Source organism: Bos indicus, chromosome X (assembly GCF_029378745.1).
Source record: "Bos indicus isolate NIAB-ARS_2022 breed Sahiwal x Tharparkar chromosome X, NIAB-ARS_B.indTharparkar_mat_pri_1.0, whole genome shotgun sequence".
NCBI classification, from domain to species: Eukaryota; Metazoa; Chordata; class Mammalia; order Artiodactyla; family Bovidae; genus Bos; species Bos indicus.
This window is the reverse complement of record NC_091789.1, coordinates 47,459,141-47,531,229: the sequence shown is the minus strand read 5'-3', so window position 1 is coordinate 47,531,229 and position 72,089 is coordinate 47,459,141. Positions and strand designations below refer to the sequence as shown.

The 72,089-nt window shown below is 40.1% G+C and overlaps 1 protein-coding gene and 1 pseudogene across 1 annotated transcript; one reads left to right on the top strand and one right to left on the bottom strand.

Annotated features, from left to right (window-relative positions):
- Positions 1 to 2,264: 2,264 nt before the first annotated feature.
- LOC109555039 (E3 ubiquitin-protein ligase SIAH1-like) lies at positions 2,265 to 3,530 on the bottom strand. Its single transcript, XM_019955599.2, has one exon. The coding sequence runs from the start codon at positions 3,354 to 3,356 to the stop codon at positions 2,502 to 2,504; it is 855 nt and encodes a 284-aa protein (XP_019811158.2). The 5' UTR covers positions 3,357 to 3,530; the 3' UTR covers positions 2,265 to 2,501.
- A 30,438-nt stretch (positions 3,531 to 33,968) lies between these two features.
- LOC139181507 (tigger transposable element-derived protein 1-like) lies at positions 33,969 to 65,696 on the top strand (annotated as a pseudogene).
- The last annotated feature ends 6,393 nt before the right edge of the window (positions 65,697 to 72,089 follow it).

Here is a 72,089-nt window from a genome sequence, read left to right as displayed (position 1 = left end):
CATCTTTATTTGTGATATAATAATCGATTTTCTTCATTTAATTATTTAGAGACTATACTACAGAACTCCTAAAAGGGCAAAAACAAATAAAGCATTATTTCCAAAAGTAAGGCTTGCAGAGTCAATAATTAACATGACAAGGTTGTTAAATGTTTGAGATCCTTAACAATGTAAGGCATAGAGCTAGCCTGGAAGACCATTAAGTAAATATGATCTATATAAGAGTAGATCCTCATTCCCTTAGGTAGATGCAATAAACTAAGAAATCTTACTCTTAAAAAACATTACTGGAGTATAGTTGATTCACAATGTTGTGTTAATTTCTGCTGCACAGCAAAGTGATTCAGATTATATATATATATACTTTGTCATATTCTTTTCCATTATGGCTTATCACAGGATATTAAATATAGTTCACTGTGCTATACAGTAAGACCTTGTTGTTTATCACATCTTTATTATAGAGTTTAGGTACTAATTTTAGAGCAGCTAACAACTCGCTAACAACGTTGAACTTGTTCAGACTTAAAAACAATGACACACCCACATGCTCTCTCAGCACCTTTCGATAACCTGCCTGTTTCAACACTTGGTAGCTTCAGATCAGATTATTAGCTTTTACCTTTCTTTTTTACTTTTAGCAAGGTAATTGGAAAGGTGAAATTGATAGAAAGTTATACAATTCAGCGGTATTAATATTCCTGCATTGCCTGTAGGAGTCATAGTCTGACTTGTTTTTCTCGCAGACATTTGGTTATAAATCCAAATGAGTATCTTTTAATCAGTCCTGGAAGAGAAATAGCTCATCACAACCTGTTAAGAGATATTTGTGAAAAATGTAATGAAATGTTTCAAGAAGAAGGAAGAGACGTAAAACACCAAGATTCTCATGAAAATGTATCTAGTCTATTGATGAACTCAAATTCCAAGTCTGAATTTTGAAACAAAATTTCCATGGCATTTTAGCTAATCTGCAATGAAGGAAAGTGAAAGTGAAAGTCGCTCGGGACTGTCTGACTCTTGTGAACCCATGGACTCTATAGTCCATGGGATTCTCCAGGCCAGAATACTGGAGTGGGTAATTGTTCCCTTCTCCAGGGGATGTACAGTCCGTGGAATTCTGCAGGCCAGAATCCTAGAGTGCATAGCCTGTCCATTCTCCAGGGGATCTTCCCAACCAGGGATCGTACTGAGATCTCCCACTTTGCAGCCTGATTCTTTCCCAGCTGAGCCACAAAGGAAGCCCAAGAATAGAGAAGTGGGTATCCAATCCCTTCTTCCACACTTTGCGACCACATGGACGATACAGTCCATGGAATTCTCCAGGCCAGACTGCTGGAGTGGGTATCCTTTCCCTTCTCCAGAGGATATACAGTCCATGGAATTCTCCAGGCCAGACTGCTGGAGTGGGTAGTTGTTCCCTTCTCCAGGGGATCTTCCCAACCCAGGGATTGAACCCAGATCTCCCACATTGCTAGCCAATTCTTTACCAGCTGAGCCACAAGGGAAGCCCAAGAATACTGGAGTGGGTAGTCTGTCCCTTCTCCCAATCTGTGCGACCACATAGGCCAGGATACTGGAGTGGGTAGCCTTTCCCTTCTCCAGAGATGCTTCCCAACCCCAGGATCGAACCCAAATCTCCCACACTGCAGGCAATTCTTTAGCTGCTGAGCCACAAGGGAAGCCCAAGAATACTGGAGTGGGTAGCCTATCCCTTCTCCAGCGGATTTTCCCCCCACCCAGCAATCGAACCATGATCTCCTGCATTGCAGCCAGATTCTTCACCAGTGGAGCTATCAGGGAAGCCCCTTACATGAATAGCTTTTTTTGCTCTACACCAAATACAAAATGCTCCCTTTCTAAAGCCCTGAAAAACTCTTTGTGGTGACATCAAATAAATAAGAATCATTTTAGTTTCTTTTACAGAAAAGAAAGTCAAATTTATTTAATTAAAAACTAGAATTAAAAATTAGCAAATACACAAACACACACTCAAAAATACACACACAAGAACACTATGTATTGACTCCCAGAGGGGATATGCAGCGGTCCAAGACCACTCAATATGGCTTGTCAGTTATAGAAGAATTCCAAGCATGCACATGCGTGCACACACACACACACACACACACACACACACACACACAGAGCACAGGCACACAAAAAAGAACCCAGTATTTTTCAACAGTACACTCAATCTACCATAAACAAAAATTCAGAATTAGTTTTCAAAGGTTCCTTTTTTAATTCAAAAGATGCCCATCTCGGGTATAAACATACATATATTTTTTCAGTGGTTTACTGTTGGCTTATTTTAAATATATTAGTGTTATTACATGCAACTATATCCTGTATTTAACACGCTTTCATTTTATTTACTTTAATGTCTCTAGCTTGAACCTACCAAAAGTTTCTGGTTGGTAGGAAGACAGGTGCCTTATTCTCTGTGAAATTGAATGTATTGATTTTAAACACTCGTCAGAAAATGTTTGATCAGCATTTCAACACATGGAAATAGTTACATCGATGCTTAAATTGCCATTTTCTGCGAAAAGTTCCGCAACTTCAGAGTCGAATATTAGGCAGTCACTGTTGATAAGGGCTGTTGCAATTCCCTCATGAATAGATAGAGGCGTGGCTTCCCAACTCAATCGCCGCCTATTACCATTTAGCTCAAGTTGATAAGTAAAATTTTCAGCTTGCTCGCGTGTTCCTATCAGCTGGACTACTGCAAAGAATTTCTGGTGACCATCGTAGATTTCCAGTTTCTCCAAAACTAGTAAGAAGTGAAACCCAAAACAGGACTGCAACATCACCCACTCAAGGGTACCAGCCAGATTAATGTTGACTGCAAGGAAAACTACAACTTCTCCGCGCAGGGTTATAATGGACTCATTATAGTGCTGCATCAGATGCGGCACTACAGCATCCATGGAGCCTTGCCACCCACAGGAAGTACCAGGGCAAGGACAACGACAGGGCCTAAACTCACAGTGTTCTTCATGGTCTGCTTTTTCTGTGGGTGGCATAGTTTTTCCACATCCTGAAGAGGTGTACTTACAGGGGAAAAGTACTAAATTGGCCACTTTCTCCATGGCTAGGTTGCGAATGGATGTCAGCGGGACCCGGCAAGTTGGACAACGTGTGAGCTTTGGGCGACAGTTGCCACAAACAAGATGGCCACTCTTACACTGTGTAATTGGAGGTAACACATACTCAAAGCAGACCGGACACTCAAAAAGACTCGCCAAGTCATTGTTGGACACAGTGGTGCCAGTCAAGACAGGCGCCCTCCGGGAGGAAGGCGCACCATTTGAGGTTCCAGTAGGTAATGCTCTTTCGGTCAGACGACTCATTTCTGTCAGGCGCCTCGGACCTCGGTCCTGGCTCAAACACGCTCCGCCGTCGCCGCCGCCAACGCCCGCCACCGCGGGCAGCGCCACTGCCACTGCGTCTGCCTCATGCCAGTACCGACGGGACACTCTGGCTCGCCGCCGCCATTAGAGAGTGCGCGCAGCAACGGTCGCCGCGGCTCCTCACTGTCCGCCGCCGGCGTTCCGCGCGTTCTCGAACCCGCGCGCGCGCCCGCTAAATACCTCACACTATGGCGGCCACTGCTGGGAGGTGCGGCCCCGGGGGCCTGCGGCCGGCAGGGGGCCAACAGGAATCTTTTTAAAGGAATAGGTCATTGTTACAATCTCAGCATTCCTTGCCCAGAGCTATTTTGCATGTTGAGTCATATAACAGTTTTAGTCCTAGTAACTGTCTATTTTGGGAGCTCACCTACAATCTGGTGACATTATGGAAAAAGTATGAAATTAGAACTGCAATAGGAATAATCCAGAGTTTAAAAGATTAAATTAGTACCTAGCTACTTTTCATGTATAAAGGTGCTTTTCAAGCACTAATTAATCCGCTTAAAACCTCTGTGAGCATGGCTGGACTAGGAGAAAATCAGAGTTTTGAAGAGAGAAAAGTGAAAAGTTTCTAGTGGAGCTGTATTTTTCCATAACTCGTCTCCAGGCAGACTCTCCTAAATAGGTGTCAATTAAATTCTGCTTATCTGAACAGTCAGGCTGTTCAGTAGATTAAAAAAATTCAGTTTTACCTGAAACCCTTAGGAATAACCTAAGGTCTTATCCCACAGCGAAACAAAATCTCAGAATTGAGAAATCAAGGAAGCCCAGAACTATCCTGGATATTTGTACGTATTCGGGGTCAGTGATGGACTATTATAAAACCAAATACACTGGTTTTAACTAGAATTGGACATATTGCTAAGAAAATAACCAGTTACATCACCATGTCTGATTCCGTGCAGGTCAATAATTCATTTCTGACTATGGCAGTTTCATCAAACTTTGGGGTGAAGGAATGCATGTGGGTGTCACTGACTGCTACTGGCAGGCCTGAGGCATTAACAAGAGCGAAGACCAAATTGAAGGGAAAAAGTGGTTGTGGTAGAAGATCACCAACAAATTCATAAGATGTCAACCATAATTTCAACCAGTGGCCCAGAGAGCAGGGAGATAAATCTGTTAAAACAATGGGATGAGTAAGAATAAATACAAGGAACAGGTCGTGCTGGAAGTACAGGAAGAATTGGAATAGCATATTCATGTGGGAATCGTGTCAGAAGCCAGGATATTGCAAGTAGATATAATCTATTAATAGAAGGGGACGACAGAGGATGAGATGGCTGGATGGCATCACTGACTCGATGGACGTGAGTCTCGGTGAACTCCGGGAGTTGGTGATGGACAGGGAGGCCTGGCGTGCTGCGATTCACGGGGTCGCAAAGAGTCGGACACGACTGAGCGACTGATCTGATCTCACCCAAAACTCAACCCGAGAAACATGTCAAATTCACGTGGGACATTGTGGCATGGAGCACCAGTACAGCTACCCCCACACACAGCACTTACACACACATACACACACTTCTAGCCCCACATGCCTGTTCTATATTTTTCCATTTCAGTATCACTTTCTAACATGCTTCACAATTAACTTAACCATGTTCTCTCTCTCACTCCCTACCGAATGGAAGGTACTGAGGTAGACAGGTTTGTATGTTTTGTTTATTGATGTATGCATATACAACAGTGTCTGGAATAATAGGCTCTCAATAACAATTTGCTGACTAAGTGATTTTAAGAAATGAGTATGGGAACTCATTCCAGAGTGCCTTAGTGACGGGTCAAAACACCCTGAGCTCAATATGATGCATTATTTATCAACTGTTATTTCTATAGTCGTGTGGACTCTACTTTTAAGTATAGGTTCTTGGGACTTCCCTGGCAGTCCAGTGGTTAAGACTCCTCGCTTCCCCTGCAGGGGGCACAGGGTTCGATCCCTGGTGGGGAAACTTTCTGCATGCTACTTGGCATGGCCAAAAGAGGAAAAAAAAAAAAATTACAAGTTCTCTCTGTCTACTGCTTTTTAGACAAATAGAATGGAGACCCATCAAAGTGAGCTGAGGAAAGGGGAGAGCAACAGGAAAGGGGTTCAGAGGATACGAGGGGTGAGGGGATGATATATTCTGTAGGGCCCTGTTGTCCATTGTAAGGATTTTGGCTTTGAGTCCAAGCGAGGTGGGATGCCACTGAAAAGTTTTGAGGAGTAGAGTGACTTGATCTGACATATATTTGAACAGAATCTCTTGAGATGCTGTGTGAAAAATAAACTAGAGGGGTAAAAAGGCCAAAGCTGGAAGACTAGTGAAGAGACTACTGCAAAAATCCAAAGCACAGATGATGATGGCTTGGAATTGAGTGGTAGCACCAGAGGTTTTTTGAACTGGTCAGACTGAGGGTATCTTTTGAAGGTATGGCCAATGGGATTCCTTGATGGATTGGATATGGTGTTTGATAGCAGGAGAATGAATCAAGGAAGATGATAGTGTTTTGCCCTGAGCAAATGGAAGAATGGAAATATCATTTTATTGAGACAGGAAGAACTTGGTTGTTGAATGATTGAGGATGTTTAAAAAAAATACCTTGGGGATTTTAATGCATTTTCAGATCATGTTTCTTCCTTCAGTGAGGCAGGATGGTAGTGGTGCTGGATACTAATCATTTCACTGTTGATTGTGTAAGTCAACAAAGCTGTGAGTATGGTTTTGAGGGGTTGATTTTTGTTTTTACTCCTGAGATTAAATATGATCCAGTACAAAGAATATTCAGAATATCTATCAAGGAAGGAATAGATTTTATTATAGCAGATTAATGAGCACATTAAGATGAGTTCATTTAGTGTTTTACTATGAAATTCACCAAAAGAAGTGATGTGGTTTTGGTGTCTATTGGCCATCTTAAATTCATTGATACCAGTAAACTGTAAATTACATATATGTATGCATACAAGGTGGAAACCACTAGCAAAAACAAGATCAGAGCCACAAGAAGCCACACTATATTAAACTGAAAATGCTACACGCATATAACTCTGAAGTTACACTACTTTCTGCGAGTGAAATCTTAAGGAGTGTGTTACTGATTTCACTTTTGTGGAAAATCTATACAAACTCGGTATGGTTAATAATATGGCATTTGTTAAGAAAAAAAAAATTTAGAGACACACTCATCTCCTTTGATCCAGAACTCCACTTCTACCAATTTCTCCTGAGGTGATATTAAGAACGTGCACAAAGATTTACATCCCAGAGTATTTCTCAGGGCTTTTGTTATAATAAAAATTGGAGACCATTTAAACAGCTAAATCTAGAGCATTGGAATACATGATGCACATTCATTCAGTGGAATACTATACAGCCAATTCAAAGAATATTGTCAAAGTGCACATATTAGTACATAAAAACCTTCCTGACATATTGAGTGAAAAAAACAAGTTAGAAGAGAAAATTACATCTGACCCCATTTGAAGACTTGTGCAGTTAATCTATTTGAACAGAAAAATTCTGCAAGCAGATACCACAAAATGGTAACTGGGTATCACTGGGGGGATTATGGAGAGTTTCTATGATTATCTCTATTTGCTAAAATAAATCTGTACTGCATTTGTAATAAAAATATACAAATGCATGGAACAACAGTGATTACATTAGACAGAGATATTTCATGCTTTATAAAGATACACAAGTCTTGTTTTGCCTGGAGACACACCCTTGTTCATGCATCACAGGATAAACTTTTAACAGCATATTATTACTGGCACTCCCTGGCTACAGTATTTCTGATTGCTGCTGCTGCTGCTGCTGTGTCGCTTCAGTCGTGCGACCCCATAGACGGCAGCCCACCAGGCTCCCCCATCCCTGGGATTCTCCAGGCAAGAACACTGGAGTGGGTTGCTATTTCCTTCTGCAATGCATGAAAGTGAAAAGTAAAAGTGAAGTCGCTCAGTCGTGTCCGACTCTTCGGGACTCCCTGGACTGTAGCCCACCAGGCTCCTCCGTCCCTGGGATTTTCAAGGCAAGAGTACAGGAGTGGGTTGCCATTGCCTTCTCTGATTTCTGATTGAGATTAGTATACATAATGAGTCGCCAAATTCAGGGCTCTCACAAAAAGCCCTTCCAATGTGAGAAATGTGGCTAAAGTTCATAAGATGACTTTCAGTGTTTTAGCAATTACAGTAATTATTTAAGCAAATAACACTTAGCATGAATTCTCAGAGAACCTTGTGTGCTTTTTCATTAGCTCTACAAAAAAAAAAAAAAAAAAAAAAGCAGGGTGTGTGTGTGTGGGGAGTAGATTTGGGAGGAGACTCCCAATAAAAATGAGAGAGCAGATAGCCAGTATCTTTAATTTTCTCACTGAAGATAGACGTTTTTTCTCCATCTGGCCAGGCAAATAATGCAGAAGTGGCCAACAGTAGATTATGCTGGGTCATCAGTGGTCAAAAGCAACGGGGATAACTGAAATCCACTGATAATCCAGAAACCTAATTTTATCGAAATAGTTGCAACCACCTCCTGGACAGAACCCTTCAGTAGAACTGCTAATGAGAAGCGTAATTGAGTGTTTTGAGTTCATCTGCTTTCAGTTATCCTTTGCAGGTGCTAATGAACAGTGAAGTGGTCAAAAGGCTGTCAGCCAAAGAGAGCGGTAGGAGTCAAAGCAAGACATGGATAACACCAGAAACTGGATAATCAGCCTCAAAATGGGTGAGTTGACCACAGTGAGGATCAGCTATTAATTATCTGCTTAAGTAAATTCCACAAAGATATATGTCATGACAACAGATCTTCATATTAAGGGTTTTCGTGTATGCAGAGTCTATCTTGGTTAACATGATTTATGGTATAGTCTTAGAAATTCTCTATACTGCAGTGAATTTCCTGGACAGCAATGATAGGATACTTACTGTCAGAGCACAGCTAATCAACTACAGGCTCCTCTGCTAAATATGGCCAACAGACTGCTTATGAGTCAGGACTTTGGCAGACAGCCCTTCTTTTGGACCAATGGGAACGTGACTGACTCTCTCCCATGCCTTTCTGGGAGACGATATAAGCATTGCTGGTATCCAAATCCTTTTGTTTTTATTATTCCTCCAAATTCATGTTTTAGTAAACAGCCTTTTGAAAGTATTGTTATGGTGAACATTTTGTGGTTTATGGTAAGCATTTGGTTTTCAAGAATTGTTGAAAATAAATGTTTTTAGAGTGCAGTTATTTTCAAGTATTACACAATAAACTCTAATATTTGTAACTAAAACTCTATCTATGTTTGATTAGCAATTAAGCTCTCAAATAGTTATGAAAGTAATTTTCTTTCATAAGGCTGTACTTTAGGACAAATTACTTGATACATTCACTAATATTCAGAGCTTCTCAACTATATCTACATATGATTATGAATGTAGCTCTTTGTGGTGGTAGCAAAACTGATTTCCATTTTTGGCAGTTGGAAAAAAAGTGCATTATAAACTATCTGATATTTGTAAATAAAACTGTAACTGCACATGAATATTTATTATGTTTCCTATAGCAATTGTGAGAGTATTCTCCATTTATAACACTTGTTTTGAGTAAATGAGATTTTTAACCATTTTAGTATCAACTGTTATCTTGATGCGGTTCTATGATAGTGTGTCCCTTTGCCCATATTGTGAGCGAAAGGGCAAATGAACTAGTTTTATATAATGTGAATTGTTTAAGTCACTTGAATATTCTCAATAACTCGTTAACTTTTGCTTTCAGTTTAGTTGATTTCAGTCACTGAGTCACATCCGACTCTTTGTGACTCCATGGACTACAGCATGCCAGGCCTTCCTGTCCATCACCAACCCCTGTAGCGTCCTCAAACTCATGTCCATCAAGTCAGTGATGCCATCCAACCATCTCATCCTCTGTCGTCCTCTTCTCATCCTGCCTTGAATCTTTCTCAGCATCAGGGTCTTTTCCAATGAGTCAGTTCTTCGGGTCAGGTGGCCAAAATATTGGAGCTTCAGCTTCAACTTCAGCATCAGTCCTTCCAATGAATATTCAGGACTGATTTCCTTTCGGATTCAATGGTTTGATCTCTTTGCTTTCCAAGGGACTCTCAAGAGTCTTCTCCAACACCACAGTTCAAAAGCATCAGTTCTTTGGCACTCAGCTTTATTTATGGTCCAACTCTCACATCCACACATGACTACTGGAAAAAGCATAGCTTTGACTAGACGGACCTTTGTCAGCAAAGCAATGTCTCTCCTTTTTAATCTGCTGTCTACATTAGTCAGACAGGGCTGACTAATGTTATACCAGGGCTCCCCTGGTGGCTCAGAGGTTAAAGCGTCTGCCTGGAATGCGGGAGACCAGGGTTCGATCCCTGGGTCGGGAAGATCCCCTGGAGAAGGAAATGGCAACCCACTCCAGTACTCTTGCCTGGAGAATCCCATGGAGGGAGGATCCTGGTAGGCTACAGTCCATGGGGTCGCAAAGAGTCGGACACGATTGTGTGATTTCACTTTCACTACGTTAGTCAGAGCTTTTCTTCCAAGGAGCAAGCATCTTTGTCATTTGATTTCATGGCTGCAGTCACCATCTGCAGTGATTTGGAGCCCAAGAAAATGAAGTCTGTCACTGTTTCCATTGTTTCCCCTACTGTTTGTCATGAAGTGATGGGACCTGATGCCATGATATTCATTTTGTGAATGTTGAGTTTTAAGCCAGCTTTTTCACCCACCTATTTAACTTTCATGAAGAGGCTCTTTAGTTCCTCTTTTGCTTTCTGCCATAAGGATGGTGTCACCTGTCATCTGAGGTTATCGCTATTTCTCCCAGCAATCTTGATTCCAGCTTTTGCTTCATCCAGCCCGGCATTTTGCATGATGTAATCTGCATATAAGCTAAATAAGCAGGTTGACAATATACATTGCCTTGACGTACTCCTTTCCCGATTTGGAACCAGTCCGTTGTTCCATGTCCGGTTCTAAATGTTGTTTCTTGACATGCATATTGATTTCTCAGGAGGCAGGTAAGGTGGTCTGGTATTCCCATCTCTTGAAAAATTTTCCACACTTTGTTGTGAGCCACTCAATCAAAGGCTTTGGTGTAGTCAATAAAGCAGAAGTAGATATTTTCCTGGAACTCTGTTGCTTTTTGTATGATCCAATGGATGTTGGCAATTTGATCTCTGTTTCCTCTGCCTTTTCTAAATCCAGCTTGAACATCTGGAAGTTTTCAGTTCACATACCGTTGAAGCCTCTCTTGGAGAATTTTGAGCATTAATTTACTAGAGTGTGAGATGAGTACAATTGTGCAGTAGTTTGAGCATTCTTTGGCATTGCCTTGCTTTGGGATTGGAATGAAAACTGACCTTTTCCAGTCCTGTGGCCACTGCTGAGTTTTCCAAATGTGCTGGCATATTTGGTGCAGCACCTTAGCAGCAGCATCTTTTAGAATTTGGAATACCTCAGCTGGAATTCCATCATCTCCACTAGCTTTGTTCATAGTGATGATCCTAAAGCCCACTTGACTTCACACTCTATGATGTCTGGCTCTAAGTGAGTTATCACACCAACATGGTTTTCTGGGTCATTAAGGTCTTATTTGTATAGTTCTTCTGTGTATTCTTTCCACCTCTTCTTACTATCTTCTACTTCTGTTAGGTGCATACCATTTCTGTCCTTTACTGTGCCCATCTTTGCATGAAATGTTCCCCTGATATCTCTCATTTTCTTGAAGAGATCTCTAGTCTTTTCCATTCTATTGCTTTCCTCTATTTCTTTGCATTGATCACTGAGGGAGGCTTTCTCATCTATCCTTGCCATTCTTTGGAACTCTGCATTCAGATGAGTGTATCTTTCCTTTCCTCCTCTGTCTTTAGCTTCTCTTCTATTCTCAGCTATTTGTAAGGCCTCCTCAGACAACCATTTTGCCTTTTTGCATTTCCTTTTCTTGGGGATGGTCTTGATCACTGCCTCCCGTACAATGTCACGAATCTCCACGCATAGTTCTTCAGGCACTCTATCAGATCTAATCCCTTGAATCTTTTTGTCACTACCACCGTATAATCATAAGGGATTTGATTTAGGTCATACCTGAATGGTCTAGTGGTTTTCCCTACGTTCTTCAATTTAAGTCTGAATTTGACAATAAGGAGTTCATGATCTGAGCCACAGTCAGCTCCTGGCCTTATTTTTGCTTCTTGTTTTGTATAGAGCTTCTCCATCTTTGGCCACAAAGAACATAATCAATCTGATTTTGGTATTGACCATCTGGTGATGTCCATGTGTAGAGTCATCTCTTGTGTTGTTGGAAAAGGGTGAGTGCTATGACCAGTGCATTCACTTGGCAAAACTCTGTTAGCCTTTGCCCTGCTTCATTTTGTACTCCAAGGCCAAACCTGCCTGTTAGTTCAGGTGTTTCTTGACTTCCTACTTTTGCGTTCTAGTCCCCTATGATGAAAAGGACATCATTTTTGAGTAGGTCTTCATAGAATGGTTCAACTTCAGCTTCTTTGGCATTAGTGGTTGGGGTATAGAGTTGGATTACTGTGATATTGAAAGATTTGCCTTGGGAACGAACAGAAATCATTCTGTCATTTTTGAGATTGCACCCAAGTACTGCATTTCAGACTCTTTTGTTGACTGTGAGGGCTATCTCACTTTTTCTAAGGCATTCTTGCCCAGAGTGTAGATATAATGGTCGTCTGAATTAACTTCACCCGTTACAGTCCATTTTAGTTCACCGATTCCTAAAATATCGATGTTCAATCTTGCCATCTCCTGTTTGATCACTTCCAATTTACCTTGGTTCATGGAACCTAACATTCCAGGTTCCTATGCAATATTTTTCTGTACAGCGCCGGACTTTACTTCCATCCCCAGTCACATCCACAACTGGGTGTTGTTTTCACTTTGGCTCCGTCTCTTCCTCCTTTCTGGAGTTATTTCTCCAGTCTTCTCCAGTAGCATATTGGGCACCTACCAACCTGGGAAGTTCATCTTTCAGTATTATGTCTTTTTGCCTTTTCATACTGTTCAGGGGCTCTCAATGCCAGAATACTGAAGTGGTTTGCCATTGTCTTCTCCAGTGGACCACGTTTTGTCAGAACTTTCCACTATGACCCATCCGTCTTGGGTGACCCTACATGGCATGACTCACAGTTACACTGAGTTAGACAAGCTGTGGTCCATGTGAGCAGTTTGGTCAGGTTTCTGTGACTGTGGTTTTCATGATGTCTCCCCTATGCCGGATAAGGATAAGACGCTTATGGAAGCTTCCCAATGGGAGAGACTTAATGTGGAGGAAACTCGGGTGGGGCCATGCTCATTAAATCTTTAATCCTATTTTCTGTTGATGGGATGATGGGAGTAAATAATTTTAATTCAATTTCAAATAAATATTTATCAAATTCTACCTAACTGAAAAAACCATTCCCCAAATTTCCACTTTAGCAAGAATTGGATAAACTCTAGCCCAATTTAGTCCCATGAAAAACAATGGTATATGAGTAGATGAATTGTAAAATTTATTCATATTAAAGACTTGCTCTGTGCCTGATCTGTCAGTAAGTGCTTTATATGTATTGACTCATGTAATACTTTGGGGAGATGGTACTATGACATCTCTAATTTATTATAGATGAGACACTAAGATTAAGTAATTTGTCAAAATTCACCTAGAGCTCTTAAGGGGCAGGGCTCAGATTCAAATCCAAGTAGTTGACCTCTGGAGTCAAGCTTTGTAATTCTCCATGCTGTATAGTTTCATTTAGATTTCTGTGGCCTAACATACGCAGCCTGAGTATGACAACTTTTAGGTACTGCAGGACCATCTTCCAACTTTCTCTGTTCACTTGGCAAGTGTCTGGCTCAGGTAAAAAAATCTGCCCACAATGCGGAAGACCCAGGTTTGATCCCAGGGTTCGGAAGATCCCCTAAAGAAGTGAAAGGCTACCCATTCCAGAATTCTTGGGGATTCCCTGGTGGCTCAGATGGTAAAGAACCTGCCTGCAATGCAGGAGACCCAGGTTTGATACCCAGGTCATGGAAGATCCCCTGGAGAAGGCAAAGGCAACCCACTCTAGTATTCTTGCCTGGAGAATTCCGTGGGCAGAGAAGCCTGGCAAGTTCATGGGGTCGCAGAGAGTCAGACATGACCGAGTGACTAACGGTGCATTCAAAAGGGCCACAGAAATTCTATCTAGTACATAGATTTTGAATTTATATTCACATGTTTTTTCAATTTGATTTCTTCTACAGTTAAACATCCCTGTCCTTTATTTTTAAAATCTTCACTATTTGAAGCCTTCAGTTCCCCCATGGACATGGATTTCTATTAAGCAAGCAAACAAACAAATAATAAGGAATTAACTATAATACATTGTATTTGCAAAGCACTTTCACACGCTTGCACTCATTTGGTTCTCACAAGTTCATTTGTTGTTTTTAATTATAAAACACTACTCAAGTATAGCAGGAGTCCTCCAGTGAGAGGCTAAGTTGTAGAAGTACCCATTGTGGGTGGAAGCATGTCCAGGCATATCTAGATGCCCAGGAGGGCAGAGCCATCAAAGCTTTACTTAAGTGTGGGTTTAAGGACTCTGATATGAGCTATAATAACTAGGTAAGTTGAAATGAACATCTGGCCCTAAGCAAGAATACCCCTCCTCAGGTTTGGGAGAATAAGAACCCTCCTATGAATAAAAATTCAGTTTGGTAAATGGGAAAGAACCAACTTTGAGGGGAGTTATTATTGAGGTAAACTGCTTTGATCAGAAAAATAATGTGTTATTTGTGTTAGAGAGGAAGGAGTAGTTGAGTAAAAACCTTGTGTGTCTGTGCTGTGCTGGAGGCTCAGCATCGGGGGATGGTGCTGGCTCTGATAGATAAGAGCTCTAGCATTAGAGTCATCCTAAGAACTTGAAAGCACGAGGCAGTGCTATTTGTGGCTTAGTAATACACTGATGTAGAAGTAAGGGCAGAAATGACTTGCGGGATGGAATGGAAAACCAGCTAAGGCTACAACATCATGGCGGACATCCAGACGTATGACAGAAGCAGTAGTTTCTGCTAGGGCACAGGTCTGGAGCGACAGAGGCAGAGATGATAAATGCTGTAAAGGGGAGAAAACCACCACTAGCCATATATAAACCATGGGAGCCACATTCTGCTGGCTCTGTTGATTCTGCTCCACCCCCTTCAACTGGAAGGGGGAAAGCATGCGAGGGATGCAACTATTGGAGGGTGAGAGACTGGCAGGACTGTTGGGCCCCCCTCTCCATAGCTTTGTTAGTAAAGACTAAAGAAATGATTAAGGTTACACACATATTAGAGATATTTACAATTATTTTTCTATCACTACCAGAACCAACCAATCTAGACAAATCCTCATTCAATTGATCACATCCCAATTTTATATAAACACAGTTCTGAAAGAGTCATCTTTTCCCCCTTTTGATTCTCTTTTTTCTGATTGTTTTATTAATTTTTCTCTATTTTACATTGTTGAGTGCCTACACACATAAAGTACTCTATTAGGCCAGGTGGCTATTACACAGGTAGATATGACACAGGTGTTTTCAGTCTAGTGAAGGGGCCAGACATACCCACAAGATATAAACTAGCTTCCAAAAGTGGAGAAGTTCAGGAGTAGTACCGAGGAATAGCTAAACGTGAAACTTCTCATGTTCTAGGTCCCAAGTTGGGGGATGGGCCATTTTTACATTGTAGTTTAGTGATATAGTCAATAATAGTCCTGCCTGGATCAGAGAGCAGGAGAGACAAATGATCATTTCCTGTTTGAAATCTCTTGCATTATTTATAAACTTCAGAATTTTTTCCTATATCAGATCATCTTTATGCTGAAGATCATAGACCCAAGGGGCCTCCTTGAAGCTGTAGATGGGCATGGAGGAAGGTTAGATCTAGCCCATGGCTTGCAGAGCATGAAGCCATGGGAGCAAAGCTGGTTTGGAGAAACAAATAATTCATTTAGAGAGCCAAGTCAAAGGAGCAGAGAAGAGAGGTAAGGAAGCAGGAGTTAACTGATGTGACTGCAATCAAAAAGCTGCCAAGGTAGAGCAAGCACGATGAGAGGCAAGTTAAGGAGAAAGTGAAAGTGAAAGTCACTCAGTTGTGTCAGACTCTTTGCGGCTCCATGGACTACACAGTCCATGGAATTCTCTAGGCCAGAATACTGGAGTGGGTAGCTTTATCCCTTCTTCAGGGGATCTTCCCAACCCAGGGATCGAACCCATGTCTCCCTCATTGCAGGCGGATTCTTTACCAGCTGAGCCACAAGGGAAGCCCAAGTTAAGGGGAAGGTTCTAGGAAATATTACCTCTATGTGTTAGCATATATGGCCTTACCTGGGGATGGGAAAGGAGTTACTAAAGCACGAAGCCTGATCAGATTCAATCTATGTTACTGTCATTTCCTGCAATTTAGCCAACTGATGTTTTAAAATGCTTTCTGTTTATTTTTGGTTGGCTGGGTCTTCATTGCTGCATGAAGGCTTGTTCTAGTTGAGGCGAGTGGGGGCTACTCTCTAGTTGCGGTGTGCAGGCTTCTCATTGTGGTGGTTTCTCTTATTGCAGAGCACAGGCTCTAGGCACATGGGTCAGTATGTGTGGTGCACAAGCTTAATTGCTCCATGGCATGTGGTATCTTCCCAGATCAGGGATGAAACTTGTGTCCCCTGCATTGGGAGGTAGAATCTTATCCACTGTACCACCAGGCAAGTTCTAGCCAATTGATTTTTTTTTAATTTATTTTATTGTAATATAGTTGATTTACAACATTGTGTTAATTACTGTTGTACAGCAAAAATGATTCAGTTATATGTATATATGCATTCCATATTCTTTTCCATTATGGTTTATCATAGGATTTTGTGTATTGCTCCCTCTGCTATACAGTAGGACCTGGTTGTTTATCCAGTCTACATATAATAGTATGTATTTGCATGTGCTAATCCTAAACTCTCACTTCAACCCTCCTCCAACCCCCCTCCCTCTTGGTAACCACAAATCTGCTTTCTAAATGAATTCATTCATGTCATAGTTTTGATTTCTTATATGTCATATCATATGATATGTCTTGCTCTTCCTGAAGTACTTCACTTCTCATGATAATCTCTAGGTCCATCCACGTTGCTACTAATGACATTATTTCATTCTTTTTATGGCTGAGTAGTATTCCATCTTCTTTATCCATTTATCTGTCCATGAGTATTTAGGTCATTTCCACACATTGGCTATTGTGAATAGTGCTGCTGTGAACATAGGGGTACATGTATCTTTTTGAATTATGATTTCTCAGAATATATGTCCAGGAGTGGGATTGCTAGATTCAACTGATTTTAAAACTCTTTTGTTTTGGCTTATTTAAATAGCAAGAGGTGGTATGTCTACTCCTTACAGACTTCTTTTGAGAATGGGGCTATTTTACTGACCTAACCCTCGCTTCCAAGTTCATGGAGACAGACTCACGAAGGATGAGAATTCTGATACTGAATAAAGGGGCAGCCCACTCAGCCATGTGTTGTTTATGAGAGAGACTCCCAAAACTCAGCCATCTAGAAATGCCAAAAAGAAATGTGTGAGTGAATAACATATTTATCACAGTCACATCCAAAAAGAAAACTGCTGTCAATATTGGATAAATATAATTTAAGAAAAAACATTTAGTGGGGCAAAATAAGTTTATCTTCATTTTAAAAATCCAAATGAAGGTATTTTAGTCCTGAATTTTGTGCACTAAAAAGTAATACCAAGGATGAACAAGATGTGGGAGGATTAGGTGAACGTGGAGTATATCTCTGTCCACAGATACTTCAGGAATACACCTTCAGACACAGAAGTGCTTGCAGACACCAGCTGAGAGTGGACAGGAGTACCTGACCACTGGAAAACAATATGTTGAGCCATGCAAAATTTGGTAGGATGAAGGACCTTGGGGGAAAAACAGGAGTGTTAGTACGACTGGACCTGCCCTCAGCAGGTGGGGGAACTGAAGCAGGGGTCCAATCCCCACATCGGGGCAATTGTCTGGGTCAGAGGAGAAACATTTAAGGCTGAGAGTGAAGCAGCTTATCTGTGGCAGCGTAAATGGAATGAGAAACAGACAGCCCTTGCCGCAGCCATATGTACCCTGGACAGGGACGCAGGTCCCCTAGAAGGTGCAGCAGTTGGGAGCTGGACCATAGGGATTGTGGAGCAACCCCAGAGCAAATGCTGCTGTTGACTGCAGAGGGACAGACCAAGGGAACGTGAGGGAGGAGATTGTGGTGGGAAAAGCCTGTGGAGGAAAGCCAGGCAGCCATGGAAGCAAGATGATACTGCTGAGTCATGCGTAGGGGGTGGAGTCATCACCATATCCTCTCTCTCCCTACAAGCCAGCTCTGGCAGCTGAACAATAGCGAGGTTGACCCTTCAAGCACCTGACATGCGGAACAAAAGAGTAGGACCCCACCAGTTTGCCCTTTTAGTACCTGATGCACCAGTCTACAGGGTAGGACACCAACCTATGTTCCCCTTTATGTGCCTGATGCAAAATTCTACAGTGTATGATCCAAGCCAAGGTGGCCCCTTGAGAGGGTAACCGGGAGGAAGGCCAGGGGTCTCCTAATTGAGGATATAGGCTGCAAGTGTCAGACGTTTTTAATCTCTCTCTTAAGCAGCATGAGGAAACAAACCAGTGTCATATTTTTTTTTCCCCTTCTTTATACAATTTTAAAAAGAGGTTTCTCTTAAAATTCTGTGTTGCCATAATGACACCTGGTTCCACCTCAACTTAACTTTTCTCAAACTGTGAGCTAACCAATGCATTTTTCTTATGGAAATGTTTGTCTTAAGCAATGTTAATGTACTATGTATTCACCCTAGACTCTGTCTTCAGGTGGGTTCTGCCTAAAGGCTCAGAACCGACTTGCAAACCAGTATGTTATACTCATATTTTGTTCTCCTAATCTATGTTAATGAAACTATACATTTGTTTGGAAATGTGCCTTTCTTCAGGATTCATGTCAGTCGTTTTATGGCCTGGGATGACTCCCCTGATGCCAATGTTATCTCAATGCGTGTTGTGGGTGAGGGGCCTGGTGCCATTCTCTGTGTTTTGACTTTTCCTTTCTCTAATTAGCAGATTGCTAATAGCTGTATAACATCCAGCTAAAGACTAGCAGGTGGGTATTCTTTCTGCCCCCTTCTGATGTCTATATCAGAAGCTTTCTCTATCTCTTTTATACTTTAATAAATCTTTATTACATAAAAGATCTAAGCAAGCAAGCCTCATCACTGGCCCCGGATTGAATTCTCCTCCGGAGGCCAAGAATCCCAGCATCTTTTGTGGTTCAGCAACAACCTTTCACCCTCTATGTGCCTGCTGCACTGATCAACAGAGAAAGATTCCAGGCAAGGGAGCCCTCTAAGTACCTGATCAGGCCGAGCTATGGAGAAAGCCTAACCAAAGAGGCCTTTTGATTACCAGCTACCAGAGGCTCAAAAAAAGACTGATAGGGCCATAACTCCTGCAGCTGAGGCAGTGGGTGTCCCTGCATGCTTGGCGCTGTCAGGGTCCCTGCAAGCCAAGCAGCTGTGCCACCTTCACACTCAACTCTCACTGGGGGGCAGAGCTGCCACAGGCCAAAATATTCTTGCATCTATGCGTGCAGGGTCAATTTGGTAGTGTCCAGTTCTGTGACCCTGTGCACTATGGCCTGCCAGGCTTCTCAGTCAGTGGGGTTCTCCAGGAAAGAATACTGGCATGGGTTGCCATAACCTTCTAGAGCACTATGTTTTGTGTTCCCCTACCTGTCAACTCGCCTGAGTACCTGGTGCTGCCAGAGCCCCTGCGACCCAAGCAGCTGCACCACCTTCACACCTGGTCCTCACTGGGGCAGAGCCAAGTCCTCCAGGGCAGCCTCAGGGGCAAACTCCAATGGAGACCCACAGGCAGAAGTAGAAATAAAACCATAATCGAAACCCAGGGGCAGTGTGGCTAAGGAAGAAGGTCCAAAATCTTCCCACCAGCTGTACATGCTTCAGATTAAATCCACACAATCAACTAGGCAGATTATAGGTCTATGTAATATATAAATGGACACTGAGACCTCCCACAAAAGAAAACACACTAGTTCTGATAGCTGTGGATATTGGAGGCAAGAACACATAGGTGTAGGACCAGATTAGAGTCTGAGCTGACCCCACAGCAGGTCCAGAGACCAGATCAGCATTGGAGGGCATCCTAGGGAGGCAAGGTGGACTTTGACTCCCAGGGAGGGAGAGGATGCTGACAGCAGATGAAGGAGGAAACAGACAGAACAGGCTCCATCTTGAAAGCAGGACTCCATCTTGGGCCAGACTGTTGATTTTGAGCTATATGCCCAGTATCTATGGAAACGACATACTAACTGGAAAACCAGACCCCTCCCTTGCCCCAGATGGAAGAGCCCCAGGGCTCGTACCCTGACTATCCGTGGCCTAAAAGAATACCCTAATTATCTGTGTAACCGAATAGAATCATAAATTTTATTATGCTTATTGGGGTATGCTGCTGCTGCTGCTGCTGCTGCTGCTAAGTCGTGTCAGTCATGTCCGACTCTGTGTGACCCCATAGACGGCAGCCCACCAGGCTCCCCCGTCCCTGGGATTCTCCAGGCAAGAACACTGGAGTGGGTTGCCATTTCCTTCTCCAATGCATGAAAGTGGAAAGTGAAAGTGAAGTCGCTCATGGTCGCTAAGAGTCGGACACGACTGAGCGACTTCACTTTCACTTTCCACTTTCATGTATTGGAGAAGGAAATGGCATTGGGGTATGACCACAGGCCTATTGATAATTGTCCACTGTTAACTACCTAAGCTTAAGGCATATGAATCATGGGTTAACTGATTGTATCTTTCTTTTCTTTTGTTCAGACTAGTTTTAGGGAATTTGGGGAGCTGGGTTTGGACACGTATACTTAGGGTATATAAGGTTTTCACAAAAATTAGCTGGGGTCCTTGGCTAAGAGGAGACTCTGCCTTGGGCCCCCTGGTGTAATAAACTGCACTCCGCTATCTGCACTGTCCTTCTGAGTGAATATGTTTCCCGGACGTGTGGCTACAACACAGAGACTCAATAAAAATATTTATTATTCTTATATTGTGACTTGTTCTGTAGTTTCTTTTGGATTTCCCACCTACCCCCCTTTTCTCCCTGCTCTGTTGTAGTTGTCCATTTTATTAGCATTATGAAATCTAATTAAGCTTCTGAGTTTTTTTTTTAATCACACTTTTTATTGCTGTTATAAACCTCTGCCTGTTCATTGCCCTCTTGCAGTTCTGTGGAGTTTCCCCTTTTTCTTTCTTCTTCTTTTCTTGTTTTATTTCTTTTTTGAATTTTAACATTTACATTTTTAAACCTATTATTATTTTTTTAACATTTATTCCATTGTTTGCATTTCCTACTGTTTTCTTCCCCTTGCAGTTCACCTTTAATATATATGTCTTCTTTATCTACCTCTGTTTAACCCTGAATTTCTATTCTTTCTTTCCTTTCTTTTTCTTACCATATTTGTTAGTATTGTTTTCATTGCTTTGTTCCCCAGTTAGAACCTTGCTTTAGTTTTGTTTTCTAGTCTGTGCTTTAGTTAGTTTTGTTCTTAACTGGTGAATATCATTTTTGGTTCCCTTTGTTGCCTTTGTGCTTTATTTTTGTTTTGGACTGTTTTTATTTGCTTATGAGTATATATGTATGTGTGTACATTCCATTATCTGAATGATTATTTGACTGATTTTGTAATTGCCATTTGTCTGGGGTTCATCATCTGTGTCTTGTTTTTGGGTATTTGTTTTAATTCCGTTTAATGTCATAATAAACCACCTGTGGAATCTTTGTTCCTGGCCAGAGACTAAGCCTTGGATCTTTGAGGTGGAACCACTGACTCCAAGACCCTAGACTACAAGAAAACTCCTAACCCTAGGGAGCATAAAATACTGAGAACTTCCACAAAGGCAACCACTTGTATACAAGACCTGGCATCACCCAACTGCCAATAACACCTGGGCAGGACGCCTCATCCAAACAACAAAAAAGACAAAGATACAAACCGAATCATCAGCAGACAGGATTACCACCTCACTCAGCCCTGCCCAACAGAGGAAAAATAAAACTCAGCACAAACCTCACCCTACCGGAAGCTTACACAAACCACTGGACCAACCTTATGAGGGCAGAAACCAAAAGGAAGAAGGATTCAACCTTGAAGCCTGGGAAAAGGAGACCTCAAGCACAATAAGTTTAAAAAAAAATAATGAAAAGTCAGAGAAATACTGCACAAATGAAGGAACTAACTAGAAATACACAAGTCCAAATAAATGAAGAGTAAATAGGCAAACTACCTGAAAAAGAATTCAGAATAATGATAGTAAAAATGATCAAAAACCTCGAAAATAGAATGGAGAAAATGCAAGAATCAATTAACAAAGACCTAGAAAAAACTAAAGAATGAACATACAGAGATAAACAGCACAATTACTGAAATTAAAAATACTCTGGAAGGGGCCAATAGCAGAGTATCTGCAGCAGAAGAACAGATCAGTGAGCTGGAAGATAAAATGGTGGAAATAACTGTTGAAGAACAGAATAAAGTAAAAAGAATGAAAATAACTGAGGATAGTCTCTGAGACTTCTGGGACAATATTAAATGCACCAACTTCCGAATTATAGGGGTCCCAGAAGAAGGAGAGAAAAAGAAAGGGTATGAGAAGTTTTGAAGAGATTATAGTTGAAAATTTACCCAACAAGGAAAGGGAAAATAGTCAAGCAAGTCCAAGAGGCACAAGGAGTCCAATACAGGATAGACCCAAGGAGAAACACACCAAGACACATACTAATCAAATTAGCAAAGATTAAACACAAAGAAAGAATATTAAAAGCAGCAAGGGAAAAGCAACAAGTAACATACAAAGGAAACCTCATACGTTTAACAACTGATCTTTCAGCAGAAACTCTGCAGGCCAGAAGGGAGTGGCAGGATATATTTAACGTAATGAAAGGGAAAAATATACAACCAAGGTTACTCTACCCAGCAAGGATCTCATTCAAAATTGATGGAAAAATTGAAAGCTTTACAGACAAGCAAAAGTGAAGAGAATTCAGTACCACCAAACCAGCTTTACAACAAATGCTAAAGGAATTTATATAGTCAGGAAATACAAGAGAAGAGAAAGATCTACAAAAACAAACCCCAAATAATTAAGAAAATGGCAATAGGAACATATATATCAATAACTACTTCACATGTACACGGATTAATACTCCAAACAAAAGACACAGACTCACAGAATGGATGTAAAAATAAGACCCATACATTTGCTGTGTATAAGAAACCTACTTCAGACCTATAGACACATATAGACTGAAAGAGAGAGGATGGAAAAATATATTCCATGCAAATGGAAAGCAAAATAAAGCTGGAGTAGTGAAATCCTCATATCAGACAAAAGAGACCTTAAAATAAACAGTATTACAAGAGATAAGGAGGGACACTACATAATAATCAAGGGATCAATTCAAGAGGAAGAGATAACAACTGTAAATATCAAGGAAAGATATACCCATCTGAATGCAGAGTTCCAAAGAATATCGAGGAGAGATAAGAAAACATCCTTCAGTGATCAATGCAAAGAAATAGAGGAAAACAATAGAATGGAAAAAACTAGAGATCTCTTCAAGAAAACAAGAGATACCAAGGGAAGATTTCTTGAAAAAATGGGCACAATAATGGACAGAAATGGTATGGACCTAACAGAAGCAGAAGATATTAAGAAGAGGTGGTAAGAATACACAGAACTACACAAAAAAGATCTTAATGAACCACATAACCATGATGGTGTGATTGTTCACCTAGAACAAGACATCTTGGGAAGTGAAGTCAGGAGGGCATTAGGAAGCATCACTACGAATGAAAGTAGTGGCTGCTGCTGCTGCTAAGTCGCTTTAGTTGTGTCCGACTCTGTGCGACCCCATAGATGGCAGCCCACCAGGCTCCCCCGTCCCTGGGATTCTCCAGGCAAGAACACTGGAGTGGGTTGCCATTTCCTTCTCCAGTGCATGAAAGTGAAAAGTGAAAGTGAAGTCGCTGAGTTTTGTCCGACTCTTAGCAACCCCATGGACTGTGGCCCACCAGGCTCCTCCATCCATGGGATTTTCCAGGCAAGAGTGCTGGAGTAGGGTGCCATTGCCTTCTCCGGAAGGTAGTGGAGGTGATAGAATTCCAGTTGAGTTACTTCACATCCTAAAAGATGATTCTGTGAAAGTGCTGCACTCAATATGCCAGCAAATCTGGAAAACTCAGCAGTGGTCACAGGACTGGAAAAGGTCAGTTTTCATTCCAGTCCCAAAGAAAGGCAATGCAAAAGAATGTTTAAACTACTGCAGAATTGCACTCACCTCACACGCTAGCATAATAATGCTCAAAATTCTCCAAGAGAGACTTCAACAGTACATGATCTGAGAAATTTCATATGTTCAGGCTGGATTTAGAAACAGCAGAGGAACCAGAGATTAAATTGCCAACATCCATTGGATCATCAAAAAATCAAGAGTTCCAGAAAAACATGTACTTCTGCTTTATTGCCTTGGCCAAAGCCTTTGACTGTGTGGACCACAGCAAACTGTGGAAAATTTTTAAAGACATGGGAATACCAGACCACATTACCTGCCTCCTGAGAAATCTGTATGTTGATCAAGACACCATAGTTATAACCGGACATGGAAAAACAGACTTTCCAAATTGGGTAAGCAGTATGTCAAGGCTGTATATTGTCACCATGTTCATTTAACTTATATCACGTATAAGTACATGATGCAAAATGCCATGATGGATGAAGCACAAGCTGGAACCAAGATTGCTGGGACAAACATCAATAACCTCAGATATGCAGATGACACCACCCTTATGGCAGAAAGTGAAGAAGAACTAAAGGGCCTCATGATGAAAGTGAAAGAGGAGAGTCAAAAGGTGGTTTAAAACTCAACATTCAAAAAACAAAGATCATGGCATCCGGTCCCATCACTTCATAGCAAATAGATGGGGAAACAGTGGAAAAAGTGCCAAACTTTATTTTCTTGGGCTCCAAAATCACTGCAGATGGTGACTGCAGCCATGAAATCAAAAGATGCTTGTTCCTTGGAAGAAAAGCTATGACTAACCCAGACAGCACGGTACAAAGCAGAGACATTACTTTGCTGACAAAGGTCCATCTAGTTAAAGCTATGGTTTTTCCAGTAGTCATATATGGATGTGAGAGTTGGACTATAAAGAAACCTGAGCACAGAAGAATTGATGCTTTTGAACTGTGGTGTTGGAGAAGACTCTTGAGAGTCTCTTGGGCTGCAAAAAGATCAAATGAGTCAACCCTAAATGAAATCAGTCCTGAATATTCATTGGAAGGACTGATGCTGAAACTGAAGCTCCAATACTTTGGCACTTGATAAGAACAACTGACTCATTGGAGAAAGCCCTGATGCTTGGAGAGATTGAAGTCAGGAGGAGAAGGGGATGACAGAGGATGAGATGGCTGGATGGCATCACCAACTCAATGTACATGAGTTTGAGCAAGCTCCAGTTGTTGGTGATCAACAGTGAAGTCTGGCATGGTGCAGACTGTAGGGTGGCAAAGAGTTGGTGAAGACTGTGTGACAGAACTGACTGATGCACTCAGCATAGGATCACCCCAATGCATAAGACAAACACTCACAGATATAAAAGGAGAAACTGACAGTAACACAGTAATATTAGGAGACTTTAATACCTCACTTACCCCAGTGGACTGATCATCAAAACAGAAAATTAATAAGGAAACAGAAGTCTTAAATGATACATTAGATGAGATGAGTCTTATTGATATCCTCAGGACATTCCATCCAAATGCAGAAGAATACACCATTTTCTCAAGTGCACATGGAACATTCTCTAGGATAGATCACATCCTGGGTCACAAATTTAAGAGAATTGAAATCATTAAGCATCTTTTCTGACCACAATACTATGAAACTAGATATCAACTACAAGAATAATATTGTAAAAAACACAAACGCATGGAGATTATGCAATACATTTCTAAATAACGAACAGGATACTGAAGAAATAAAAAGGGAAATGAAAAAATTCCTAGAAACAAATGACAATAAAAACACAACTAAAAATCTATGGGATGCAACAAAACAATTCTAAGAGGTAAGCCTGTAGCTATACAATACTACTTCAAGAAACAAGAAAAACATTGAGTAGATAACCAAACTTTAGAGCTAAAACAACTGGAAAAAGAAGAACCAAAAAACCCCAAAACTTGGCAGAAGGAAAGAAATCATAAAGATCAGAGCATAAATAATTGAAAAAGAAATGAAAGAAACAATAATAAAGATTAATAAAACTAAAAGGTGCTTATTTGAGATGATAAAAAAAATTGCCAAACCTTTAGCCAGATTTATCAAGAAAAAAAGAGAGAAGAAGCAAATCAATAAAATTAGAAATGAAAAAGGAGCAGTTACAACAGACAATGCAGAAATACAAAGGATTTTAAGAGACTATTATGAATAACTACATGGCAATAAAATGGGTAACCTGAAAGAACTGGCAGATTCTTAGAAATGTTCAATCTTCTAAGACTGAACCAGGAAGAAATAGTATGAATACCCCTATTACAAGCACTGAAATCAAAACTGATAAAAAATCTCCCCAAAAGCAAAAGCCCAGGGCCAGATGACTTCACAGGGGAAGTCTATCAAACATTTAGAGAAGAGCTAATGCCTATCCCTATAAAACTCTTTTAAAAAATTGCAGAGGAAAGCACATTTTCAAACTCATTCTATGAGGCTGCCATCACCCTAATATCAAAACCAGACAAAGACAACACAGAAAAAGAAAACTACAGGCCAATATCACTGGTGAATATGGATGCAAAAATCCTCAGCAAAATTCTAGCAAACAGAATTCAACAAAACAGTGAAAAGCTCATACACCATGATCAAGTTGGGTTTATTCCAGGAATGCAAGGATTCTTCAATATACAGAAATCAATCAGTGTGACAAACTATATTAACAAATTGAAGGATAAAAATTATATGATCATCACAATAAGTTCAGTTCAGTTCAGTTCATTTGCTTAGTCATGTCCGACTCTTTGCAACCCCATGGACTGCAGCACACCAGGCCTCCCTGTCCATCACCAAATCCTGGAGTTTACTCAAATTCATGTCCACGGAGTCAGTGATGCCATCCAACTATCTCATCCTCTGTCATCCCCTTCACCCGCCTTCAATCTTTCTTGGACTCAGGGTCTTTTAAAATGAGTCAGCTTTTCTCATCAGGTGGCCAAAGTATTGGAGTTTCAGCTTCAACATCAGTCCCTCCAATGAACGCTCAGGACTGATCTCCTTTAGGATGGACTGGTTGGATCTCCTTGCAGTCCAAGGGACTCTCAAGAGTCTTCTCCAACACCACAGTTCAAAAGCATCAATTCTTCTGTGCTCAGCTTTCTTTATAGTCCAACTCTCACATCCATACATGACTACTGGGAAAACCATAGCCTTGACTAGACAGACGTTTGTTGGCAAAGTAGTGTCTCTGCTTTTTAATATGATGTCCAGGTTGGTCATAACTTTCCTTCCAAGGAGCAAGCATCTTTTAATTTCATGGCTTCAGCTACCATCTGCAGTGATTTTTAGAGCTCACGAAAATAAAATCAGCCACTGTTTCCTCTGTATCCCCATCTATTTCCCATGAAGTGATGGGACCGGATGCCATGATCTTAGTTTTCTGAATGTTGAGCTTTAAGCCAACATTTTCACTTGCCTCTTTCACTTTCATCAAGAGGCTCTTTCATTCTTCTTCACTTTCTGCCACAAGGGTGGTGTCATCTGCATATCTGAGGTTATTGATATTTCTCCTGGCAATCTTGATTCCAGTTTGTGCTTCATCCAGCCTAGCATTTCTCATGATGTACTCTGCATATAAGTTAAATAAGCAGGGTAATAATATACAGCCTTGATGTACTCCTTTTCCTATTTGGAACCAGTCTGTTGTTCCATGTCCAGTTCTAACTGTTGCTTCCTGACTTGCATACCAGTTTCTGAAGAGGCAGGTCAGGTGGTATGGTATTCCCATCTCTTTCAGAATTTTCCACAGTTTATTGTGATTCACACAGTCAAAGGCTTTGGCATAGTCAATAAAGCAGAAATAGATGTTTTTTTTTTTGAACTCTCATGGTTCTTTGATGATCCAGCAGATGTTGGTAATTTTATCTCTGGTTCCTCTGCCTTTCTAGATCCAGCTTGAACATCTGGAAGGTCACAGTTCAGGTATTGTTGAAGTTTGGCTTGGAGAATTTTGAGCATTATTTTACTAGCATGTGAGATGAGTGCAATTGTGCAGTAGTTTGAGCATTCTTTGGCATTGCCTTTCTTTGGAATTGGAATGAAAATTGACCTTTTCCAGTCCTGTGGCCACTTATGAGTTTTCCCAATTCACTGGCATATTGAATACAGCACTTTCACAGCATCATCTTTTAGGATTTGAAATAGCTCAACTGGAATTCCATCACATCCACTAGCTTTGTTTGTAGTGATGCTTCCTGAGTCCCACTTGACTTCACATTGCAAGATATCTGGCTCTAGGTGAGTGATCACACCATCATGAGTATCTGAGTTGTAAAGATCTTTTTTGTACAGTTCTTCTGTGTATTCTTGCCACCTCTTAGTATCTGCTGCTTCTGTTAGGTACATACACTTTCTGTCGTTTATTGAGCCCATCTTTGCATGAAATGTTCCCTTGTTATATCTAACTTTCTTGAAGATCATTGCAATAGTTACAGAAAAAGCCTTTAATGAAATTCAGCATGCATTTATGGTTAAAATTATTCAGAAAATGGACATAAAAGGAACCTACCTCAACATATGATAAGGCCACATATGATAATCCCACAGGAAACATTATTATCGGTGGTGGAAAACTGCAATCATTCCCCCCAAAATCAGGAAGAAGACAAGGGTGTCCTCTCTCACCGCTGTTATTCAACATAGTTTTGAAGTCATAGATACAGCAATCAGAGACAGAAACGAAATAAAAGCAACCCAGATTGGAAAACAAGAAGTAAAGCTCTCACTGTTCGCAGATGACATGATACTATAAACAGAAAACCCTAAAGATACTATCAGAAAATTACTACAGCTTATCAGTGAGTTTAGCAAAGTCACAGGATACAAAATAAATACAGAGAAACCCTTGCATTCCTATATAATAATAATGAAATTGGAAAAAGAAATTAAGGAATCAATCCCATTCACTATTACAGCAAAAAGAATAAAATGCCTAGGAACAAACCCACCTACGGAGACAAAAGAACTGTATAAAGAAAATTTTAGGACACTAATGATAGAAATAAAAAGTAACATAAACAGATGGAGAGATTTTCCATGTCCCTGGGTAGGAAGAATCAATACTGTGAAAATGACTGTACTACCAATTGCAACCTACAGGTACAATGTTATCCCTATCAAATTACCAACAGCATTTTTTACAGAACTAGAACAAAAATTTCACAATTTATATGGCAACACAAAAGACCTTTAATAGCCAAAGCAGTCTTGAGAAAGAATAATGAAGCTGGAGGAATCAACCTTCCTGACTTCAGATTATACTACAAAGGTACGGTCATCAAGACAGTATGTTACTGGCACAAAAGCAGGAATATAGACCAATGGAATAAGATAGAAAGCCCAGAAATAAACCCATGAGCCTATGGGTACCTTATTTTTGACAAAGGAGGAAAGGATATACCATGAGGCAAAGACAGCCTCTTTAGTAAATGGTGCTGGGGAAACTGGATAGCTACATGTAAAAGAATGAAATTAGAACACTTCCTGCAACCATACATAAAGATAAATCAAAATGGATTAAATGCCTAAATATAAGACTGGAAACTATAAAATACTTAGAGGAAAACACAGGCAGAACACTTGATGACATAAATGAAAGCAAGATCCTCTATGACCCACTTCCCAGAGTAAGGGAAATAAAAACAAATGGGACCTAATTAAACTTAAAAGCTTTTGCACAGCTAAGAAAACTATAAACAATGTGAAAAGACAACCCTCAGAATGGGGAAAAAATAACAGCAAATGAAACAACTGACAAAGGATTAATTTCCAAAATATACAAGCAGCTCACACAACTCAATACCAGAAAAACAAACAACCCAATCAAATAGTGGGAAAAAGACCTTAACAGACCTTTCTCCAAATAAGACATACAGAGGGCTAACAAACACATGAAAAGACCCTCCATATTGCTCATTTCTCAGTTCAGTTCAGTTGCTCAGTCATGTCCAACTCTTTGCGACCCCATGGACTACAGCACGCCAGGCTTCCGTGCCCATCACCAACTCCCAGAGCTTACTCAAACTCATGTCAATTGAGTCAGTGATACCATACAGCCATCTCATCCTCTGTCGTCCCCTTCTCTTCCTGCCTTCAGTCTTTCCCAGCATCAAGGTCTTTTCCAAGGAGTCAGTTCTTTGCATCAGGTGGCCAAAGTATTGGAGTTTCAGCTTCAACATCAGTCCTTCCAATGACTATTCAGGACTGATTTCCTTTAGGATAGACTGGTTGGATCTCTTTGTAGTCCAAGGGACTCTCAAGAGTCTTCTCCAACACCACAGTTCAAAAGCATTGCTCGTTGTTAGAGAAATGCAAATCAAAACTATGAGGAGATATCACCTCACACTTGTCAGAATGGCCATCATCAAAAAGTCTACAAACAATAAATGATGGAGATGGTGTGGAGAAAAGGGAACCCTCTTGCACTGTTGGTGGGAATGTAAATTGATACAGTCACTATGGAAGATGGTATGGAGATTCCTTAAAATCTAGGAATAAAACCACCATATGACCCAGCAATCCCACTCCTAGGCATATACCCTGAGGAAACCAAAATTGAAAAAAAACACAAATTCCCCAATGTTCACTGCAGCACCATTTACAATAGCTAGAACATGAAAGCAAGCTAGATGTCCATCAACAGATGAGTGGATAAAGAATTTGTGGTACATATACACAATGGAGTATTACTCATCCATAAAAAGGAACACATTTGAGTCAGTTCTAATGAGGTGGATACACCTAGAGCCTATTATACAGTGTGAAGTAAGTCAGAAAGAGAAAGATAAATACTTTATTCTAATGCATGCATACGGAATCTAAAGATGGTACTGAAAAATTTATTTGCAGGGCAGCAGTGGAGAAAGACATAGTGAACAGACTTATGGACATGGGGAGAGGGGAGGAAAGGGTGAGATGTATGGAGAGAGTAACATGGAAACTTACATTACCATATGTAAAATAGGTAGCCAATGGGAACTTTCTGTATGTCTCAGGGAATTCAAATAGGGGCTCTATACCAATCTAGGGTGGGGATGGTGAGGGAGATGGGAGGGAGGTTGAAGTGGGAGGGAACATATTCGTACCTATGCCTGATTCATTTTAAGGTGACAGAAAACAACAAAATCCTGTAAAGCATTTATCCTACAATTAAAAAATAAATTAAAAAAAGAAACTGCAATAATATAACACAATAGATGAATAATAAATGCTCTCATGGAAAAAATGTTAAAAAATAACAACAAAAAAAAAGTCATGTAAAATATTTACCTCTAAGTGTTAATTTTTATAGTAACTGGAAATTCAGAAAACAGTCTTGGAATTTATTTGCATTTGTAAAGCCTAAAGTCTAACATCTCTCTGCATCCATTTACAAGTTGAAAATAAAGAAGACATGATGTAGAAAAAAAAAAGGGGGGGGGCCTTCCCTTGTGGCTCAGCTGTTAAAGAATCTGTCTGCAATGAGGGAGGCCTGGGTTTGATCTCTGGGTTGGGAAGATGCCCTGGAGAAGGAAGGGCCACCCACTCCAGTATTCTGGCCTGGAGAATTCCATGGACTGTATAGTCCATGGGGTCACAAAGAGTCAGACATGATTGAATGACTTTCACGAGAGTAGGATAAATTTCAACTGGAATTGCTGAGCCAAATTTTGAAAGACATCATGAATTTCCCATTTAAAAGATGATAGGGAAAACACTGGTGCCAACAGTAGAAGAAAGTGCTTGTTTACTATACAAGCTCTCACACTATTGTCATTATCAGACGTGTTACACCATTACTAATTTTAATTTGCTAGACTTGCTAAAGGTTGTGAAACTGCCTGGAGAAGTACTGTATAGTCTATGGGGTCGTAAAGAGTCAAACACAACTGAGTTTCACTTTCTTTTTAAAATTCATTAAGCACTTGATGATGCTAAAAATAGAAATGAACAGAAATAGGATTACAAAAGCTTAACATACCATCATTAGCCTCTATCAAGAAGATTAAAATATGGAAATATGGGGTAGAAGAATATTCATTTCATTGTCATATGTAATAGCAAGAAATTGAAAACCCAAATATCCAAAAAGAGACTATTGGCTAAGAATATTATGTTAATCCATACAATGGACCATTATAAAATGCTTAAAAAATGTGTCTCTCTATATAGTGGTATGGAAGAAATGATATGGAAAAATGACCTTGCTATGTTATTAAGTAAAAAGAAATCGAGTAATATGTTTAGCATTACACTTTGTGTAAAGACAAAGCTACAAATAATCTATGTATATACACATTCTCTATGTAAATGCATGCAGAAATGACTGCCAAATTTATTATCTCATGGAAATGAAAGAGAGCTCACTTTTTTACTCTCTGTATTGTCTAGTTTTCATTTTACATGGGTATGCTTGTGTTTTATTTTTGCAGATTTAGAAAATAATTTTTTCAAAATTATAGACAACTTGAGAAGAGCAATAACCATAGATAAAAGTAAAATATAACTGCAGGCATACCTCCTTTCATTGGGCTTTGCTTTATTACTCTTTGCAGATACAGCACTTTTTTTTTTACAAGTTGAATGTTTGCGGCAAACCCTGAATTGAGCCAGTCTATTGGCACCATTGTTCCAACAACATTTGCTCATTTCACGTCTCTATATGAGAATTTTGGTAATTCTCACAATATTTAAGACTTTTAAAATCATTACTATATTTGTTATGGTGATCTATGATCAGTCAGTGATCTTTGCTGTTACTATTGTAATTGTTTTGGGCACCACTATCTCCAAGCCAAGCTGCAGCAATATGTGAACCGTGAACTTCCAGATGTTCAAGCTGGTTGTAGAAAAGGCAGAGGAACTAGAGATCAAATTGCCAACATCCGCTGGATCATGGAAAAAGGAAGAGAGTTCCAGAAAAACATCTATTTCTGCTTTATTGACTATGCCAAAGCCTTTGGCTGTGTAGATCACAATAAACTGTGGAAAATTCTGAAAGAGATGGGACTACCAGGCCACCTGACCTGCTTCTTGAGAAACTTGTATGCAGGTCAGGAAGCAACAGTTAAAACTGGACATGGAACAACAGACTGGTTCCAAACAGGAAAAGGAGTGTGTCAAGGCTGTATATTGTCACCCTGCTTATTTAACTTATATGCAGAGTACATCATGAGAAACGCTGGGCTGGGAGAAGCACAAGCTGGAATCAAGATTGCCAGGAGAAATATCAATAACCTCAGACATGCAGATGACACCACCCTTGTGGCAGAAAGTGAAGAAGAACTAAAGAGCCTCTTGATGAAAGTGAAAGAGGAGAGTGAAAAAATTGGCTTAAAGCTCAATATTCAGAAAACTAAGATCATGGCATCCGGTCCCATCACTTCATGGCAGATAGATGGAAAAACAGTGGAAATAGTGTCAGACTTTATTTTTGGGGGCTCCAAAATCGTGACAGATGATGACTGCAGCCATGAAATTAAAAGACACTTGCTCCTTGGAAGGAAAGTTATGACCAACCTAGAGAGCATATTAAAAAGCAGAGACATTACTTTGCCAACAAAGGTCTGTCTAGTCAAGGCTATGGTTTTCCCAGGAGTCATGTATGGATGTGAGAGTTGGACTATAAAGAAAGCTGAGCACAGAAGGATTGATGGTTTTGAACTGTGGTGTTGGAGAAGACTCTTGAGAGTCCCTTGGACTGCAAGGAGATCCAACCAGTCCATCCTAAAAGAGATCAGTCCTGAGAGTTCATTGGAAGGACTGATGTTGAAGCTGAAACTCCAATACTTTGGCCACCTGATGTGAAAATCTGACTCATTTCAAAAGACCCTGATGCTGGGCAAGGTTGAGGGCAGGAGGAGAAGGGGATGACCGAGGATGAAATGGTTGGATGGTATCACCGACTCAATGGACATGAGTTTGGGTAAACTCCAGGAGTTAATGACGGACAGGGAGGTCTGGTGTGCTGTGGTTCATGGGGTCGCAAAGAATCAGACACGACTGAGTGACTGAACTGAACTGAACTACACCCATATAAGATGGTGAAACTTAACCAAAAAATGTTTTGTGTGTTCTGACTGGTTGTTCTCCTGTCTCTCTCCATCTCCTTGGGTCTTCCTATTCCCTAAGACACAGCGATATTTAAATTAGACCTATGAATTGAAATTAAGCCTACAATGGCCTCTAAGTGTCATGTGAAAGGAAGAATAAAAAAATCTATCACTTTAAAAGTAGAAATGATTAAGCTTAGTGAGGAAGGCATGTGGAAAGTTGAGATAGACTGAAGGCTAGATCTCTTGTACCCAAAAGTTAGCCAGGTTGTGAATGTAAAGGAAAAGTTCTTGAAGGAAATTAATGCTCTTTGTGCTTATCACACGGATGATAAGAAATTGAAATACCCTTATTGCTGAAATAGAGAACAATTTAGTGGTCTGGATAGAAGATCACACCAGCTACAATACTCCCCATAAGGCATAACAAAATCCAGAAGAAGTCACTAACTCCCTTCAATTCTATAAAGGTTGAGAGAAGTGAGGAAGCTGAAGAAGCAAATTTTGAAGCTAATTTTGGTTCATGAGATTGAAGGAAAGAAGCCATTTCTATAACATCAAAGTGCAAGATGAACCAGTAAGTGCTGGTGTAGAAGCTGCAGCAAGTTCTTCAGAAGATGTATAATATCATTTATGAGAGAGGCTACACTAAACAACAGATTTTTAGTGTAGACAAAGCATCCTTATATTGAAAGAACATTCCATCTAAGACTTTCATAGCTGGAGAGGAGAAGTCTATGCTTGGCTTCAAAGCTTTAAAGGAGAGGCTGGCTCTCTTGTCAGGGGCTAATACGCAGCTAGTGATTTTAACTGAAGTCAGTGTTCATTTACTACTCTGAAAACCCTAAGGCTCTTAAGAATAACACAAAATCTGGGGACTTCCCTGGTGGTCTGGTGGTTTAGACTCCATTTTTCCACTGCAGGGGGTATGGGTTTGAACCCTGGTTCAGGATTTAAGATCCCACATGCTGTACTGTGAAGCCAGAAAAAGAAGAAGAATGCTAAATCTACTGTGTCTATGTTCTATAAGTGGAACAGCAGGATCTGGATGAGAGAATATCATTTTACCACATTGTTTACTGAGTATTTTAATTGCATTGTTAAGAAATTCTGCTCAGAAAAAAGATTCCTCTCAAAATACTACTGCTCATTGACAGTGCACCTAGTAACTCAAGAGCTCTGGTGAAGATGTACAATGAGATACATTTTTTTCCCCCATGCTTCAAACACAGTGTCCATTCTGCAGGCCATGGATCAAGAGGTAATTTCAACTTTCAAATCTTATTTAAGAAATACATTTCATAAGGATATAGCTGCCATAGACAGTGATTCCTCTAACAGATCTGGGCAATGTAATTTTAAAACATTCTGGAAAGTACTCATCCTTCTAGATGCCATGAAAAACATTCAGGATTCATGGGAAAAGGTCAAAACATCAAAGTTCACAGGAGTTTGGAAGAAGCTGATGCAACCCTCATGAATGACTTTGAGGAGTTCAAGGCTTCAGTGGAGGAAGTCACTGCAGATATAGTGGAAATAGGAAGAGAACTAGAAGTGGAACCTGAAGATGTGACTGATTTGTGGCAATCTCATGATAAAGGCAAACCAGTCCACCTTTATGTGCAGGTTGAATTTCAGTCTTATACCAGGGCTTCCCTGGTGGCTCAGACAGTAGAGAATCTGCCTGCAACACGGGAGACCTGGGTTCAGTCACTGGACTGGGAAGATCCTCTGGAGAAGGGAATGGCAGCCCATTCCAATATTCTCACCTGGAGAATCCCATGGACAGAGGAGCCTGGTGGGCTTCAGTCCATGGCATCACAGTCGGACATGACTGTGTGACTAACACATGATAAAGCTAACAGATGAGGAGTTGCTTCCATGGATGAACAAAAAATGTGGTTTCCTGACTTGAATATTTCGGGTGAAGATGCTATGAAGATGGTTGAAATGACAACAAACGATTTAGAATACAGCAAAAAACTTAGTTGATAAAGCAATGGGAGGGTTTGAGAGGACTGATGCTAATTTTGAAAGTAGTTCTAGGGGTAATATGCTATAAAATATCACTGCATGTTACAGAGCACTTAAAGCTGGTGCTCTGGGACAATCCATAGGAATGGGGTTGGGAGGGAGGTAAGAGGGGGGTTAAGAATGGGGGGACACCTGTACACCCATGTCTGATTCATGTTGATGTATGGCAAAACCACTACAATATTGTAAAGTAATTAGCCTCCAATTAAAATAAATAAATTAATTAAAAAAATAAATCATGAAAAGAAGAGACAATCTGTGTGGAAATTTTCATTGTTGTCTTAAGGAATTGCCAGAGCCACTACAAACTTCAGCAACCACCACCCCTGATCAGTCAGCAGCCATCAATATCAAGGCAAGACCCTCTACCAGCAAAAAGATTATAACTCACTGAAGGCTCAGATGAGTTTAGCACTTTTTAGCAATAAAGCACTTTAAAATTAAGATATGTACGGTTTTTAGACATAATACTATTACATACATAATATAAAACAGTGTAAATATAACTTTTACATGCATGGGGAAACCAAAATGTCATGTGCCCTATTTTATTGTCATATTTGCTTTATTGTGGTGGTCTGGAACCAATATCTCTGTGGTATGTCTCTGTCCAGAAATTTCTCCCAGGAAATTCTCTGTGCCTTGGCTGGTTCACAGGCAATTTCCCATACAATGCAGTCTATTGAAAATCATCAAACATGATTAAAGTCATCTGTTGCCAACTTTAGTTTTTGCTTTACTTTTACGGGGAGTTTTTCTTGCATATGTTTTGTGACTGTCCAGCCCAAGTTTTTGCTTTATGATTGAAGAAAATAAAGCCTTTCTTTGCCTTCCCACCCTGCTTATTTAATTTATATGCAGAGTACATCATGAGAAATGCTGGGCTGGAAGAAGCACAAGCTGGAATCAAGATTGCCAGAGAAATATCAATAACCTCAGATATGCAGATGACACCACCCTTATGGCAGAAAGTGAAGAGGAACTAAAAAGCCTCTTGATGAAAGTGAAAGAGGAGAGTGAAAAAGTTGTCTTAATGCTCAACATTCAGAAAACGAAGATCATGGCATCTGGTCCCATCACTTCATGGGAAATAGATGGGGAAACAGTGGAAACAGTGTCAGACTATATTTTTTTGGGCTCCAAAATCACTGCAGATGTTGACTGCAGCCATAAAATTAAAAGACGCTTACTACTTGGAAGAAAAGTTATGACCAACCTAGATAGCATATTGAAAAGCAGAGACATTACTTTGCCAACATAGGTTCATCTAGTCAAGGCTATGGTTTTTCCAGTGGTCATGTATGGATGTGAGAGTTTGACTGTGAAGAAAGCTGAGCGCTGAAAAATTGATGCTTTTGAACTGTGGTGTTGTAGAAGACTCTTGAGAGTCCCTTGGACTGCAAGGAGATCCAACCAGTCCATTCTAAAGGAGATCAGCCCTGGGATTTCTTTGGAAGGAATGATGCTGAAGCTGAAACTCCAGTACTCTGGCCTCCTCATGCTAAGAGTTGACTTATTGGAAAAGACTCTGATGCTGAGAGGGGTTGGGGGCAGGAGGAAAAGGGGACGACAGGGGATGAGATGGCTGGATGGCATGACCGACTCGATGGATGTGAGTTTGAGTGAACTCCGGGAGATGGTGATGGACAGGAAGGCCTAGAGTGCTGCGATTCATGGGGTCGCAAAGAGTCAGATATGACTGTGCGACTGAACTGAAAGAAACTAAAAAGGCAAGATACTATCTCTAATTCTAAACTTTTTTTATTTGGTTTTATTATGTATGTATTTACTTGTATGCACTGGGTCTTAGTTGTGGCACAGGGGATCTTTAATCTTCATTTTGTCATGCAGGATCTTTAATCACAAAATGTGAACTCCTAGTTTTGGCATGTGGGATCTAGTTCCCTGACAAGGGAGTGCCAAGTCTTAGTCACTGGACTGCCAAGGAAGTCCCTAAACCCTAATTTTTAGATGCACTGTTGTTATTGTGTAGTTGCTAAGTCATGTCTGACTCTTTCAACCCCACGTAGTCTGCCATGCTCTTCTGTCCATGGGATTTTCCAGGCAAGAATACTGATGCTGAAGCTGAAGCTCCAATATTTGGCCACTTGATGCGAACAGGTGACTCATTGGAAAAGATCCTGATGCTGGAAATGATTCCAGACATGAGGAGAAGAAGAAAGACGGGGAAGCCTGACGTGCTGCAGTCCATGGGGTTGCAAAGAGTCAGACACGACTTAGTGACTAAACAACAACAAGAGTACTGGATTGGGTAGCCATTCCCTTCTTCAGGGAACTTCCTGAACCACAGATCAAACCTGCATCTTCTGCATTGGCAGGCAGATTCTTTACCACTGAGAAAGCCCCTACAAGATCCTTACCTGAACCACAGCTGCAAATTTGCTTTCATCATGTTAAGACAGCATGTCCAGAGGTTCTGGAGAATTAGGTCTTGGATATTTTTGTTGCTGTTTATACGCTAAGTCCTGTCTGACTCTTGAAGAATACTGGAGTAGGTTGCCATTTCCTTTACCAGGGGATCTTCCAGACCCAGGGATCAAACTCCTGTCTCCTGCTTGGCAGGCGAATTCTTTACCACTAAGCCACCAGGGGAGCCCTTTAGATACATAACTGACACTAAACGTATCAGATTCTCCTACCAGGGACTAGGAATCTAAAACAAAGAAAAAGAAACAGGGAAGAGTTCTAACAGTGGATGCTGGCTGCAATATCCAGTATTCAATGGCAGTAGTCCATGCACTGTGGTCACCAGACTGTTCCAACGGCATTATATAAACTGTAGTGCTAACCTCTATCTTCCTCTGGTTCCTGACTGCATACTGATCCTAGGTTTTTGATCTTACTATGAATTCTGTGAAATATCTAGCATTCTTCCAATAAACTCCATGCTTGCTTATATTAACCAGTGTCATTTTTTGCTTTTTAAATTAAGACCCTTAACCATATACCTACTCAATGCATTTTATATTCAGCATAAGTCTGGTCCTTAAATGTGAACAAGGTATATTAACTTCAAAATATAGATGAAAATAACTACGTACGTATTAAAGTGAAAGTCGCTCACTCGTGTCCAACTCTTTGCAATTCCATGGAGTATAAATCCATGGAATTCTCCAGGCCAGAATACTGGAGTGGGTAGCCATTCCCTTCTCTAGGTGATCTTTCCAACCCAGGGATCTAACCCAGGTTTACCACATTGCAGGCAGATTCTCTACCAATTGAGACACCAGGGAAGCCCAAGAATACTGGAGTTGGTAGCCTACCCATTCTCCAGGGGATCGTCCCAACCCAGGAATCGAACCAGGGTCTCCTGAATTGCAGGTGAATTCTTTACCAGCTGAGCTACCAGAGAAGCCTCTATACTGTATTAGTAGATTCAGTTCAGTTCAGTTCAGTTCAGTCACTTAGTCATGTCCAACTTTTTGCGACCCCATGAATCGCAGCAGGCCAGGCCTCCCTGCCCATCACCATCTCCTGGAGTTCACCCAAAGTCACGTCCATCGAGTCGGTGATGCCATCCAGCCATCTCATCCTCTGTCGTACCCTCCTCCTCCTGCCCCCAGTCCCTCCCAGCATCAGAGTCTTTTCCAATGAGTCAACTCTTCGAATGAGGTGGCCAAAGTACTGGAATTTCAGCTTTAGCATCATTCCTTCCAAAGAAATCCCAGGGTTGATCTCCTTTAGAATGGACTGGTTGGATCTCCCTGCAGTCCAAGGGACACTCAGGAGTCTTCTCCAACACCACAGTTCAAAAGCATCAATTCTTCAGTGCTCAGCTTTCTTCACAGTCCAATTCTCACATCCATACATGACCACTGGAAAAACCATAGTCTTGACTAGATGGACCTTTGTTGACAAAACTGCTTCTATTAGGTCCATACAGTTTCTGTCCTTTGTCGAGCCCATCTTTGCATGAAATATTCCTTTGGTATCTCTAATTTTCTTGAAGAGATCTCTAGTCTTTCCCATTCTGTTGTTTTCCTCTATTTCTTTGCATTGATCACTAAGGAAGGCTTTCTTATCTCTTCCTGCTATTCTTTGGAATTCTGCATTCAGACGTTTATATCTTTCCTTTTCTCCTTTGCTTTTCACAGCTATTTGTAAGTCCTCGCCAGACAGCCAATTTTCTTTTTTGCATTTCTTTTCAGTGGGGATGATCTTGATCCCTGTCTCCTGTACAATGTCACGAACCTCTGTCCGTAGTTCATCAGGCACTCTATCTATCAGATCTAGCCCTTAAATCCATTTCTCACTTCCACTGTATAATCATAAGGGATTTGATTTAGGTCATGGCTGAAGGGTCTAGTGGTTTATCCCTACTTTCTTCAATTTAAGTCTGAATTTGGCAATAAGGAGTTCATGATCCGAGCCACAATTGGCTCCCAGTCTTGTTTTTGCTGCCTGCATAGAGCTTCTCCATCTTTGGCTGTAAAGAATATAATCAATCTGATTTCAGTGTTGACCATCTGGTGATGTCCATGTGTAGAGTCTTCTCTTGTGTTGTTGGAAGAGAGTGTTTGCTATGACCAGTGCATTCTCTTGGCAAAACTCTATTAGTCTTTGCCCTGCTTCATTCCATATTCCAAGGCCAGATCTTCCTGTTACTCCAGGTGCTTCTTGACTTCCTACTTTTGCATTCCAGTCCCCTATAATGAAAAGGACATCTTTTTGGGGTGTTAGTTCTAAAAGGTCTTGTAGGTCTTCATAGAACCATTCAACTTCAGCTTCTTCAGCATTACTGGTTGGGGCATAGACTTGGATTACTGTGATATTGAATGGTTTGCCTTGGAAACGAACAGAGATCATCCTGTCGTTTTTGAGATTGCATCCAAGTACTGCATTTCAGACTCTTTTGTTGACCATGATGGCCACTCCATTTCTTCTGAGGGATTCCTGCCCAAAGTAGTAGATATAATGGTCAGCTGAGTTAAATTCACCTGTTCCAGTCCATTTTAGTTCGCTGATTCCTAGAATGTTGACGTTCACTCTTGCCATCTCTGTTTGATCACTTCCAATTTACCTTGATTCATAGACCTGACCTTCCAGGTTCCTATACAATATTGCTCTTTACAGCATTGGATCTTGCTTCTATCACCAGTCCCATCCACAACTGGGTATTGTTTTTGCTTTGGCTCCATCCCTTCATTCTTTCTGGAGTTATTTCTCCACTGATCTCTGGTAGCATATTGGGCACCTACTGACCTGGGGAGTTTCTCTTTCAGTATCCTATCATTTTGCCTTTTCATACTGTTCATGTGGTTCTCAAGGCAAAAATACTGAAGTGGTTTGCCATTCCCTTCTCCAGTGGACCAGGCTTTACATCACAACTTTGTTGCTGTAATGAAGACAGGCAATTCACTTATTTGACATTCTTCATATTCCACCTCTGAAATATTTATAACCTATTCTCTTTCCTCTAAATCTTTCATCATAAATGGCCAAATGGAAATTTATAAGACCTAAGGCTAAAGCCATCAAATTTGGATTAAATTTTAGTTATCCATTACAGTTACCCATTGCAGAATAATTTTTAAAAAATCATTATTTTATGCAGTCTGTTTTGACCAAGCACGAAAATATATAAATTAGTATATATGATATAATTTGAAGTATCAATTATTTTTAAACAAAATGTTATCATTCCTTTTTAGAACTTCTTTATTAGAGGTATGGAGCTTATACATGGAGAAAAACAAGTTGTCTGATGAATTCATGGGTTTGAAAATGAAAGCAACTTTAAGGAATTATCCAGGACATTTCTTGGACACCCATCACAATCTCTTTAAATAGTTAAGACTAATTTGTATTAATATTATTTTTAGAGATTCCCTGTTGTGCCAGTTCCTTTGGTAACACTGTCTAAGGTTTACCACAGTTCTTCCTTCTTTATGTGTCATCTAAAACCTTTCTGGTAAAATGCTAATTTGTTTCATTTTTTTCTGTATTCAGTGAGGATAGCAAATGGCTTGGCCAGGAACTTTTTAAAAAATATTTTTTGGGGGATTAATAGATACACATTACTACTCATTTTCCTCCTATGAGAACACCAAAATTGCAACTAGCTGCTGAACAATCATTGACAGGTTAATGTTGGAACCCATCAAAAAAAGATACCCCATGGCCAAGGGCAAGGGAGAAGCCACAACAAGATGGTAGGAGGGGTGCAATTGTGTTTAAAATCAAACTTCACACCCACCAGAGATGCTTGGAGGGCACAAACAAAACCTTGTGCACACCAGGACCAAGGCAAAGGAGCAGGCACCCACAAAAATAGAGACAGACCTGCCTTTGAGTGTTTGAGGGTCTCCTATGGAGGTATGAGTCAGCAGTGGCCTACCATGAGGACAGAAGCTCTAGCAACATCAGTCCTAGGCGATGCAGCATGTGGCATAAGTCCTCTTGGAGGAGGTCATCATTAGTGCCACTATAGAGTAGCCAGGCAGGCAACTCACAAACTGGAGAACAATTATACCAAAGAGGTTCTTATGCTACTTCAAAAGTTCTAGGCCCCACAACAGACATCCTAACCCTGGGATCTGGCAAAGTGACTGAGTATTCCCAGGGAATTTGAGTATGAAGGTCAGCAGGACTTGATTACAGAACTTTCACAAGACTAGGGAAACAGAGACTCTTGTAGGGCACGAACAAAACCTTGTGGACACCAGGTTGCAGGAGAAAGGAGCAGTGACCCCATCAGAGACTGAAACAAACATCCCTGTATATGCTTGGGAGTTTCTGGTAGAGGTGTGGCTTGACAGTGGCCTACCACAGGGTTAGGGACACTGACTACAACAGGCTTGGGAAGCCCGGTATGCTAGCATAAGTACTTTTGAAGGAGGTCACCATTATGCCTACCATAGTTTGGCCTCAGGCCAAACTGCAGAGAGGGAACACAGCCCCACCCATCACCAGAAAATTGGATTAAAGATTAACTGAACATGGCCTTGCCCACCAGAATAAGACACAGTATCCCCACAGCCAGTCTCTCCCATCAGGAAGGTTGCACAAGCCTCTTATCCTCATTCATCAGACGGCAGACAGAATGAAAAACTACAATCACAGAAAACTAAATAAACTTATCACATGGGCCACAATCTTGCCTAACTCAATGAAATTATGAGCTATGCCATGTAGGGCCACCCAAAATGGGCAGGTCATGGTGGATATTTCTGATAAAACATGGTCTACTGGAGAAGGAAATGGCAAATCACTTTAGCATTCTTACCTTGAGAACCCCATGAACAGTATGAAAAGGCAAAAGGATATGACACTGAAAGATGAACTCCACAGGTCTGTAGGTGCCCAGTATGCTACTGGAGAAGAGTGGATAACTCCAGAAAGAAGGAAGAGGCTGAGCCAAAGCAAAAACAATGCCCAGTTGTGGATGTGACTGGTGGTGGAAGTAAAATTCAAAGCTGCAAGGAACAATATTGCATGGGAACCTGGAATGTCAAGTCCATGAATCAAGGTAAATTGGAAGTGGTCAAACAGGAGATGGCAAGAATGAACATTGACATTTTAGGAATCAGTGAACTAAAATGGACTGGCATGGGCGAATTTAATTCAGATGACCATTATATTTACTACTATGGGTAAAAATTCCTTAGGCAAAATGGAGTAGCCCTCATAGTCAACAAAAGATTCTGAAATGCAGTACTTGGATGCAGTCTCAAAAACTACAGAATGATCTCTGTTTCCAAGGCCAATCATTCAATATCACAGTAATCCAAGTCTATGCCCCAACCAGTAATGCCAAAGAAACTGAAGTTGAACGGTTCTATGAAGACCTACAAGACCTTTTAGAACTAACACCCCCAAAAGACGTGCTTTTCATCATAGGGGACTGGAATGCAAAAGTAGGAAGTCAAGAGATACCTGGAGTAACAGGCAAATTTGGTCTCAGAGTACAAAATGAAACAGGGTAAAGGCTAACAGAGTTTTGCCAAGAAAATGCACTGGTTATACAAAACACCCTCTTCCAACAACACAAGAGAACACTCTATATACATGGACATAACTAGATGGTCAATATTCTTTGCAGCCAAAGATGGAGAAGCTCTATAGAGGCAGCAAAAACAAGACCAGAAACTGACTGTGGCTCACATCATGAACTCCTTATTGCCAAATTTAGACTTAAACTGAAGAATGTAGGGAAAACCACTAGACCATTCAGGTATGACTTAAATCAAATCTCTTATGATTATCAAGTGGAAGTGAGAAATAGATTTAAGGGACTAGATCTGATAGACAGAGTGCCTGAAGAACTATGGACAGAGGTTCATGACATTATACAGGAGTTCTTGTACATTGTACAAAACCATCCCCAAGAAAAAGAAATGTAAAAAGGCAAAAAGGTCATCTGAGGAGACCTTACTAACAGCTGAGAAAAAAAAAGAGAAGCTAAAGGCAAAGGAGAAAAGGAAAGATACCAATTGAATGCAGAGTTCCAAAGAATAGTAAGGAGAGATAATAAAGCCTCCCTCAGTGATCAATGAAAAGAAATAGAGGAAACAATAGAACAGCAAAGACTAGAGATCTCTTCAAGAAAATTAGAGATACCAAGGGAACATTCATGCAAAGATGGGCACAATAAAAGACAAAATAGTATGGACCTAACAGAAGCAGAAGATATTAAGAGGTGTCAAAAATGCACAGAAGAACTATACATAAAATATCTTCATGACCCAGATAACCACAATGGTGTGATTACTCCCCAGAGCCAGACATCCTAGGATGTGAAGTCAATTGGGCCTTAGGAAGCATCCCTATGAACAAAGCTAGTGGAGGTGATGGAATTCCATTTGAGCTATTTCAAATCCTGAAAGATGATGGTGTGAAAGTGCTGCACTCATATGCCAGAAAATTTGGAAAATTCAGCAGTGTCCACAGGACCAGAAAAGGTCAGTTAAAGTTTAAAAATAAAATAAAATTAAAAAAAAATAAAATAAAAAAAATAAAAATAAAGGCAATACCAAAGAATGTTCAAATGACCACAGAATTGCACTCATCTCACATGCTAGCTAAATAATGCTCAAAATTCTCCAAGCCAGGCTTCAAAAGTATGTGAAGTGTGAACTTCCAGATGTTCAAGCTGGATTTAGAAAGGCAGAGGGACCAGAGATCAAATTGCCAACATCTGTTGGATCATAGAAAAAGCAAGGAAGTTCCAGAAAAATAACTACTTCTGCTTTATTGACTATGCCAAAGCCTTTGACTGTGTAGATCACAACAAACTGTGGAATATTCTTAAACAGATGGGAATACCAGATCACCTGACCTGACTCCTGAGACATCTGTATGCAGGTCAAGCAGCAACAGTTAGAACTGAACATGGAACAACAGACCGGTTTCAATCTGTGAAAGGAGTACATCAAGAGTCTATATTGTCACCCTGCTTATTTAACTTATATGCAGAGTACATCATGAGAAATGCTGGGCTGGATGAAGCACAAGCTGGAATCAAGATTGCTGGGAGAAATATCAATAACCTGAGATATACCGATGACACCACCATTATGGCAGAAAGCAAAGAAGAACTGAAGAGCCTCTTGATGAAAGTGAGAGAGGAGAGTGAAAAAGTTGGCTTAAAGTTCATCTTTCAGAAAACTAAGATCACGGCATCTGGTTCTATCACTTTGTGGCAAACAGATGGGGAAACAATGGAAACAGTGGCTGACTATATTTTTTTGGACTCTAAAATCACTGCAGATGGTGACTGAAGCCATGAAATTAAAAGATGCTTGGTTCTTGGAAGAAAAGTTGTTACCAACCTAGACAGCATATTAAAAACAGTGATATTACTTTTTCAACTAAGGTCTATCCAGTTAAAGCTATGGTTTTTCCAGTAGTCATGTATGGATGTGACAGTTGGACTATAAAGAAAGCTGAGAACTGAAGAATTGATGGTTTTGAACTGTGGTGTTGGAGAAGACTCTTGAGAGTCCCTTGGACTGCAAGGAGATCCAACCAGTCCATCCTAAAGGAGATCAGTCCTGGGTGTTCATTGGAAGGACTGATATTGAAGCTGAAACTCCAATACTTTGGCCACCTGATGTAAAGGACTGACTCCTTGGAAAAGACCCTGATGCTGGGAAAGACTGAAGGCAGGAGGAGAAAAGGACGACAGAAGATGAGATTGTTGGATGGCATCACTGAGTCGATGGACATGAGTTTGAGCAAGTTCCGGGAGTTGGTGATGGACAGGGAAGCCTGGCTTCCTCCAGTCCATGGGGTTGCAAAGAGTTGGACGTGACTGAGGGAGTAAACTGAACTGATTGGCTGAAAGCCCTTCCATCCTCTCCCCATGAAGAATGTCTTGCTTTAGGAAATAAAAATATTCAAGTCTTCCCAAGTCTTCCTCTCCCCAGGAAAGTGCTATTTGACAAAGCTAGCTGTTCCAGCTTTTTAGATGTTATCCTTTTAGTGGTTGACCCTTGCTTTCCTTAGAGACATAAACTAATTCAATTAGGATGCAGTCCAAGTGTTGAAGGCCTATTCTGACCATGATAGGGAACTTTGCATGTTTTCTGTTCTGATCAACAAAGGTTCCATGGAAGAGATGGGATCAACATGGCTCCCCATGGTTAGGTTTTGTACAGAAGAGTATTCCAGATGGGAAACTTGGAGCATACTGCTTAAGCCACTCTAGTTAGACTAGAAGATTACCATTGGGTATAGTCTGTGGGACAAGGTGAGAAAAGCAGATTTATCCTGTCAGCAATAAGAAGCCATGACAAGTTTTTCACGAGGGATGTGTAATCCTTGTTAAAAATCTAGCTAAAATACCACTTGCTCTAGCCTATACTTAAAGTTCATATTGTAAAAGACTTTATAGCATAACATTTTCTGTGCTAGCACTTTGTTTTTCTGACTAGACCATGAGCTTTTATGGGCAGAAAATCTCTTACTTTTGTTTGTCCTAGAGTGAACAGTTCTTATTGAATTAGTTCAAAAACATTCCATATTCCTTTAATTCATCACTGTCTTATAGGTTGGTCTTTTAATCAGTATCAGATTTTCCATCTCTTTCTTGAATTTTCAGACTGAATCTTGTAAGAGTGTGATCCAAGTTGGAAACTTACCTAATGGTTCCTAGTTAATATACTCTAGTTAATACATGCCACTGTCATGGCCTACCCCCTTTAAAAAAACAGTGATGCAATGCTGACTCATGTTTATCTTGAGTTTATACAATATTAAACCCTTGGCAAAGGATTTAGATATTTGTTGTGCAACACAATGTTTGGAAGCTTACCATAAAATGCTCTCTGAATGTGGAAACTATGTTATGAAAGGCTGGCACCCTGCAGAATAAAGTCAATTCCTTGTGAGCTTGACAGCAAGATTTATAGTTGTTTCCCAACTTGTTCTGCTGAACAACCCTGTCATGTCTCATAATGGTTACCTTTGGTTGCCAAGCTTGAGCGGTAATCAGAAAATCTTGTGGTAACATAAATTGTGGTGGGTACTTTTAGGTTTGGAGAGGAATAAATAATGTACGAAGGACTTTCTCTCCTTTAACAAGGACAGGGGATGGAAAGAAAGTTGTCATTAGAATTTTCCATATAAAAAATGCCCCACTCTTCCACCATCCTGCTCCAATCCTGTGTTGAGTGAGCCTCCTCTGTATGCTCACAGCACTCCCCAATTATTCTTTCAAAGTGCTTACCACATTATATGGCCATTGCAGACATATGTGTCTATTTGTTCCACATTGTGTAAGCTTTTTCAATGATGGGGACAGATTCTTTTTCGTTTCTGTGTCACCAATGGATAGTGGGGTTCCTCACGCAAGGTGGTTAGTTAATGAATTATCTGTTAAATATAACTAAGACTAATAATAATAATAATAACAATAATAGCAGCTTGCAGGGCTTTCCTGGTGGCTTTGATGGTAAAGAACCTGCCTGCAATGCAGGTTACCAGGTTTTGATCCCTTGGTAAGCAAGATCCTCTGGAGAAGGAAATGGCCACCCACTTCAGGATTCTTGCCTGGAGAATTCCATGGACAGGGGACCCTGGTAGGCTACAGTCCTTGGGGTCACAAAGAGTAGGACACAACTAACACACACACACACACACACACAGCATTGAATGCAATTACTTCAGCTAGCATTGAGTGCAATTACTTTGTACCAGCCAGTGCTTTAAGGACTTTAGAAGTATTAATCCGTTTAATCCTCTCAGAAATCAGAAAAATAACAATGAAGTGAAGTAAGTATTAGGTATGTTCAAGATTTTAAAGTTGATGGGTGGTAAAAATGTGTGTTTTGTGTACATGCATGTGTGCTTTACATGAATATAAATGTGTTTTGTGATGTGATTTGTTGAACAATGGATGGAAATATGTTCTTTATCCATCCCCTTATCGATGGACATTTAGGTTATTTCCCTTTTTCCCTACTATAGAGAATACTGTAGGGCACGTTTAAGTATGGATATTACTCCAAAGTTGATGAAAAGGAATTGTTGAGTCATAGGATGTGCATCATTTCATGGCAAATAGATGGGGAAACAGTGGAAACAGTGGCTGACTTTATTTTTCTGGGCTCCAAAATCACTGCAGATGGTGATTGCGGCCATGAAATTAAAAGACTTACTTACTTACATGAAATTGAAAGACTTACACACTTACTCCCTGGAAGGAAACTTATGGCCAACCTAGACAGCATATTAAAAAGCAGAGACATTACTTTGCCAACAAAGGTCCATCTAGTCAAGGCTATGGTTTTTCCAGTGGTGATGTATGGATGTGAGAGTTGGACTATAAAGAAAGCTGATCACCAAAAAATTGATGCTTTTGAACTGTGGTGTTGGAGAAGACTCTTGAGAGTCCCTTGGACTGCAAGGAGATCCAACCAGTCCATCCTAAAGGAGATCAGTCCTGGGTGTTCATTGGAAGGACTGATGCTGAAGCTGAAACTCCAATACTTTGGCCATCTCATGCGAAGAGCTGACTTATTTGAAAAGACCCTAATGCTGGGAAAGATTGAGGGCAGAAGGAGAAAGGGACAACAGAGGATGAGATGGCTGGATGGCATCACCGACTCAATGGACATGGGTTTGGGTGGACTCTGGGAGTTGGTGATGGACCTGGTGTGCTGCAGTTCACGGGGTCGCAAAAAGTAGAACATGACTGAGCGACTGAACTGAACTGAACTGAATTGAGGATGTGAATAATAGACATGGCCACTTGTCTGTGACAGTGATGCTAGGAGTTCCTCCACACAAAAGATAACTGCAATAAATGGAAAGACATGCCATGCCCCTAGATGGAAAGGCTCAGTTTTCTAAAGAAGGCAGTCCTCATCAAACTATTCTGTAAATCCTATGGAGTTCCAATTAAAACCCAACAGAAATTTTTAAAAAACATTGAATTTTGTAGTGGGATTACAGCCATTAACAAACAATGTTGTGATAGTTTCAGATGAACAATGAAGAGACTCAGCCATACATACACATGTATCCATTCTCCCCCAGTCTTCCCTCCCATCCAGGCTACCACACAACATTGAACAGAGTTTCCTGTGCTATACAGTAGGTTGGTTATCCACTTTAAACATAGCAGTGACAACCGAAATTTTCTTTGAAGTTTGATAGGCTGATTCTAACTTTTAAGAGGTAGAGAAAATAAGCTAGAAGAGTTGAGAAATTTTGAAAAACTAACAAAGATAGAAAGAGTGGTAGTCTAAGGCCATACCACACTGAACGTACCTGATCTTGTCTGATCTCAGAAGCTTGGCAGGGTCAGGCCTTGTTAGTACTTGAATGGGAGAAGAAGTGGTAATGTTACCATGGATTGGGAATGGAGGGAGTGAGAGAGAAGGAGAAGAAATGGGGGAAGATGAGAAATAAAGAAAGGCTACCAACTACCAACTAGAACAATTCCTGTGATGTACTGTAAAATAAGCTTGTAGAATATGAAAGTGAAATTTGCTCAGTCATATGTCCAGCTCTTTTCAAATTATCCAGGCCTGAATACTAGAGTAGCTAACCTTTTCCTTTTCCAAGGGGTATCCCCAACACAGGGATAGAACCCAGGTCTCCTGCATTGCAGGTGGATTCATTACCAGCTGAGCCACAAGGGAAGCCCCAATATATCTATATCTATATATAGATATACATATAATTTCTACCTTTAATACTATTGCAAATATATTAACTTTGAAAATGCATATGAAAAAGGACTAGAAGAAAACCTGGCTAAAAACATATCATTGACCTGGTTAAGTGATGGGATTATGGACTATTTTTGTTTTGGAATGCAAGCTTTTTAATCTGTTTTTTCAGTAATGTGCAGAAATATAAATATGATCTAAAACATTAACAAAAATCTTATTTTCTTAATTTTTAATATTGTCTCATCTTCTTCCTTCACAAAGTTGCCTATGGCAATTCAGATGTCATTGATTATTGCTCCTTTAGGGCGATGTTTTACTTTCCGGAAGCTAAGAGGCTTTTTTTTTTTTTTTCCCACTTATTCTGACATTTCACAACAGTGTGTCTTGGTGTGGGTCTTTATCCATATATTGAGCTTGACAACTGATGGGCTTCTTAAATCTGAGAACTCATGTCTTTCTTTAGTTCTGGGAAATTTTCTTCTATGATAGATTTGTCTGTTCTCCTTCCTATTTGCTTTTTAAAAACTTTTATTTTTCTCTGGCACTGATGATAGACAAATGCTAAAATATCCAGATTTTATTTTATATTTAGAAATCCATGTTTTTTATGGGAGAGGTGCTAGTAACTAGATACCCAGATAACCACAATGGTGTGATCACTCACCTAGAGCCTGACATTCTGGAATGTGAAGTCAAGTAGGCCTTAGGAAGCATCACCACAAAGCTAGTGGAGGTGATGAAATTCCAGTTGAGCTATTTCAAATCCTAAAAGATGATCCTGTGAAAGAGCTGCCAGCAAATTTGGAAAACTCCGCAGTGTCCACAGGACTGGAAAAGGTCAGTTTTCATTCCAATCCCAAAGAAAGGCAATGCCAAAAAATGTTCAAACTACCACAGAATTGCACTCATCTCACACGCTAGCAAAGTAATGCTCAAAATTCTCCAAGCTAGGCTTCAACAGTATGTGAACCATGAAATTCCAGATATTCAAGTTGGATTTAGAAAAGGCGGAGGAACCAGAGATCAAATTGCCAACATCCGTTGGATCATTGAAAAAAAAGAGAGTTCCAGAAAACATCTATTCTCTTTATTGACTACGCCAAAGCCTTTGACCTTGTGGATCACCACAAACTGTGGAAAATTCTTAAAGAGATGAGAATACCAGACCACCTTACCTGCCTCCTGAGAAATCTGTATGCAGGTCAGGAAGCAACAGTTAGAACTGGACATGGAACAACAGACTGGTTCCAAATAGGAAAAGGAGTACATCAAGGCTGTATATTGTCACCCTGCTTATTTAGCTTATATGCAGAGTACATGATGAGAAATGCTGAGCTGGATGAAGTACAAACTGGAATCAAGATTGCCAGGAGAAATATCAATAACCTCAGATATGCAGATGACACCACCCCTATGGCAGAACGTGAAAGACTAAAGAGCCACTTGATCAAAGTGAAAGAGGAGAGTGAAAGAGTTGGTTTAAAACTCAACATTCAGCAAACTAAGTAATGGCATCTGGTCCCATTACTTCTTGGCAAATAGATGGGGAAACAATGGAAACAGTGACAGATTTTATTTTTTGGGGCTCCAAAATCACTGCAGATGGTGATTGCAGCCATGAAATTAAAAGACGCTTGCTTCTTGGAAGAAAAGTTGTGACCAACCTAGACAGCATATTAAAAACAGTGATGTTACTTTGTCAACAAAGATCCATCTAGTCAAAGCTATGGTTTTTTCCAGTAGTCATGTATGGGTGTGAGAGTCAGACCATAAAGAAAGCTGAGCGCTGAAGAATTGATGCTTTTGAACTGTGGTATTGGAGAAGACTCTTGAGAGTCCCTTGCACTGCAAAGAGATCCAACCAGTCTATCCTAAAGGAAATCAGTCCTGAATATTCATTGGAAGGACTGATGCTGAAGCTGAAACTCCAATACTTTGGCCACCTGATGCAAAGAACTGACATATTTGAAAAGACCCTAGTGCTCAGAAAGATTGAAGGTGGGAAGAGAAAGGGACAACAGAGGATGAGATAGTTGGATCCATCACCGACTCGATGGACATGAGTTTGAGTAAGCTCCGGGAGTTCGTGATGGACAGGGAGGCCTGGTGTGCTGCAGTCCATGGTGTCACAAAGAGTTGGACATGACTAAGTGACTGAAGTGAACTGAACTGAAGTGACTAGAAGGAGGAAGTCTAAAGAAGGCTTCTGGGATATTATTAAAATTCTGTTTTTTTTTTTTTTTTTTTTTGGCTGTGCCACATGGCTGTGTCATTTCAGTTCCCAGGGATTAAACCCAGGTCATAGCAGTGAAATCCTGGAATCCTAATCTCTAGGTTACCAGAGGACTCCCAGTTCTGATTCTGCATTTGTTCAATTTGTATAAATTCTTAAACATTAGATGTCTAATATATATACTTATTTCAAGAAATATTTTTTTAAAATAATAACTTCAAGGTTTTTATTGGCCTGAACAACTGGAAATATGAAACTGACATCCATTGAGATGAGGAAGGCTGGTAGAGTAGCTTGAGGGAGAAGCCCAGGAGTTCAGGTTTGAACATGCTGAATTTGAATTGTCTCTCAGATATAGAGGAAGAGATGCCCATTATTGTTTTTAATTTTCCTGATAAATCCTCTTTGTGTATTTGGTCTGCCATAACAAAATACCACAGGTTAGGGGGCTTATAAACAACAGAAATTTCTCACAGTTTTGGAGGCTGGAAGTCGAAGATCAGGGTGCCAGCATGGTTGGGTGAGGGCCCTCTTCTGAGTCTCAGACTGCCAACTTCTTGCTGTATCCTCATGCAGTGGAAGGAGCTATGGAGCCTCTTTTATAAGGACACTAATTCCATTCATGAGAGTTTTCACCCTCATGACCTAAGCACATCCCAGAAGCCTCACCTATTAGGATTAGGATTTCAACATATGAATTTGTGGCACACGAACATTCAAGTCAAGTAAGATGAGGACTGAGAATTAACTACTGGATTAACACTTTTGTTGCTGCTGCTGCTAAGTCACTTCAGTCGTGTCTGACTCTGTGCGACCCCATAGAGGGCAGCCCACCAGGCTTCCCCGTCCCTGGGATTCTCCAGGCAAGAACACTGGAGTGGGTTGCCATTTCCTTCTCCAATGCATGAAAGTGAAAAGTCAAAGTGAAGTCGCTCAGTCATGTCCGACTCTTAGCGACCCCATGGACTACAGGCTACCAGGCTCCTCCATCTATGGGATTTTCCAGGCAAAAGTACTGGAGTGGGTTGCCATTGCCTTTTCTGAACACTTTTGTTAGGTAGTTAGAATAGGAAAAAGGAGTCCAGAATGGTGGTGGCTAAAAGACAAGGAAGGGAAAAGCCCACAAAAATAGAACAAAGGAAGGTCCTAGGACCGGAGTGAGGACCTCAGGTAGAACAAACAACACTCCTAGCTAGCCCAATTTACACAGGGCAGGCCCAGGGGGGAGGAGAAAAAACATAAAAAGAGGAGTCAAAGGGCCAGGGGTCTCTCTCTCTTCTCTTCCCTTCTTTTGGGTCAGCATGCCCTCACGCCTCAAGGATGTATTTTCTTAAATAAAACTGGGTGTAACACGGAGCTGTAACACTGATCTGTCCAAGAGCTGTAATGCTGATCTGTTCGAGAGCTGAGACATGGTCTGTCTGAGGGCTTTAACGTCTGTTGCTTCAAATTTTCGTTGTGATGAGACAGAACCAAGGAAATTACATGCTCCCACAACAACTTTGGAGTTCGTTAGTCACCTCCATGAGAGCACTGTTGGTGGCATTAATGGAAGGGCTAGAATCTGATTAGAGTGGTCTAAGGGCATCAAGGAAAGGAAATGGAGATAGGATGCATAGGCAACTTTTTTGTTGGCTGGTCCAAGATCATGATAGAGGCATTACGGTGGGGTCAAAATTTCTCACTGCTTCTTCTGTAGGGCTCACCTATCATCATTTTGGTTGCTCCATGGTCTCAGCCATCTCTGTGTTAGAAGCACTTCAAAAAGTCTCCTCACTTTTCAGGAGCTCTTCCTCCTCTGTGCCTTTGGACTGTGACTTATCTTTCTTTCTTTCTTTCCTTCCTTCCTTTTGTTCCTTGCTTGCTTTTTTTCTCTCCCTCCCTTCTTCCCTTCCTTTTTATTCTTTAATTTGATCCCACCTGATTTCTACCTTTGAGGCATTTCTTTTTGCAGTCCTCAAGAACACCTGCTTTTATTTCCCAGCATATCATACCAATTCAAATTATTTGCTCCACTTTTTGAAGCCTGTTTCCTTACCTATAAAATGTGCCAAGGAATGACTGCTTAGTTCATGGATTTATGATGTTGCAGGGAGGAAGCCAATTCTGATTCCATGTTGGAAACTGTTTCTTTGACTTGCTTTCATTATTATAATCATACACAATGGCTTGCCTAGAGGACCCTGCCCCCTGCTTGACTGTAAACCAAAATGCCTTTGTTCAGCTCAAGGTGAGATAGTTTGTCCCTGTCCACCTGTGAATAGAAGAGATTAACACACCCCTTCCGAAGGCTGGACATAACCTTGGAGATGTTTTGCAAGATTGGAGACCCTTTCACTTTACTTCCCCACTGCCTCTCCCTCTCTCTTCTGCCTTTTGACTTTAGTTCCTCATTGCTTCATTCCCTTCTTTCTCTCTGATCTATGAAAGAACCTGGAGTCTAGACCCCAATAAGGTGGTTATTTTAAGGCTCTAGCCTGCCATTTTCTTGATCTGCCGCAATTAATGTCTCTTCCTTGCCTCAATATCTCATTTCTCGGATTCATTGGCCTGTCATGTGGCAAGCAGAGTGAGCTTGGACTCTGTAACAATGATGGTCAAATGAGATTATAGAAAGGAAAGTGCTTGGTAAATTGCATACTCTATAAAAATGTTGATTTTCCATTAGCTCTTACTTTTTTAAGAGTGATTCATATCATGCTTTGGATATATGGACTCTCTTCTTTTTAACTGTGATTGTTTTCATTGAGTTTAGATGGCTCACATTTTAGTGGTGACCTACTAGAAATCTCCAGTTGTGGTTTACAGGATTATGGGAACAAGGACCAAGGATGTTTCTGATCCCAAGTTGTTTTCTGCCACAAGACTCGCTGAGTTGAAAACAATGGACCTCCTCATTACCCCTTTTATAAATATTTACAAGGCTCTTCTCCCACTCTCTCCCCTAAGGGCAACAATTAAGCCTTACTTATTGTGGTAGCCTCTGCCTGGCAAAACATGTCACATAGTAGGAACTTATTTCATGCTTATTTTTTAAACACTTGATTGTACTATAGCAGCATTTTTAAATTTTGTCTGTATTGACTCTAGGGATATTATTAGTGTGATAAAAAATTTGGCTTAAAAATATTCCAACAAGATTTACTGGCATGTTCATAGTGCCTATGGTGTGGGTATTTGTTTTAGGCAGAAAAATTGCCTTATTAGGACTAAATTCAGCATGATTGTCCACAGTTGAAATACTAATTATAACTTAAGGAGCTGAAAAAGCTGTACTTATTGAAAGCTGCTATTTGTTAATATTTTCTTTAACGTCACAGTAACCTTGAAAGTCTCACATTTGTTTAAGTGCAGAATTGGAGTGAATATCCTGATCTGACTCCAAAACCAGTGTAACCAAGTAGGACCCTATGGGTCCTTCCTGGGATGGTCCTCCTCCCATATCCTTGGCTTTAGCTCCTCTCTGAAGTATGTAGCTAATAGTAGTTGATGGACATTTCCTGAGTTGTTTTACAGATGCTAAAACCTAGTTAAGTGGAAGACTTAACTACTTGATGACCAGAAGCATGTACCCCCAGACCTACTGGAGCCTGAGGATCCATAATATTAACCCCTGTGACACCACCCTGTTACCTCACCATCAACCAATCAGAGAATCACAATTGAGCTGAACATGAGCTGAACACTCACCCCAAGACCCACCCCCTCTCATATGGTGGTGGGTCTTTAAAATGCTTTCCTGAAATCCACTGGGGAGTTAGGTTGTTTTGGGCACTAGCTGCCCTGGACTCCTTGCCTGGTGCCCTGCTATAAACGTTGCACTTTTCTTCACCACAACCTGCTGTCCGTAGACTGACTTTACTACATGTGGACTAGTGGACCCAGGTTTGGTCTCATAACACCACAGCGTTTAACTCTTCTGCCTCTCATTTGTTTCAAGCCAAGTAGGTAAGGAATATCAGCTGGCAACAGCCTCATAAAATTTCAGTTTTCTGTTTTGGGAGTATAGTATTTACCTTATTTTTGCTCCATTTATCAACTTTTTTTCCCCTGGGGGTTAGTGATAAAAGCAGTTCTTAATTCTCTTATTCTGCATCAGGCTGACTTGCTTTACTTGCTTTTTTCCTTTTTCTTTCCTTCTTTCTTTGTTATTCAAACTCACACTGCAGCTCTGAAAGATCTCACCAGTTTTAATCCTTAATTTTTCCACAGAAAGAAGAGAAATGCCTCCCCCGCCACACACAGAACTATATCTAATTTTAGCATTGTTTATGAAATGGCTTTGAAAGTATGTTTTCATATTGTTGTTAGTCTCTGTGTAGCCCTTGGGGCCTAAGCAACCATTGAGGTTAAATGTTAATATATTTAGAGAGCGAAAAGGACCTGATCTAGAAAATGCAACAATATTTATTGCATGCCTACTATGTGTCAGCATAATTACAGGCCCTGGAGAAACTCAGCAATGAAAAAGAATACTGATTCAATGGCAATGAAACATGCATTTTAAAATTCCTCTATAGATGATGCAATTTTTCCTTGAAACAGGTTAAATACATTTGTGGGTTTAATATTTGCAGTACGATAACTTTATTGTAAATGAGTAAAACTCAAGAGTAATATTACTTGCCCATTTTTTTTTTTCTTTTTTGGTTGTCTCAAACCATTGGATAAGTATACATTTGTATCTTAGCCTTTTGATAGTAACCATTAATTTAAAGCAAGCAGTTTGGGGCACTGAATGCTTCCACTTCAATGAGGACTTATGCTAGAAGCTTTCTCTACATTTTTCTGGAGTTATGTGCTATTTGCCATAAAAAGGAGACTATAATGTTTATCATATGTTAGTGAGATATAAGATCTTAAAGTGGAGGAAACTGCTTTGGCAGGAATTTTGATAATTTCACAGTAAGAGTAAATACAGCTTATCTGGGGGGCAGGGATTTAAAATTCCTGAGCAAATTTTATAGCAAAGGAAATCATAAATAAGATGAAAAGACAACCATCAGAATGGAAGGAAATATTTGCAAGCAAAGCAACCAACAAGGATTAATCTCTAAAATACACAGACAGCTCATGCAGCTCAATATCAAAAGAACAAACAACCCAATCAAAACACGGGCAGAAGACTCATGTTAAATAGACATTTCTCCAAAGAAGACATATAGATGGCCAACAAACACGAAAAGATGCTTGACATTGCTCATTATTAAAGAAATGCAATTCAAAACTACAATGAGATATCACCTCACACTGGTATAGCTGGTGTGGCCATGATCAGAAAATCTACAAATAATACATTCTAGAGAAAGTGTGGGGAAAAGAGAGCTCTCTCTCACTGTTGGTGGGAATGTAAGTTGGTGCAGCCACTGTGGAAAACAAGTATGTAGGTTCCTCAAAAAGCTAAAAATAGAACTACCATATGACCCAGCAATCCCATTATTGGGCATTTACCCAGAGAAAACCATAATTCAAAAAGACACATGCTCCCCAGTGTTCATTGCAGCACTATTTACAATAGCCAGGACATGGAAGCAACTTAGATGTCCATCAACAGAGGAATAAAGAAAGAAGATGTGATATATACATATATATATGTGTGTGTGTGTATGTATAAATATATATATATATATATATAGGAATATTATTCAGCCATAAAAAGAAAGAAATTATGCCATTTACAGAAATGTGGATGTATCTAGAGAGTGTCATTCAAAGTGAAGTAAGTCAGAAAGAGAAAAACATATATTGTATAGTATCACTTATATGTGGAATCTAGAAAAATTGGTATAGATGAACTTATTTTCAAGGCAGGGATAGAGACACAAATGTATGCAAACCAAGGTGGGAAAAGAAGGTGGGATGAATTAGGAGGTTGGGATTGGCATATATACACTTCTATGTATAAAATAGATAACTAATGAGAGTCTAACTATATAACACAGTTATAACTCAGTTATATAACTCTGTTCTATCCAATTCCAACTTATATTCCTAGTCAATGCCCTGCTTCCATTGAACATTTGATTATAGACTCATTCTGATTGTATTTGTTAGCTGATTCTTGTATGCTGACTTCACATCAATTTCAAAACTCCTAGCAACAGGGTAGGTGTCTTCAAATTTAAAACTCTAAAAAAAATAAAAATTATTTTATTGAATATAGTTGTTTTACCACGTTGTGTTAGTTTCTGCTGTACAACAAAGTGATTTGTATATATATATATATATATATATATATATATATATATATATATATATATGATTCAGTGGGTACAGAATCTACCTGCAAAGCAGGAGACACAGGCAGACATGGATTTGATATATATACGTTCATCTGTTTATGGACATGTGTGTGTGTGCATGCTCAGTCGCTTCAGTCGTGTCTGACTCTTTGTGACCCTATGGACTGTAGCCTGCCAAGCTCCTCTGTCCATGGGATTCTCCAGGCAAGAATACTGGAGTGGGTTGTCATGCTTTGCTCCAGGGAATTTTCCTGACCCAGGAATCGAATCCATGTCTGCCTGTGTCTACTGCTTTGCAGGAAGATTCTCTACCCACTGAGCCAATTTTTAGATAAGGAAATGGCAACCCACTCCAGTATTCTTGCCTGAAATATCCCATCATGAAGGAGCCTGGTGGGCTACAGTCCATAGGGTCGCAAAGAGTTGGACACAACTGAGCAACTTCACTTTCACTTTCTTTTAAACTTTAGCTTCCCCTTCAACGCATACCACATAGTAGGAATTCAAATGTTACTTTTGGATTCATTCATTTAGTCAAGGTGTGGGGACTAATATTAGTGTGGTACCACGGAATGAAAGCTCTACCATTTACCAGCTATAGGACCTTAAGCTTTTCACAATCTCTCTTCTTTAAACCAAAGATGCCTAAATTAATTTTTTTTTCAAATTCCTTTCAATTCTATGATCTGGTGATCCAAAGGAGTGAATAAGAGTTCTCTGTATTTCTAATTTCCCATCTGTGTCTTATAGTTACTGAATGTTGTCCCATCCTCTGGGATTTATATTTATGGCTCTTCTTGATGGTATATAACAAAATGATTTAAAAAAGAGAAAAGAACTTGAATACAATGTAGTATGTTCAGTAGAAAATTAATAAATGAATAAAAAGACTGATTTTTTTATAGTTTATTGTTTTTCCAGGTACAGTTACCAATGGTTTCAAAACATATCTCTCAAAGAATAACAAGCCCTTTTCTCTTTTATGCTTTCCCTTACACATTTGCTTTATTTTTAGCTGACAAGTGGATATGTGTGTTATAGACCAAATTTCCTTAAGCTGTTCTTCTTTTTAACATGTGCAATTTTTCTAATCACATTTATTTGTGAGAGCAAGACTGTGTGTACTGATAGGAAAGACAACAGAGTCAGCTAATTTTTGGAATAATTAGACCAGGCATGAAAATAAAGTATTGGTCTATGTGTGTAGGGCCTTAGAAGAAATCAGTCTCAGAATAATATGTATATCAGTCTTAAGATGAGTAAAATTCTTAATCTAATTAGAAAAAAATCCTAATAAGAAATGATAGACAATCTGTCTCACCTTCCTACCTCATAGAGTTGTTGCAAAAACTTAATAAGACTCAGCACATTAATATTAGTTGACCATGAAGAACACCACAGACCTGTTTCCTTACCACTAATGCCCACTCACAGAAAGGGGCATACTCTTCAGGACATTTGTGAGACTTTAATTGCCATTGGTGAAGACTCCCAAATCTGCATTCCAATCTTGTTTCCTACCTTAATTTCCAATTTTATATTTTCCATCTGTCTATCAGGACTCACCTATATGAAAATGAATCCCACCATCACTACTAAGTCAATAGTGAAAGTGAAAGTCGCTCAGTCATGTCTGACATTTTGTGATCCCGTGAACTATACAGTCAATTGAATTTTCCAGGCCACAGTACTGGAGTGGGTAGCCTTTCCCTTCTCCAGGGGATCTTCCCAACCCAGGGATCAAACCGAGGTCTCCCACATTGCAGGCAGATTCTTTACCAGCTGAGCCACAAGGGAAGCCCAAGAATACTGGAGTGGGTAGCCTATTCCTTCTCCAGCAGATCTTCCTGATCCAGGAATCCAACTGGTGTCTCCTGCATTGTAGGCGGATTTTTTTTTTTTAACCAACTGAGCTATAAGGGAAGACACAAAAGTGATAGTCAATAGAATCATAGACAAAGTGATCAATTTTTTCCTACCCTAATTGTTTTTCTTCTGAAACTTCCTAATTTTTCTCCAAGTCAATTTTTTCCAGTGCAAACCAGAAAAGGAAAGCTATCTTAGGCTTTGCCCAGGGTGATCTAAACCTCCAAGTTGGAACAACATCTAGAAATAAAGTAGTTAGGGTCTGGGAAGTTGGAGAGGTGAGGCAGGAAAGGAGCTGAAGACAGGTTTGGAAATAAGGATTCAAAGGCAAGGAGCACAGTGGAATTGAAGGTCAGTTCAGGAACTAATTACACAAATTTGGTTCATCTGTTTCCCTCTCCTTACGTGGTTCAAGCACCTTTTAGAATTTTATTTTTAAAAGGACCAGAGAGCATAATAAAATTTCAGTTAATATAAAATTTGTTTTTGAAATCTCAAAGCCTTGAAGCCATATTGGAATCTCCAGCCCATTAATATTCTACCAATTAAAATAGTTGGGAAGATCCGCTGGAGAAGGGAATGGCAAACCACTCCAGCAGTCTTGCCTGGAGAATCCCATGGACAAAAGAGCCTGGTGGGCTATAGTTCAAAGGGTTGCAAAGAGTAGGACACTGAGCGACTATACACACACACACACACACACACACACACACACACACATGGTACTTGACAAATGCTTGCTAGAATGAATAGATGAAAACCCTGTTGATGTTTTCTTCCCTAGGACATCTGTATTCACCATTTCTACCCCATTCCCAGGGTAAAACTAGCGCCAAATCTCCCCTTTAGTACTTACATTGCTCCAAAATTTATTTCCAAATTTATCTTTCCCTATCAACACCTTCCGGAGAAGGCAATGGCACCCCGCTCCAGTACTCTTGCCTGGAAAATCCCATGGATGGAGGAGCCTGGTAGGCTGCAGTCCATCGGGTCGCTAAGAGTCAGACGCGACTGAGCGACTTCACGTTCACTTTTCACTTTCATGCACTGGAGAAGGAAATGGCAAGCCACTCCAGTGTTCTTGCCTGGAGAATCCCAGGGACAGGGATTAAAACATAACTGCTTTATGTTAAGCAGTCTCCATTCATTGTCTCCTGGTCATGCTCATTCTTTGTTTCTTAACTCTTCCTTGTACATACCCTCTCCCTTCATTTCAACTTAATCCAGTATACTTTAAGACCCAGCTCAAGTCCTATCACCATCTTCATAAATTTCAGTGAAGATGAATCTCATCTATTTAAAAAGCTCTATCACAACTCCTGCTGTATTGGCATTTAATCATTTTTTCTCCTTGATGGTGTATGTGTCTTGACTTCCTAGAGTGTGTGTGTGTGTGTTTTGTGTGTTACCCACAATGTTTAGCAAAAAAGCTTATTGAATGAATGATTCATGTTGAGTACAGAAACAGAAAAAGGGGGGTGATAATGAAATAATATTAACCTCTTTCACTTTATTATTCAAGAGATCAGCAAAACACCTTAAAGATTGACAATATCCTTGACATCTCAATTTTATAATAATAACACAATGTATACAAAGGTGATACACAGATATATGCAAAGGTTACTATATGTATCATCTTTATAATATGCAATTGTATATAAAAGAGGAAGGAATTTTCTAAAATAAGAATTTAATAGTGGTAACCAATTCAAAATAAAAACCTTTTTTCTTAGAAACATTTGAGAATTTGGAAAGGGATTTATGCTTTTTGATTTTAGAATGAATCTATTAGGCTTCTAATAAAAGATAAAACGACACCCAAAACAAGTATTTTTTAATAAAGTTCTAGCCAATGAACTTCTAATGAGATAACTCCTGCTTTACTTCTTTCAAAACTTGAAATAAAATCACTGCTATTAAATGCAGATTTTGAGGGCAGTGATCTAATTGCCCCAACATATCCCAAGGAACAATTTAAAACTTTGATAGCTAAAATCTTGGAAGAAACAATCAAGTCTTTGAAGGCACGAAATGTTTTGAGGCTATTACTGGTAAGCGAGGTAAAAATAGATGAAACTTATAAATATTATTCTTTGGATAGTTAAATCTTAAGCAGAGAGAAACTTTAAATTAGAAAAATGTTATCTGAGCATTTTTGAAGTAGAGACTGGTCTATTGGTCTGAGGACTATAAAATAATACTAAATTAGTTCATTCTGAATAAAATACTAATCTTGAACCACTTCATGAAATTGACATGCTTGCCTTTAATAGCTCTTTTTCTTTTTTTTCTTTCTCATTTTTTTCTGCTTAACATTTCATAAATGTCATAATACACATTGAGTCATGATGCCTCCCCTGTATTTCTGAAATCATTATCTTGGATATTACTGAACAATTTCCAACATTTGAAATGCTGACATCGATTGATAAACTTATTCATAATACATGCTTATTACTGATTTAATTACTTTTGGGTTAAATGAAGAAGCATTTTAAGTGGTGTGCTCTGGTATAGTTCAATTATTGAAAGCAAATCAAATAAGAAATACATTTCAAAAAAGAAATATGATAAGTGGATATCATTTCTGTAAGAAAGTTTATTTTTAAATGAAGAATATTTATAAATTAATGGCACACAGAAATGATGAATTCCTTGTCATTTGTCTTTAAATATCAGCATCATCAAATATTAAGTACCTGTAAATATCTACTCCAATTGATCTCATTCTTTTCTTTGACCTTTATACATAGTTGGATGTTTCCTTAAAGAGCTAAATACCTGTTCAGTCCTGCTGCTTTGCTGGCTAACTGATTTCTTCCTGTTGTTAAGTCATTTGTTCCCCAAACCCTTTTCCCTCTAGGATTTAACCTCTCTTCTCAAAAGTACCTGTATGTGTCACAGCCTATCATACTAACGCTGTCTGTGAGACTTGGCAGTAAAACAAGGCTGCAGCTTTCAAAGCAGCTCCAAGTATAATACAGGCAGCTCGCATCGGGAGATGATGTAAGATGAAATTTCAGGGCTGTGATGAAGAGGTCTTCAAATCTAAATAGCTTCTGCAAGGCAAATGGTTCTGTGTTTCTCAGGTAATTGTAATCCCTGAAATCAAAACACCTCTCAATGTGTGCAATGACACGGTTATCTAATGTTTTAAATGATTTCCTGAGCATCCGAGTTGAGAAGAATGGCAGGTTTAGATTTGTTTGAAATTCATAATATTTGTCATTCAGCCTCTGAACCAGTTTGTTCTGATCATTTGGAATGGGGCTATACAGATGGCAACCCACTGGAATGCCTTTTTTTTCCCCCAGAGAGAGACTGCTGTCCTAGAATTATAGCAGCATATTAAAGGAAAAAATTACACCCTTTAAAAATAAATTTTCCAGGCCCCATGGGATGTTATCTTGGGAAAACTTGATACTTTATTAAAAAAACAGGAAGAGCTCATACACAACAATATCTCATGTCAGTTAAGTGCTTAGAGTAGAAGTTTCCTTTGGTAAATCTTTTATGTTTCTAGTTGGAATTTTAAATTTATTTTGCTTAAATATTTCAAGTCAGATTAAATTAGGTAATTAATGAAAGCAATTCTGAGATGTTTTTCCAACAATAAATAGATATTTTGATTTTGAGGACTACAATGCCAAAAATATGGATCTTCCCTAAACAATGTTTGTTTAGCATTAGTGAGGAAAAAAAGAAAAGAAAAGAAATTGAACTGAGGAGTTAATGTCTTTTTAAAAAGTTGTCTGTGGGTTACTATTGCTTCATTCTTTAATGTTGGTGCTTAACCTATTTTAATAAAGATTTCAGGTTTTTTAATTGAATTAGACTGGCCAGAAATTTTCGAAACCCAAATGAACTTTTTGGCCAATCCAGTAAAATAGATAATGGAATACAAAGCATGCTAATTTGTTATTCAGTTTACCCACACATACGGGGAACCCAACTGTGCAAGTCTAAAGAGCCAGGTCAGTACTGATGACATGTTGGCAGCATCTTTGAAGCACAGGCAGAGAACATTAGAAATGATTAGAAATGCATGGGAGCCTTTCCTCTTGTGCTCTTTTCTCTCAAGGTACTACCTGTGCTATTTTGTAGTTGTTGGTTAATGGGCAAGCCTCTTGCATAAACTGTGTGCTTTGTGAAGGTAAGGATCCTGCTTTTCTTTTTCCCTTTTAAAAAAGTTGAAGTGTAATGGATTTACAACGTTAAATTTAAGGATCTTGTTTTTCATCCTCATTAATCCCCTCAGTTAGCACAGTGACTACCATAATATTAGGGGTTGAAATAGGTCTGCCAATTGAACACCTTGTGTTATAAAGTCCATGAGAACAGTGATTCTGTTGACTTCACTTTTACGTCTTGAACACCACTAGGTGCTTCTCGGCTAAAAGAATGTGAAATATGTGAAAACAAACCATTATATTTTGTGAACAACTCTTATATACAACATCTTATTTCAGCCTTTCATAAGCTTCATGGACTAGTAGGTAGGGCAGTTTATTATTATTTCCATTTTCTAGATAGGGAGACAAAGATCCAGAGTGATGAATTAATTTACTAAAATTAACTCAAACTTATAACTGTTTAGTGAAAACAAGGTAAAGGAGCTCATATGTCTGTTAGTAATTGCCCTTAAGAACAGTTCCTGAGGTATGACTCTCATTCAGGGGTCTTTGTAAGCACTGGGTTTGAAGGACCAGACAACCCATCTCAGCAGTTGCTAGAGAAAACTTCCAGGATCAGATTTTTCAAAGACATAGTACAACTGTGGCTTCAAAGTGAGGTGGTGCTGCTGGAGAAAACTCTCAGGCACATCCAGATTCGGTCAGCTTTGACCCTTTACCTGTTCCCTGACGCCTGGGCCCTCTGTGAGCACCTGCCAGTCATCCGGCAGCTTGCCACCAGCGGTCAGTTTCTCCTCATCATACCCAACATCGTGGTGAACATATTGTATATCCTGAGAAGGGAGGACAAGCGGGCTTCAGCAGCCATCACCTTCCTAGAGGGGGAGCTGAAGAGAGGGAACCAGTACCTTCTCTGCCAGTCCTGTGTGTCTGTGATGTTGGTGAGACCCAGGATGACCAGGCCAGACTCTGATGCCTGGGACCTCTATAACATGCTTGACATCTGCAGAGGTCTGCTGGACTCATCCTGGCTGGGGACCCCCGACCACAGGAATATGATCACCATCCTCACGGGCATCTGTTTAGACAACCCTAGGAATCTCTCATACCCCCTGCAGCTGGTGCTGGGGACGGCAACTGAAGCTGGTGTGGAAGTCAAGAATGTCCTGCGCTTCTACAGGAAGTGGAAGATGGTCAGCTGATGTGGTCATATCTCCCTACTTCTCCCTCAGCACTTACACATCAAGCTCAGTCTGTTCACCTCTCTTGTTCGCACCTAATGTTAAAGGTAGCTGTTGTGTAAACTCATATCTGTACCTACCTACCTATGGGTAGAGTCTCAGTGGACCATCTCCCAGAGGCCTTCATGTTTCCTTCTTTGTTGTCTTGACTTGATATCACATTCTCTGTCTGAAAAATATCTCTGGATTAAACTAACTCAGTATTTGGTGTTTTTGTGGTAAAGCAGCAACTTAAGGAGGCATTTCTGCGTTCCTGCTCAGCTGGTGGAACTGTAATTTGTTTTGCTCTGTTTTTTTTTTTTTTTTTTTTTGCTTTGCTCTGCTTTGTAACATGAAACTTTTTAATGCTATTTTATTGTAATGGATCATGCCTACTATGTAAGGTAGACTTGGCCATCTGTGAAAGCTCAATAAATGGAAAGTTAAAATTAAAAAAAAAAAAAAAAAGAATAGGTCTTGTGCTCACAGACATAGAAAACAAACTTATGGCCAAAGGGGAAAGAGGAGGGGCGGGAAAGATAGATTAGAAGTTTGGGGTGAACATGTTACTGAGTCCAAACTCCCTCTGCTCACCTCACGACAGGCCAATGAATCCGAGAGATGGGGTGTTGAGGCAAGAAAGAGACTTTAATCGGGGAACCAGCAGACCTAGAAGATGGCAGGCTAACGCCTCAAAGTAACCATCTTGTTGGGGCATGGATGTCAGATTCTTTATGTATCAGAGATGGGGGGAGATGAAGAAACAAAGTGAAAATACCATTTAATTGCTGCAAATATCTCCTAGAATGACAAGCCTCTGGCAGAGGGATGTGTTAGTTTCACTTCTGTACAGTCATTTCACGGGTAGTGTGAAATGGAACATCTGCTGTCATGTCAACAAACAAAGATGTCACATCTATCTGTGATTCCAGCCTCACCAAATGTGAATTTCTGGGCTGCACAGGTAAGCAGCATTCAAATGCTTGTATCTTTCCTTTTCTCCTTTGCTTTTCACTTCTCTTCTTTTCACAGCTATTTGTGAGGCCTCCCCAGACAGCCATTTTGCTTTTTTTGCATTTCTTTTAAATGGAGACAGTCTTGATCCCTGTCTCCTGTACAAAGTCATGAACCTCTGTCCATAGTTCATCAGGCACTCTATATATCAGATCTAGTCCCCAAAATCTATTTCTCACTTCCACTGTATTATCATAAGGGATTTGATTTAGGTCATACCTGAATGGTCTACTGGTTTTCCCTACTTTCTTCAATTTAAGTCTGAATTTGGCAATAAGGAGTTCATGATCCGAGCCACAATTGGCTCCCAGTCTTGTTTTTGCTGCCTGCATAGAGCTTCTCCATCTTTGGCTGTAAAGAATATAATCAATCTGATTTTGGTGTTGACCATCTGGTGATGTCCATGTGTAGAGTCTTCTCTACACATGTGTTGTTGGAAGAGGGTGTTTGCTATGACCAGTGCATTTTCCTGGCAAAACTCTATTAGTCTTCGCCCTGCTTCATTCTGTATCCCAAGGCCAAATTTACCTGTTACCCCAGGTATTTCTTGACTTCCTACTTTTGCATTCCAGTCCCCTATAATGAAAAGGACATCTTTTCTTGGTGTTAGTTCCAAAAGGTCTTGTAGGTCTTCATAGAACCATTCAACTTCAGCTTCTTCAGCATTACTGGTTGGGGCATAGGCTTGGATTACTGTGGTATTGAATGGTTTGCCTTGGAAACAGGGATCATTCTGTCATTTTTGAGATTGCATCCATGTACTGCATTTTGGACTCTTTTGTTTTCCATGATGGTTACTCCATTTCTTCTGAGGGATTCCTGCCTGCAGTAGTAGATATAATGGTCATCTGAGTTAAATTCACTCTTTTCAGTCCATTTTAGTTTGCTGATTCCTAGAATGTCGACGTTCACTCTTGCCATCTCCTGTTTGACCACTTCCAATTTGCCTTGATTCATGAACCTAACATTCCAGGTTCCTATGCAATATTGCTCTTTACAGCATAGGACCTTGCTTCCATCACCAGTCATATCCACAGCTGGGTATTGTTTTTGCTTTGGCTCCATCCTTTCATTCTTTCTGGAGTTATTTCTCCACTGATCTCCAGTAGCATACTGGGCACCTACCAAGGAGAGATAAGAACGCCTTCCTCAGTGATCAGTGCAAAGAAATAGAGGAAAAGAACAGAATGGGAAAGACTAGCGATCTCTTCAAGAAAATTAGAGATACCAAGGGAACATTTCATGCAAAGATGGGCTCAATAAAGGACAGAAATGGTATGGACCTAACAGAAGCAGAAGATATTAAGAACAGGTGGCAAGAATACACAGAAGAACTATACAAAAAAGATCTTCACGACCAAGATAATAACGATGGTGTGATCACTGACCTAGAGCCAGACATCCTGGAATGTGAAGTCAAGTGGGCCTTAGAAAGCATCACTATGAACTAAGCTAGTGCAGGTGATGGAATTTCAGTTGAGCTATTTCAAATCCTGAAAGATGATGCTGTGAAAGTGCTGCACTCAATATGCCAGCAAATTTGGAAAATGCAGCAGCGGCCACAGGACTAGAAAAGGTCAGTTTTCATTCCAATCCCAAAGAAAGGCAATGCCAAAGAATGCTCAAACTGCCGCACAATTGCACTCATCTCACATGCTAGTAAAGTAATGCCCAAAATTCTCCAAGCCAGGCTTCAGTAATATGTGAACCGTGAACTTCCAGATATTCAAGCTGGTTTTAGAAAAGGCAGAGGAACCAGAGATCAAATTGTCAACATCCACTGGATCATGGAAAAAGCAAGAGAGTTCCAGAAAAACATCTATTTGTGCTTTATTGACTATGCCAAAGCCTTTGACTGTGTGGATCACAATAAACTGGAAAATTCTGACCTGCCTCTTGAGAAACCTATATGCAGGTCAAGAAGCAACAGTTAGAACTGGTTATGGAACAACAGACTGGTTCCAAATAGGAAAAAGAGTACGTCAAGGCAGTATATTATCACCCTGTTTATTTAATTTCTATGCAGACTACATCATGAGAAACGCTGGACTGGAAGAAGCACAAGCTGGAATCAAGATTGCTGGGAGAAATATCAATAACCTCAGATATGCAAATGACACCACCCTTATGGCAGAAAGTGAAGAGGAACTCAAAAGCCTCTTGATGAAAGTGAAAGTGGAGAATGAAAAAGTTGGCTTAAAGCTCAACATTCAGAAAAAGAAGATCACGGCATCTGGTCTCATCACTTCATGGGAAATAGATGCGGAAAGAGTGCAAACAGTGTCAGACTTTATTTTTCTGGGCTCCAAAATCACTGCAGATGGTGATTGCAGCCATGTAATTAAAAGACGCTTACTCCTTGGAAGAATAGTTATGACCAACCTAGATAGCATATTCAAAATCAAAGACATTACTTTGCTAACAAAGGTCCATCTAGTCAAGGCTATGGTTTTTCCAGTGGTCATGTATGGATGTGAGAGTTGGACTGTGAAGAAAGCTGCGTGCCAAAGAACTGATGCTTTTGAACTGTAGTGTTGGAGAAGACTCCTGAGAGACCCTTGGACTGCAAGGAGATCCAACCAGTCCATTCTGAAGATCAGCCCTGGGTGTCTTTGGAAGGAATGATGCTAAAGCTGAAACTCCAGTACTTTGGCCACCTCATGCAAAGAGTTGACTCATTGCAAAAGACTCTGATGCTGGGAGGGACTGGGGGCAGGAGGAGAAGGGGAGAACAGAGGATGAGATGGCTGGATGGCATCACGGACTTGATGGACGTGAGTCTGACTGAACTCCAGGAGTTGGTGATGGACAGGGAGGCCTGGTGTGCTGCGATTCATGGAGTTGCAAAGAGTCGGACACGACTGAGCGGCTGAACTGAACTATATAAAATAGATCAGCAAGGTCCTACTGTATAGCATAGGGAACCTATATTCAATGTCTTGTAATAATCTATTATGAAACGAATCTGAAAAACAATATATAGCTGAATCACTTTGCTGTACACCTGAAGCTAACATAAAATTGTAAATCAATGCCACTTAAAAAATAGAAAAAACAGGTCTTGAGCTAGTCTGCTCTGACTTCTAAACAGAGAAAAGAATGTTGCTGTGATTGCATATGTGTATTGGCAAGTACTTATTCCTCAGAGAGATTTGTGTGTGTGTGTGTGTGTGTGGTGTGTTTGGTGACATTTTTTCAGCTACTTCAAAGATATGAGAACTGATTAATTATACATCATCTAGTGTTTAAAAAATCTCTTTTACATAATCTTTGTAGTGTGCCAACTAATATAAACAAGGTACTTGATTCAGTTCTCTGAACCCAGGGCCTTAAGGTGGCAGAATACTTCCCATAACTTTTCCAGTCATAACTTTTGGTGCAGTGCCTAACAGCAGGAAATCTAAATGGCAGTGTGATCATAGAACTGATACTCTGGGGTTGCAAAACTATTCCAGTAAGTTTGATTTTAAAAATTAGTGTCAGAACTTTCTGGAAACATATTTTAGCTCATGTTAAAGATGACTACAACTCTGAGTATTTTCAGAAAAGCAAAGTTTGGGGAAGATAACATAAAATAACTGTTTCCATTTATTGCTAAAGGATTCTAAAGTATACATCTCCTTAAGTAGTCTATGCTCTGCTTCATCCTCACTTGTAATGGCCTTCCAATAGTACAGTAACTTGATGTTGTCATTTAAAGTGGAAATCCTTTGATGTGCAGAAGCTTTTAAGGTTAATTAGGTCCCATTTGTTTATTTTTGCTTTTATTTCCAGTATTCTGGGAGGTGGGTCATAGAGGATCCTGCTGTGATGTATGTCAGAGAGTGTTTTGCCTATGTTCTCCTCTAGGAGTTTTATAGTTTCTGGTCTTATGTTTAGATCTTTAATCCATTTTGAGTTTATTTTTGTGTATGGTGTTAGAAAGTGTTCTAGTTTCATTCTTTTACAAGTGGTTGACCAGATTTCCCAGCACCACTTGTTAAAGAGATTGTCTTTAATCCATTGTATATTCTTGCCTCCTTTGTCAAAGATAAGGTGTCCATATGTGTGTGGATTTATCTCTGGGCTTTCTATTTTGTTCCATTGATCTATATTTCTGTCTTTGTGCCAGTACCATACTGTCTTGATAACTGTACCTTAAAAGCTTCTGCACATCAAAGGAAAGTATCAGCAAGGTGAAAAGACAGCCTTCAGAATGGGAGAAAATAATAGCAAATGAAGCAACTGACAAACAACCAATCTCAAAAATATACAAGCAACTCCTGCAGCTCAACTCCAGAAAAATAAATGACCCAATCAAAAAATGGGCCAAAGGACTAAATAGACATTTCTCCAAAGAAGACATACAGATGGCTAACAAACACATGAAAAGATGCTCAACATCACTCATTATCAGAGAAATGCAAATCAAGACCACTATGAGGTACCATTTCACACCAGTCAGAATGGCTGCGATCCAAAAGTCTACAAATAATAAATGTTGGAGAGGGTGTGGAGAAAAGGGAACCCTCTTACACTGTTGGTGGGAATGCAAACTAGTACAGCCACTATGGAGAACAGTGTGGAGATTCCTTAAAAACCTGGAAATAGAACTGCCTTATGATCCAGCAATCCCACTGCTGGGCATACACACTGAGGAAACCAGAAGGGAAAGAGACACATGTACCCCAATGTTCATTGCAGCACTGTTTATCATAGCCAGGACATGGAAGCAACCTAGATGTCCATCAGCAGATGAATGAATAAGAAAGCTATGGTACATATACACAATGGAGTATTACTCAGCCATTAAAAAGAATACATTTGAATCAGTTCTAATGAGGTGGATGAAACTGGAGCCTATTATACAGAGTGAAGTAAGCCAGAAGGAAAAACACCAATACAGTATACCAACGCATATATATGGAATTTAGAAAGGTGATAACAGTAACCCTGTGTATGAGACAGCAAAATAGACACTGATGTATAGAACAGTCTTATGGACTCTGTGGGAGAGGGAGAGGGTGGGAAGATTTGGGAGAATGGCATTGAAACATGTAAAATATCATGTATGAAACGAGATGCCAGTCCAGGTTCGATGCACGATACTGGATGCTTGGGGCTGGTGCACTGGGACGACCCAGAGGGATGGTATGGGGAGGGAGGAGGGAGGAGGGTTCAGGATGGGGAGCACATGTATACCTGTGATGGATTCATTTTGATATTTGGCAAACTAATACAATTATGTAAAGTTTAAAAATAAAATAAAATTAAAAAAAAATAAACAAACGAAAAAAAAAGCGGAAATCCACTCTAATCAAATTTTATGTTGCTATGCCAGTGTTTGATAAACTCCATACATTTGTGCCTGCTGCTCTTTTC

What these genes read in the sequence shown, in the direction of transcription:
- LOC109555039 (XM_019955599.2), bottom strand. Translation starts at nt 3,356, where the DNA reads ATGAGTCGTCTGACCGAAAGAGCATTACCTACTGGAACCTCAAATGGT.